We start from the raw sequence: 72089 nt of genomic DNA, 5'->3' as shown, positions 1-72089 counted from the left end.
GGGAGGCTAGGACAGACCTGGACTAGAGGGGGAGGCTAGGACAGACCTGGACTAGAGGGGGAGGCTAGGACAGACCTGGACTAGAGGGGGAGGCTAGGACAGACCTGGACTAGAGGGGAGGCTAGGACAGACCTGGACTTGGACTGGACTAGAGGGGACAAGTGGAGACTAGGACAAACCTGGACTAGATGGGGAGGCTAGGTCAGACCTGGACTAGAGGGCGCAGTGGAGACTAGGACAGACCTGGACTAGAGGGGAGGCTAGGACAAACCTGGACTAGGTGGGGAGGCTAGGACAAACTTGGACTAGAGTGGGCTAGGACAAACCTGGACTAGAGGGGACTAGGACAAACCTGGACTAGAGGGGGAGGCTAGGACAGACCTGGACTAGAGGGGGAGACAGACCTGGCTAGGGGGACAGACCTGGACTAGAGGGGAGGCTAGGACAGACCTGGACTAGAGGGGAGGCTAGGACAGACCTGGACTAGGGGGAGGCTAGGACAGACCTGGACTAGAGGGGGAGGCTAGGACAGACCTGGACTAGAGGGGGAGACCTAGGACAGACCTGGACTAGAGGGGAGGCTAGGACAGACCTGGACTAGAGAGGGGAGGCTAGGACAGACTTGGACTAGAGGGGAGGCTAGGACAGACTTGGACTAGAGGGGGGGCTAGGACAGTGGAGACTGGAGGACTAGGACAAACCTGGACAGCTCTGGACTAGAGTGGGCTAGGACAGACCTGGGAGGGGACTACCTGGACAGCTCTGGACTAGAGGGGAGGCTAGGACCTGGACTCTGGCCTAGAGGGGGAGGCTAGGACAGACCTGGACTAGAGAGGCTAGGACAGACCTGGGAGGGGAGGCTAGGACAGACCTCTGGACTACCTGGATGGGGAGGCTAGGACAGACCTGGACTAGAGGGGGAGACCTGGACTAGGACAGACTTGGACTAGAGGGGGAGGCTAGGACAGACTTGGACTAGAGGGGGGCTAGGACAGACTTGGACTAGAGGGGAGACTAGGACAGCTCTGGACTAGAGGGGGAGACTAGGACAGCTCTGGACTAGAGGGGGAGGCTAGGACAGACCTGGACTAGAGGGCGAAGTGGAGACTAGGACAGACCTGGACTAGAGGGGGAGGCTAGGACAGACCTGGACTAGAGGGGAGGCTAGGACAGACTTGGACTAGAGGGCGAAGTGGAGACTAGGACAAACCTGGACTAGATGGGAGGCTAGTGGAGTAGGACAGACCTGGACTAGAGGGACAAACCTGGACAGTGGGGAGACTAGGACAGACCTGGACTAGAGGGGGAGGCTAGGACAAGACCTGGACTAGATGGGGACCTGGCTAGGAGGGGAGGCTAGGACAGACTTGGACTAGAGGGCGAAGTGGAGCTAGGACAGACCTGGACTAGATGGGGGGAGGCTAGGACAGACCTGGACTAGAGGGGGAGGCTAGGACAGACCTGGACTAGAGGGGGAGGCTAGGACAGACCTGGACTAGAGGGCGAAGTGGAGACTAGGACAAACCTGGACTAGATGGGGAGGCTAGGTCAGACCTGGACTAGAGGGCGCAGTGGAGACTAGGACAGACCTGGACTAGAGGGGGAGGCTAGGACAAACCTGGACTAGATGGGGAGGCTAGGACAGACTTGGACTAGAGGGCGAAGTGGAGACTAGGACAAACCTGGACTAGAGGGGGAGGCTAGGACAGACCTGGACTAGAGGGGGAGGCTAGGACAGACCTGGACTAGAGGGGGAGGCTAGGACAGACCTGGACTAGAGGGGGAGGCTAGGACAGACCTGGACTAGAGGGGGAGGCTAGGACAGACTTGGACTAGAGGGCGAAGTGGAGACTAGGACAGCTCTGGACTAGAGGGGGAGGCTAGGACAGACCTGGACTAGAGGGGGAGGCGAGGACAGACTTGGACTAGAGGGCGAAGTGGAGACTAGGACAGCTCTGGACTAGAGGGGGAGACTAGGACAGATCTGGACTAGAGGGGGAGGCTAGGTCAGACCTGGACTAGAGGGCGCAGTGGAGACTAGGACAGATCTGGACTAGATGGGGAGGCTAGGTCAGACCTAGACTAGAGGGCGCAGTGGAGACTAGGACAGATCTGGACTAGAAGGGGAGGCTAGGACAGACCTGGACTAGAGGGCACAGTAGAGACTAGGACAGATCTGGACTAGAGGGGAGGCTATGACAGACCTGGACTATAATATAGGGAATGGCCTGACTGCAGGTCATGTTCTGATTGTTTCTAACGCTTTTTTGAAAGATATCACGTAGTACAACTGCAAGAGTGTTGCTCTCCACTTTCTGGAGGACCGAGTTTTGAAATCAGTGGAATTAGTGAATGATAGCTCAGGAGATGGAGACAATTCTGGCATTTGATTGCGAATATGCAGAGGGAGTCGAAAAGAGAAGACACAAAAGGCTATTGTATAAAAAACCTGTCTCCGGATTTCTTCTTGAAACTAAGGGCAACCATAGCATCCGTGACAGAAATGTAGCTAGTCTAGCTATCTGACAGAGAGGGGGAAGCGTCCATCCATGTATATGGGTAAGAGAGTCTAGCTAGCTACATTTTCAAATATTACATGTTTCTAATGTTGTCAGAAAGTCATTTTCATTTCAAGCTAAAGCGTAATGTTAGCTATCTAGCTAACGTTAGCTGGTTGGCTCGCTAGCTAACGTTACATGTATGATCAGTGTAGTAATATTATTCGCATCTCAGAGCCATTTGCATTGCTATTTATAGACTGTTAGCTAGCTAGCTAAAACTGAACATGGTTGGTTCCTGTAGCTACCTGCAGATTCATGCAGGATAGTATGGTTATGAGTTGGGATTATGGTTCATTGTTTAGCTAGCTAGCTACATGTCAAAGCAAAAGACTATGCAGGTAACCATTTCAATAGGATGTTAATAATGTCACCGGGGCAACTGTCGATAGACGTAGCTGGTAAATTCGCTCTGGCTATCTACTTCGATTTCAGAGCACTCTGTCTGTGTGTGCCAGAGCACAGAATAACTGACTAACTTGTGAAAGCTCAACACTGGTTGAATATGCCAGTAAACATTGGCAAAAAAGGGTAATTAAATTGTTGCCAGCAGCATAGTTACTGTCACCAACACTCTGGATAAACATAAAAACAGCCTTACCAGCTCTTCTAAGGCAAGGAAAATAGTCAGAGTGAGCTGTTCTCTCATTTGTGTCTTGAAGTAGCTAGCAAGCTAGGTTACGTTAGCCAGATAGCTTGGGTGCTTGACTGCTGTTGTTTGGTCAGAACATTCGGATCTTCCCTACTCCTCCGCCAGAGCATCCAGTCTCTGAACGCCCCGAGAGTGAAACGCTCTGAGTTTACCAACCCCCAGAGCACACTCTGAGCACACTCTGGCACTCCAGGCTGAATTTACCAAACACACCGTAGTATAAACCAGCATTTAGTCTTGAAATCATTGGTTGTTTAGTACTGTACATGGCCTCACATGTGAATCCTTAAATAGATGGGTGTGGCTAAGGCTCAAGAAGGTGTGAACGATGTTGAATGGGTGTAGACAACGAGGAGATCTCCAGTAGGTTTACCAAAACATTCAAGGGCCATTTTCTCTAAAGTGAGGTTACAATTTTATAAACTTTCAAAGCACAATTACTTTCCCATTGTTCCTCAAATGCAGTGTATAATCTACCATTTTCTAGCTCTGAGTCTCTACTTTTATCCAATGTAAAAAACATTTTTTTTTTTTATTCAAATTTTGCTACATTAGACGTATTTGAGCCGGTCGGTCACGTTACTTTGCAATTTTTTTTAATGGAAATGTTACAGTTAATAAAAACAAAAACATGAAATCATTCCTTTTAAAACTGACTGGCTAGCTAGCTAACAAACATGGAATCATTCCTCTTAAAACTGACTGGCTAGCTAGCTAACAAACATGGAATCATTCCTCTTAAAACTGACTGGCTAGCTAGCTAACAAACATGGAATCATTCCTCTTAAACCTGACTGGCTAGCTAGCTAACAAACATGGAATCATTCCTCTTAAACCTGACTGGCTAGCTAGCTAACAAACATACAGTGCAGATCAATTATTCAAATTCATTATTTTACTCATTATTTTATCACAGCACTGGCAAGCCATGTTTGACCAACTCGGCTCATCTTTATCCCATCAAAGGAAGATTCATGTCCATTGAAGTATTCAACATGATTCACAGCTGTAATGGCTGACAAAGGTGCTTCCATCAAATATTAACTCTGGGGTGTGATGAAATACGCAACCAACTTCATTTAGTATTTTTTTATCAATTTGGAAAATGTTATATCATTTTTTATTTTTATCTGAAAATTTGGAGTAGGTTATGTAGATCATTAGGAAGAAAATCCCAATGTAATCTCTTTAGATACCATTTTTATTAAGGAAGCTAAATGTGAAGACTGTGTAAGGGGTGTGTATATTTTCACCAGTGACTGTATGTTTATATAATACTTTTGTTCCAGCAGAAGCAAGACAATAGTTATCGGTTTTAGAATGGCATTTGTGGATAAAAATATATATTTTTAAATCCACAATAATAACCCTATGGGATTCTGAGCTCATATTGGCCACATAAAACCAAACAGAGGCATGCATAATTTAGAAAGTGCAAATTGGATTGTATTGATTAATGACCACCTTTCCTAACGTATGGAAGGCCTTGATAAGTCCATATTTTACCCTGCTGTGAATACAGGCTTAGAAAGCATTTAACTAATTCATCTTATTAAGAACATGCACCAAACAGGCTTTTCAGCTATTTAGTTGAACATCCTACCTCTGCACGTCTCTTATCAGTTACAAGAAACACAGTTGTTGTTTGTCTATGTACACCTGTCACCACATTAACCAATATTGAGCAATCATTTAATGTATTAATTGTTGAATAAAAGTAATTGTGGTAAGTCACTCAACTAGTTTATCAGCTGGCTAATCAGTTGATATATACTGCAAATACATATGCAGAATATGTATGCTCTACACAGACCTGGTCAAACATTTATATTATGATTCCCTCCCCTTAGGCTAGTGTCGTCTACAGTAGTCTCCAAATGACATTGTGTTAATAAACCTATAACTAGCCTGCTAATATTGTTGCACTTGCTAAGTTTAAGGATTGTAGGCGTAGTTAACTGGTCTGTACCCTAAATCAATGTATTTGCCTAGGTGTTGAATCAGCAATCTTACCTTAGGTCCAAGGCCAGCTCTGTCTTGACTCCTTTGGGTCGGGGAGCCCAAGCAGATTATTATGTTGTGATGAGGATGAAAACAAATATATACAACAAGGAGAACTACAAACAGTCATTCCTTAACCAAAGATTAAAAATCAAACAAAAGGCCTTATGGCCACCAAACCAACCAGCAGCCTCATGGCCACCAAACCAACCAGCAGCCTCATGGCCACCAAACCAACCAGCATTCTCATGGCCACCAAAACAACCAGCATTGTCATGGCCACCAAACCAACCAACCAGCAGCCTCATGGCCGCCAAACAAACCAGCAGCCTCATGGCCACCAAACCAATCAGCATTGAGCCTTATGGCCACCAAACCAATCAGCATTGAGCCTTATGGCCACCAAACCAACCAGCATTGAGCCTTATGGCCACCAAACCAACCAGCATTGAGCCTTATGGCTTACCAGCTGGGACACTTACTGACGATCACACTAATATACAGCACCTGTGTTAATCAACCAGGCTCAGCATTTGGACAACGTTGCTGCTGTCTCCTGAGGGATGGAGTGTAGAAGTGGTAGTGAGCTACAGTGTACTGTCTCAACTACCTAATCTGTTCCCTAACATTTGTCACATTTTTGCATAATATTAACTAGCGATTCATGTTGAATTATAAATCTGATGAAAATACAGTTGTGGAACCCATCAGGCTGTAGAGTAATGAGCTGTGCTGCCATGTCCACTGTCCCCGGGTGGTGGTGTGAAACCTTGGGCTCCACATCCAGTCTTGATCTGGTCTTATGACAGTTTGTGATCCAGGGCTCCTGTATTACAGGGAGTGTGGCAATGGTGAAGTGAAGACTGCTTCTTCAGCCATTTTCCCATAGGAAATACTGGATCAAGTCTAATAAACTTTCCCTGTTTTTATTGCATCTCAAATTGATGGGATTAAGGTTATTATCCCAAGATTAGGAGGGTGTTTGATATAGCGTAGAAGCGAGTGAAACGCATAATTAACCAGACAAATAGATAGATTTTCTGACACAGGCAATTGGTGAATTCCTACAGAAGAAGTTATTTTGGACAGCTTTATTCACTGAAAAAAAAATATTGAGCTCCTAAATTACACCAGCTAGATCTAAATGAAATAAATGAACTAAGGTTCCCAGTACAACCTTAGGTTCCGGCTAATCCTGAAGAGCATTTCCATCAATGTTCTGTGTTCCAGTAAAATATCTAGTCACAGGAATGGTGAGACGGAGACCCCCTACTGTGAGGACACGGAGTGTATATAGCGACTATCATCTAATAGCTCTGTAAAATGAAAAGCTCTCTATTAATATCAAAAGGCTTTCGGCGGTGGAAACTTAGCTCCCGCAGATACGATTTGGATTCCAATTCAAGTCGAACATGTTCCTCAAACTATGGAGCCGTGTGTCTTTTTTAATGTTTAATGTCCAAAATGCAGAGGCAGATGTATCAAGAGCTCCTCTCTATACTGAAGCCTCGTGTGTTTTGTAAAAAACAGAGTTGTGGTTGAATTGATTCAAGTAAAAGCCGTTTATTTTCAGATTATTGTACAAACAAGGAAATTGCCATGTCTATTCAAATCTGTAGCAGAAAAAAATATATTTTTGAATGACTTTCCATTAGATGGAGTGTCCCTTTTAACCTTTGTTAGGAAGATGCCAGCCCCTGGCCTAGACATGATTCACACACAGGGGCTAGATACCAAATGGCACCCTATGAGCCCTTGTTAAGAGTAGATAACAGGGTACCATTTGGTACAGCCGAGTGCGTTCCCCTAGTCCAGTTAAACAACAATGGTGTGGTATGGTCACATCATCATGGCTCCAGCAGTTGTAAATACTGCAGCAGGTGATAACTGTGTCATGTCTGGACAGAGATAGGCCACATTACCTTCACAGGAGCCATATTTCACCGTTCCGATCCACCCGCCGGCTGATGAAATGCAGCACGTTGCGCAGAGACGAGAAGGGCTGAGCAGAAGCTGCACATCATACAGCTTTAAGTAAAGTCTGGTGCTTTATGATCCTGATTAAGTCATCTAACACCTATAGCCAGCTAGGGATCTCAGCAGTGACTGTTATCCTGCAGTAGACTCGTAAGGCGGAAATCGAATCGGAATAGTGTTTGTGCAACAATAAGAAAATACACATTTGAAGATATTCTACTGATGGTTTCATTTTATCTTTCTTATATTTCACACCAGCATTAACTATCTATTCTCTGGGTTTCATTTCAATCAAATACTGCTGAGGGAGGACTTTCCAGCATGTACATTCAATATTATTGATTTCTAGGTATTAAGATATTAGCTTGAGAGTGTCGACTAGGTCTACAGGCTTGTATGTGTTTGTGTACATCTGCTGTAGAGTTAAAAAAGAAAATTCAGTCGGGATGGTTAAGTACTTTTAAACTCTAGTTTTGGGGAGCGTCATGTAATGTGTAATCAAAGACATTTCAATATTGCCTGATGCTGCCCCTCATCCCTGATTCTCTGCTGGACACGTAATATCAGGTACGGTTCTTTTTCCTTCGCCTTTTTTATTAAACTTTTTCACCCCGGACGCTTTATCTGAACATGGTCCTACACCAGCCGAATCTTTATTTATTTATTTTATTTATTTCACCTTTATTTAACCAGGTAGGCTAGTTGAGAACAAGTTCTCATTTACAACTGCGACCTGGCCAAGAATAAAGCAAAGCAGTTCGACACAAACAACAACACAGAGTTACACATGGAATAAACAAACATACAGTCAATAATACAGTTGAAGAAAATCTATACACAGTGTGTGCAAATGAGGTAAGAATAGAGAGGTAAGGCAATAAATAGGCCATAGTGGCAAAGTAATTACAGTGGGTTTGGCAACAAGTATGAAGCGAGGGCCAGCCAACGAAAGCGTACGGGTCGCAGTGGTGGGTAGTATATGGGGCTTTGGTGACAAAACGGATGGCATTGTGATCGACTGCGTCCAATTTGTTGAGTAGAGTGTTGGCGGCTATTTTGTAAATGACGTCGCCGAAGTCGAGGATCGGTAGGATGGTCAGTTTAACGAGGGTATATTTGGCAGCATAAGTGAAGGATGCTTTGTTGCGAAAGTAGTAACGTTAACATGATGCCTTCTAATTGCAGTCGCTGTACTCATAATATACAGGAGAACAATCGCCTTATGGCGAGGATAGCCGTGCTGCAAGCCCAGCTTCAGACGCAATCGTTAGGCAAGGGTCATTTAAGTGCAGGAAAGGATGAAACAGAGTCTATGCCACCAATAAGTACAGATAGTAGTATAAGTCCTCTCGCACAGTCCCCGCAGCCGGACATTTTCTAATGGCTTCTGGAAGGAAATGCTGTAGGAATGCTCAACCGGTGTTGCTCTTTAGCCGACAGAAACTTTCAACCGATTCTTCCCATTAAGCCGAGTCTTCTCTGGTCTCTCCTCCACCCATTACTTGGGCTGAGACGCTGAAGCCTCCCAACATTAGCTCTGACAAATTGAGCACCCTAGCCATTGACGACTCCATTACCCATACTATTAGACTTAAAAAGAATCATCCAGCGATCATACACTGTTTACCAGGGGGCAGGGCTACCAAAGTTAAGGCTAATCTGAAGATGGTGCTGGCTAAGCCTAAAACTGGCAGGGTGTAGAGAGTATAGGGATATTGTTATCCACGTCGGCACAAACAATGCTATTTTTAAATTGGTTTATCCTTTATTTAACCAGGAAGGTGTCATTGAGATTAAAATCTCTTTTTCAAGAGCACCCTGACCAAGATAGGCAGCACCAAGGCATTACACAAGATTTACAGACAGACAACATGAAAAACTACAAGTAATCTCGTAAAAGCCATTGAATCCACAAGAGTATAAAACAGCAAATTAAAAACATTGACAGGTCAGGGAATCAGCCTCAAAGTCCTTCATCAGTGATTTAAAAACACCAATCGGGACAAGCGGAAGCATTCATATATAAAATATCCCCATAGTCTAGTAAAGGCATAAATGTAGCCTCCTTCTGGCTTCAAAAGAAAAACAGGCCTTATTCCTAGGCAATTTTGAATATGCCCCCTCCCAGTTAGGGGAAGTGATTAGCTCTACAGCAAAGTCTCACAACCCAATCACTGGTTATGAAACTGTTTTCTGCCACTCCCAAAAGATAGAATTGGCCCTCCTTCTGGGATTTACCCACAGGCCCAGAAGCTAGGATATGCATATGCACGCTAGCGTCCCACTGATCCGTAAGAAGTTAACCACCTAACTGAGGAACTAAATTTAACCTTGCGTAATACCCTAGATGCCGTCACACCCATAAAAACAAAAAAAACTAGCTCCCTGGTATACAGAAAAAACCCGAGCCCTGAAGCAAGCTTCCAGAAAATTGGAACGGAAATGGCGCCACACCAAACTGGAAGTCTTCCGACTAGCTTGGAAAGACAGTACTGTGCAGTATCGAAGAACCCTCACCTCTGCTCGATCAACTTAATTGAGGAGAAAAAGAACAATCCAACATTTATTTTTGATACTATTGCAAAGCTAACTAAAAAGCAGCATTCCCCAAGAGAGGATGGCTTTCTCTTCAGCAGTGTTAAATTCATAAGCTTCTTTGAGGAAAAGATCATGATCATTAGAAAGCAAATTACGGACTCCTCTTTAAATCTGCACATTTCTCCAAAGCTCAGTTGTCCTGAGTCTGCACAACACTACCAGGACCTAGGATCATGGGACACACTCAAGACACAGATAAAATTAGTCTTGGCCTCTAAACCTTCAAGCTTTGGAGGTATAGGAACCTATTCCAACTAAACTACTGAAAGAGCTGCTTCCTGTGCTTGGCACTTCTATGTTGAACATAATGAAGGGCTCTCTATCCACCGGATGTGTACCAAACTCACTCACCTTGACCCAGAAAACAGAAAAACTCTCAGCTATGTCTAATCTCCCATTCCTATGAAAAACGTTGAAAACGCTGTTGAGCAGTCTTCCTGAAGACAAACAATGTATATGAAACGCTTCAGTCTGGTTTTAGACCCCATCATAGCACTGAGACTGCACTTGTGAGGGTGGTAAATTACCTTTTAATGGCATCAGACCAAGGCTCTGCATCTCGGTCCTTCGTGCTCCTAGACCTTACTGCTGCTTTTGATACCATCGATCACCAAAATCTTTTGGAGAGACTGGAAACTCAAATTGGTCTACACAGACAAGTTCTGGCTTGTTTTAGATCTTATCTGTTGGAAAGATATCAGTTTGTCTCTGTGGATGGTTTGTCTTCTGACAAATCAACTGTACATTTCGGTGTTCCTCAATGTTCCTTTTTAGGACCACTATTGTTTCACTATATATTTTACCTCTTGGTGATGTCATTCGGAAACATAATGTTAACTTTCAATGCTACGTGAACGATACACAGCTGTACATTTTGATGAAACATGGTGAAGCCACAAAATTGCCCTACCTGGAAGCCTGTGTTTCAGACATAAGGAAGTGGATGGTGGTAAATGTTTTACTTTTAAACTCGGACAAAACAGAGGTACTAGTTCTAGATCCCAAGAAACAAAGATATCTTCTGTTGGATCTGACATTAACCTTGATGGTTGTACAATAATCTCAAATAAAACTGTGAAGGACCTCATAATTACTCTTGACACTGATCTCTCTTTTGACGAACATATAAAGGATATTTCAAGGACAGCTTTTTTCCATCTTCGTAAAATTGCAACAATCAGAAACTTTCTGTTCAAAAATGATGCAGAAAAATTTAACCATGCTTTTGTCACGGGTAGATTAGACTACTGCAATGCTCTACTTTCCGGCAACCCGGATAAAGCACAAAATAAACTTCAGTTAGTGCTAAACACAGCTGCTAGAATCTTAACTAGAACCAACATATTTGATCATAATACTCCAGTGCTAGCCTCTCTACACTAGCTTCCTGTTAAGGCAAGGGCTGATTTCAAGTTTTATCTTCTAACCTACAAAAGCATTACATGGGCTTGCTCCTACCTATATTTCCGATTTGGTCCTGCCGTACATGCCTACACGTACGCTACGGTTACAAGACGCAGGCCTCCTTACTGTCCATATAATTTCTAAGCAAACAGCTGGAGGCAGGGCTTTCTCCTATCGAGCTCCATTTTTATGGAATGGTCTGCCTATCCATGTGAGAGACGCAGACTCGGTCTCACCCTTTAAGTCTTTACTGAAGACTCATCTCTTCAGTGGGTCATATGATTGAGTGTAGTCTGCCCCAGGGGTGTGAAGGTGAACGGAAAGGCACTGGAGCGACGAAACTGCCTTACTGTCTCTGCCTGGCCGGTTCACCTCTCTCCACTGGGATTCTCTGCCTCAAACCCTATTACAGGGGCTGAGTCACTGGCTTACTGGTGCTCTTCCATGCGTCACTTGAGTGGGTTTAGTCACTGACGTGATCTTCCTGTCCGGGTTGGCGCTCCCTTCAGGTTTGTCCCGTGGGGGAGATCTTTGTGGGCTATACCCGGCCTTGTCTCAGGGTAGTAGGTTAGTGGTTGAAGATATCCATCTAGTGGTGTGGGGGCTGTGCTTTGGCAAAGACGGTGGGGTTATATCCTGCCTGTTTGGCCCTGTCCGGGGGTATTGTTGGACATGGCCACAGTGTCTCCCGACACCTCCTGTCGCAGCCTCCCGTATTTATGCTGCAAGAGTTTATGTGTCGGGGGGCTAGGGTCAGCCTGTTATTTCTCCTGTCTTGTCCAGTATCCTGTGTAAATTTAAGTATGCTCCCTCTAATTCTCTCTCTCTCATTTTCTTTCCTCTCTCTCTCTTTCTCTTTCTCTTTCTCTCTCTCTTCTCTCGGAGGACCTGAGCCCTAGGACCATGCCTCAGGACTACCTGGCCTGATGACTCCTTGCTGTCCCCAGTCCACCTGGTCATGCTGCTGCTCCAGTTTCAACTGTTCTGCCTGCGGCTATGGAACCCTGACCTGTTCACCGGACGTGCTACCTTGTCCTGGACCTGCTGTTTTGGACTCTCTCTCTATCGCGCCTGCTGTTTCTAACTCTGAATGATCGGCTATGAAAAGCCAATTGACATTTACTCCTGAGGTGCTGACCTGGTGCACCCTCTACAACCACTGTGATTATTATTATTTGACCCTGCTGGTCATCTATGATCATTTGAAAATCTTGGCCATGTTCTGTTATAATCTTCACCCGGCACAGCCAGAAGAGGACTGGCCAACCCTCAGAGCCTGGTTCCTCTCTAGGTTTCTTCCTAAGATCCGGCCTTTCTAGGGAGTTTTTCCTAGCCACCGTGCTTCTTCATCTGCATTGCTTGCTGTTTGGGGTTTTAGGCTGGGTTTCTGTACAGCACTTTGAGATGTCAACTGATGTAAAAAGGACTTTACAAATACATTTGATGGATTGAATAAGTCGGGATGAAAGTTCATGCATAATTTAATCAACAAAACAAGTAACACGAACAATGCACAGACAAGAAACAGAAATAATGACTCCTGGGTAAGGAACCAAAGGGAGTAACATATTTTGGGCAAGTAGGTGATGAAGGTCAGGTGAGTATGATGACGCGCAGGTGTGTGTAACGATGGTGACAGGTGTACATTAAACTAGACTTCATTTCACACACTGCATTGAAGGTGTTCCCAATCATGAGCCCTGGTCTGCTCCTGCTGTTGCAAACCCTTTTCTGCCAATGACTAACCCATGACTGTGCTATGTAGCCTGTAGTGCCACTTCAGGAGGTGAGTCAAAGGCTTCTTCAGAAAATAATTTTCAATTTGTCAAAAAAAATGCTACATCTGTGCATGTGGATTACTGATGTTCAGTTTGAGAGGGAGAGCAGGAAGAGGAGAAGGAGAACCAGAGGAAACTTTGATAGCTTGCTACTGCTTTAATTTATTTTCATTAATTTTTAAAATGTCATTGCCCATGATGAAGATATTTATCATAGTTATTAACCTCACAGTATGCCAGATTTGAGTAATTTACATAATTTACACTACATTGAAGTGGCAGCCTATAGTCACAACCAATTGGAGAGGAACTCTCTCACCCTGTGTAAGGGTGCTGAAAGTTATTCTGAGGCCTAATTCATTTGTATAAACAGTCTTTGAAATGTATTCAACTTTTCTAAAAAAACTACCTTTATTTAACCAGTGTGTTGAAACCTATTTGTTCCTATTTAAGAAATAAGAGGTAGGCCAACCTGTTTTACAGATGCAATAATAGGCTATTATCCATAGATTTTGTCAGACAATGCCTTCAGTCATCATGCACTCCTTAAAAAAACGAATTGCATTTTCCTTGTTGACTCATATCAACATCTCTACATATTACTAGTGGTGGGGTGGGCTCAATAAATACAACAGAATATAACTAATTAAAATAATAGTGATCAAGGAATAGAAATATGCTGGGTAGTGCATGCCCAGAGCTAATTTATGAGTGGTACCTCTAGTCTGACAATTAATCCACAGATTAAACGGTAAACCAGATCTGTTTCTCGTCATCTCTCCTCCTTCCTTCGGGCTTCTTTTTCTTATTTTGAATTTATATGGTGGTTGGCAACCAACTTTACGGTGAATTACCACAACGATGAACTGAGTGTGGACCTCACTTCATCTTTCAATCACCCACGTGGGTATATGCTCCTAAAAACAAATGATGAGATGGCACGTGTGTATATGCTCCTAAAAACAAATGAGGAGATTGCACGTGGGTATATGCTCCTAAAAACATGTTACAATGGCGCCAGAGGGGAGGGCTGCCGTCTTATTGGCTCTTAACCAACCATGCTATTTTGTTCTTTTTTTTTTGCGTTGTTCGTATCCTGTTTTGTTCATAAGGTTGCTGCTATCGTCTCTTATGACCGAAAAGAGCTTCTGGACTTCAGAACTGTTAATGCTCACCTGAAACTGGATGAAGAGTTCTTCTTCAATGAGTTGGACGGGAGGGATAGACTACTACAGACACCCGACCAGGCCCAGATCCCTGTGATTCGCTGGAGAAGGAAACTGATATTTTGTGGGAAAAGTTCAGGGTACCTCGCGAGGATCAGGCGACGAGTGGCAAATCTGCCCTTGCCTTCTGTCCTGCTAGCTAATGTTCAATCGCTGGAAAATAAATGTGATAAACTGAAAGCATGTATATCCTACCAACGGGACATTCAAAACTGTAATATCTTATGTTTCACCGAGTCGTGGCTGAACAACGACATAAATAACTTCTTATAGCTGAGGGCAGTACTGAGTAGCTTGGATGAATAAGGTGCCCAGAGTAAACTGCCTGCTACTCGGTCCCAGAAGCTATAAGATATGCCTATTATTAGTACATTTGGATAGAAAACACTGAAGTTTCTAAAACTGTTTGAATGATGTCTGTGAGTATAACAGAACTCATATGGCAGGCAAAAACCTGAGACAAAATCCATCCAGGAAGTGGGAAATCTGAGGTTTGTAGGTTTTCAACTCATTTCCTATCGAAGACACAGTGGGATATTAGTCATGTTGCACTTCCTAAGGCTTCCACTAGATGTCAACAGTATTTAGAAACTGTTTTGAGGATTCTATTCTAAAGGAGGGGCTCATAAGAGCTCTTTGAGTGAGTGGTCTGGCAGAGTGCCACAGCCTCGGTCTGGTGCACTCACGTGAAAGGTAGCTAGGCTCCACAAAATGTTTACAGACAATGGAATTGTCCGGTTGTAACATTAATGAAGATTTATGTTAAAAACACCCTAAAGATTGATTCTAAACATCGTTTGACATGTTGCTACGGACTGTAAAGGAACATTTTTGACTCAGTCTGCTCTGAGTGAATGTGAGTCATGAATGTGGATTACTGGACTGAACGCGCCAACAAAAGGAGCTCTTTTGACATAAATGATGGACATTATCGAACAGAACAAGCATTTATTGTGGACCTGGGATTCCTGGGAGTGCATTCTGATGAAGATCATCAAAGGTAAGGTAATATTTATCATGCAATTCTGACATCTGTTGACTCCAACATGGCGGAAATCTGTTTGGCTTGATTTTTGTCGTCTGAGCGCCGTACTCAGATTATGCCTTTTCGGTAAATAAAAAAAATCTGACACAGCGGTTGCATTAAGGAGAAGTGTATCTATTATTCCGTGCATACTACTTGTTTTTTCAGTCAACATTTATTATGAGCATTTCTGTAACTTGATGTGGCTCAAAAATCACCGGATGTTTTGGAACTACTGAACGTAATGTGCCAAGATTTTTTTATATAAATATGAACTTTACCGAGCAAAACATACGTGATGTGTAACATGAAGTCCTATGAGTGTCATCTGATGAAGATCATAAAAGGTTAGTGATTAATTGTATCTATATTTCTGCTTTTTGTGACTACACTCTTTGGTTGGAAAATGGCTGAATGCTTTTTGTGACTTGGCTCTGACCTAACATAATGATATGTTCTGCTTTCGCCAAAAATAGTTTTTGAAATCGGACACTGCGGTTGGGATTAACAAGAATTGTATCTTTAAAATGGTGTAAAATACTTCTATGTTTGAGGAATTTTAATTATGGGATTTCTGTTTTGAATTTGGCGCCCTGCAGTTTCACTGGCTGTTGAGAGGTGGGACGCTCACATCCCGAATGGTCCCTGATAGGTTCATTATTGCTTGTAAGCAGGAATCAGAAGGATAGAGTTATGGTCAGATTTGCTAAATGGAGCGCGAGGGAGAACTTTGTACGCATATGTGTGTGTGGAGTAAAGGGGTCTATATATTGTTTTCCTCTGGTTTCCACATTTAACATGCGGATCAAAATGAGGTAAAACTGATTTTAGTTTCTCTGCATTAAAGTCCCCGGCCACTAGGAGCGCCGCCTCTGGATGTGCATTTTCCTGTTTGCTTAGGACGGTGTTGCTAATTGAGCGCGGTTTTAGTGACTGCATCGGTCTGTGGTGGTATGTAGACAGCTATGAAAAATACAGATGAAAACTCTCTAGGTAGATAGTGTGGTCTTCAGCTTATCATGAGAAACTCAACCTCAAGACTTCCTTAGATATCGTGCACCAGCTGCTGTCCACATATATGCATAGGCCCCTGCCCCATGTCTTACCAGATGCTGCTGTTCTGTCCTGCCGATAAAGTGTATAACCCACCAGCTGTATGTTCTTAAAACCTCTTTGGGCTATGACAACAGCCAGTGAAAGTGCAGGGTGCCAAATTCAAAACAACATAAAACCCATAATTAAAATTCCTCAAACATACAAGTATTCTACACCATTTTAAAGATACACTTCTTTTTAATCCCACCATAGTGTCCGATTTCAAAAAAGCTTTACAGCGAAAGCAAACCAAACGATTATGTTAGGTCAGAGCCAAGTCTCAGAAAAACACAGCCATTTTTCCAGCCAAAGACAGGAGTCACCAAAAGCAGAAATAGAGATAAATTAATCACTAACCTTTGATCTTCATCAGATGACACTCATAGGACTTCATGTTACACAAAACATGCATGTTTTGTTCGATAAAGTTCCGATTTTTTTCAAAAAAATCTGAGTTTACATTGGCGCGTTACGTTCAGTAGTTCCAAAACATCCTTTGGTGGGTAAATTTCACGTTTTTTTTTACTCAACACATTAACAAATGGTGACTTTGCTCACAGTTTTGAGGTTTTGGTTGCTTGATGTTATTTGCTAGCTAGCAGCACAAGCAAACATTGTTGAAATCTTTCTTTACCCAACATCAACTCCAACAATCTCTGCAATCCCCTCCAGGCCATTGACCTTCTGATTTTGTCTCTGTATTCAAGCAAGCAACATCATTTAGAATTAGAAAACCAGACACAGCGATGATTGGCTTTCCTCCATCTGTTTTGGTTGTCCTTGCCCGGAACAAATGACAGGTGGAACTGTTTCCAAACAGCAAACATCTGCTCTTCACCTGATTGGTTAACAGCAACGGTGGCCATGTACAATTACCATAAAGTAGAGCAGAGCTGATCTTTTCCTACCGCTCCGCTAGTAGGGTTCTTGCCTCTCACCTTACCACAATCCGCTGAGTGTTGCTCCGCTAGTAGGGTTCTTGCCTCTCACCTTACCACAATCCGCTGAGCGTTGCTCCGCTAGTAGGATTCTTGCCTCTCACCTTACCACAATCCGCTGAGCGTTGCTCCGCTAGTAGGATTCTTGCCTCTCACCTTACCACAATCAGCTGAGCGTTGCTCCGCTAGTAGGGTTCTTGCCTCTCACCTTACCACAATCAGCTGAGCGTTGCTCCGCTAGTAGGGTTCTTGCCTCTCCCCTTATCACAATCCGCTGACCGTTGCTCCGCTAGTAGGGTTCTTGCCTCTCCCCTTATCACAATCAGCTGAGCGTTGCTCTGCTTGTAGGGTTCTTGCCTCTCCCCTTATCACAATCAGCTGAGCGTTGCTCCGCGTGCCCCAGTTGAAAACTAAATGTGGGTGGAACTTCATCTAATGAATTTGAATGAGGTGAAAATTTTATGTCAAATTAGTTTAAATCCGCTCCACCCTCCAGCCAAATTACGCACACGGCTCAATCCACTTCGCTCACATGCTCTGAGGGGTATTATCAAGAGATTCTACTGGTATCTAGTCATGTAAAATAACGTATAATTGCATTAAATGTGTTTATCGGACATGAAAAATACGATGATAGTTACATTCAATGCTTTCATTAAAGGATATCTTTCCACCACTACCCTCTGCGGCAGTCTGCGAACCCACAACCTTCTGGCCCACATAAAACTACATTGCCATGTAATGCTTACGAGAAAAAAAAAAACAGTAGTTTGTAAAACTGCATATCTAAGGCTCTGGTCTGTGCTAGTAGAGAGGGTAAACTACATATCTAATGCTTTAGGCTGTGCTAGTAGAGAGGGTAAACTACATATCTAAGGCTTTAGGCTGTGCTGAGAGGGTCAACTACATATCTAGCTTTAGCTAGTAGAGAGGGTAAACTACATATCTAAGGCTTTAGGCTGTGCTAGTAGAGAGGGTCAACTACATATCTAAGGCTTTAGGCTGTGCTAGTAGAGAGGGTAAACTACATATCTAAGGCTTTGGTCTGTGCTAGTAGAGAGGGTAAACTACATATCTAAGGCTTTGGTCTGTGCTAGTAGAGAGGGTAAACTACATATCTAAGGCTTTAGGCTGTGCTAGTAGAGAGGGTAAACTACATATCTAAGGCTTTGGTCTGTGCTAGTAGAGAGGGTAAACTACATATCTAAGGCTTTAGGCTGTGCTAGTAGAGAGGGTAAACTACATATCTAATGCTTTAGGCTGCTAGTAGAGAGGGTCAACTACATATCTAAGGCTTTAGTCTGCTAGTAGAGAGGGTAAACTACATATCTAATGCTTTAGGCTGTGCTAGTAGAGAGGGTCAACTACATATCTAAGGCTTTAGGCTGTGCTAGTAGAGAGGGTAAACTACATATCTAAGGCTTTAGGCTGTGCTAGTAGAGAGGGTAAACTACATATCTAAGGCTTTAGGCTGTGCTAGTAGAGAGGGTCAACTACATATCTAAGGCTTTAGGCTGTGCTAGTAGAGAGGGTCAACTACATATCTAAGGCTTTAGGCTGTGCTAGTAGAGAGGGTAAACTACATATCTAAGGCTTTGGTCTGTGCTAGTAGAGAGGGTAAACTACATATCTAAGGCTTTGGTCTGTGCTAGTAGAGAGGGTAAACTACATATCTAAGGCTTTAGGCTGTGCTAGTAGAGAGGGTAAACTACATATCTAAGGCTTTGGTCTGTGCTAGTAGAGAGGGTAAACTACATATCTAAGGCTTTAGGCTGTGCTAGTAGAGAGGGTAAACTACATATCTAAGGCTTTAGTCTGTGCTAGTAGAGAGGGTAAAACTATCTAAGGCTTTAGGCTGCTAAGGCTTTAGTCTGCTAGTAGAGAGGGTAAACTACATATCTAATGCTTTAGGCTGTGCTAGTAGAGAGGGTAAACTACATATCTAAGGCTTTAGTCTGTGCTAGTAGAGAGGGTAAACTACATATCTAATGCTTTAGGGGTGTATTCTATCCTCTGACACATTGGTGAGACTGGCTTACGGGTAAAACAAGCATTGTGTCAAGAAGCAGTGTGGCTTGGCAGGGTCGTGTTTCGGTGGACGCACGGATCTCGACCTTCACCTCTCCCGAGTCCGTACCGTTGTTGCAGCGATGGTACAATACTGTAGCTACCAATTGTATACCACAGTTTTGAGGAGAAAAACGGTTAAAAATGTATATATATCCTTTTGGTTGACTTGTCTTTAATCTTTTCTTCTACAGCCGATACTGGGCCTGGTCCTTATGATAGCCCCATTTCGGGTATCATAAAAGCCTCAATGGGATCAGCTTTAACTTGGAGAGGACAGGGGGATAGTACCAGAGATGGGATGACGTGAGTGCCAGGCCGTCTCAGGGCAGGAAGCTGTGCGGATGCAGGAGGTCTTCTGGGGGTTGTGATGAGGAGAACTCCGCTGGCAGCCGGGGCGCTTAGTCTTTAATATGACGGTGATTAAAAAAATACTCAAACACAGGTCACACAGATGAGAGGAGTGGACTGTCAGGGTGATGTTCAGGGGGTGGGGGGGGCGGGAGAAATGCTATAGACGTTTTTATCTACTTGACTGAATAGATTTAGCATCACACTTGTGTTGTGTTCACAGGCTCGGTCTGTGTGAAAACTGTAAAATACATTTAGATAAGATGACCCTATTTAGACAAAATACAAGGTTCTGACAATGTCATAAATAACGTGTTCCAGGTCATAGACGTGATGCTTGCCCCGGTGTATTCTGCTGGACAGGCAATGTTAGACAGATACTATTTAGTCGTGTGGACTTGTTTCTCTTGTCAATAATGCTGCTGGATGTTTGGGCTGGATGTCTGGGCTGGATGTCTGGGCTGGATGTCTTGGCTGGATGTCTGGGCTGGATAGAGAGGTTGATTTCCAGCTAAGATTACAAGTTGTACCTCAGAAAATGTCTATGCCCCAATATGGAACCCCATTCCATATATAAGTCTCTGGTCAAAAGTAGTGCACTGTATAGGGAATATGGTGCCATTTCTCTGGTCAAAAGTAGTGCACTATATAGGGAATATGGTGTCATTTCTCTGGTCAAAAGTAGTGCACTATATAGGGAATAGGGTTCCATAGGGTGGCATTTGGGACAGCCAAGGAAAGGGCCTTAGAAGAAAACTATTTCCAAGGTGAATCTGGTGAAGTCTTAACCAGAAGGATACAGATGTGACATATGTGAACGGAGAGCAGTGTAACTGACTGTCCTCAGTCCTGTATGACTTGGGGTCACAGAGGACACGGAGATCACGAACTAGGCAGCTGCCACTGAAGCCACAAGTAATCAAAGGGCTAAAGGTGTGTGTGTGTGTGTTGTTGGAGAATAAGCCATCAAACATGCTATGCCTGAGATTTATTGACATTCTGTGGTAAGATGTTGAAGTAATTTTATTTTATTGAACATCAGTAAATCAATCTGACAAGTAGGAGGTAATGCTAGCCAGCTGACTCTACTGTAAGCAGGGCAGATATACTGTGTAGGAGGTAATGCTAGCCAGCTGACTCTACTGTAAGCAGGGCAGATATACTGTGTAGGAGGTAATGCTAGCCAGCTGACTCTACTGTACGCAGGGCAGATATACTGTATAGAAGGCAGTAGGAGGTGATGCTAGCCAGCTGACTCTACTGTACGCAGAGCAGATATACTGTATAGAAGGCAGTAGGAGGTAATGCTAGCCAGCTGACTCTACTGTACGCAGGGCAGATATACTGTATAGAAGGCAGTAGGAGGTGATGCTAGCCAGCTGACTCTACTGTAAGCAGGGCAGATATACTGTATAGAAGGCAGTAGGAGGTGATGCTAGCCAGCTGACTCTACTGTAAGCAGGGCAGATATACTGTGTAGGAGGTAATGCTAGCCAGCTGACTCTACTGTACGCAGGGCAGATATACTGTGTAGAAGGCAGTAGGAGGTGATGCTAGCCAGCTGACTCTACTGTAAGCAGGGCAGATATACTGTGTAGGAGGTAATGCTAGCCAGCTGGCTCTACTGTACGCAGGGCAGATATACTGTGTAGAAGGCAGTAGGAGGTAATGCTAGCCAGCTGACTCTACTGTACGCAGGGCAGATATACTGTGTAGAAGGCAGTAGGAGGTGATGCTAGCCAGCTGACTCTACTGTAAGCAGGGCAGATATACTGTGTAGGAGGTAATGCTAGCCAGCTGACTCTACTGTACACAGGGCAGATATACTGTGTAGAAGGCAGTTTGAGGTAATGCTAGCCAGCTGGCTCTACTGTACGCAGGGCAGATATACTGTGTTGAAGGCAGTAGGAGGTGATGCTAGCCAGCTGACTCTACTGTACGCAGGGCAGATATACTGTGTAGAAGGCAGTAGGAGGTAATGCTAGCCAGCTGACTACTGTAAGCAGGGCAGATATACTGTGTAGAAGGTAGTAGGAGGTGATGCTAGCCAGCTGACTCTACTGTAAACAGGGCAGATATACTGTGTAGAAGGCAGTAGGAGGTGATGCTAGCCAGCTGACTCTACTGTACGCAGGGCAGATATACTGTGTAGAAGGCAGTAGGAGGTAATGCTAGCCAGCTGACTCTACTGTACGCAGGGCAGATATACTGTGTAGGAGGTGATGCTAGCCAGCTGACTCTACTGTAAGCAGGGCAGATATACTGTGTAGAAGGCAGTAGGAGGTGATGCTAGCCAGCTGACTCTACTGTACGCAGGGCAGATATACTGTGTAGGAGGTGATGCTAGCCAGCTGACTCTACTGTACGCAGGGCAGATATACTGTGTAGAAGGCAGTAGGAGGTAATGCTAGCCAGCTGGCTCTACTGTACGCAGGGCAGATATACTGTGTAGAAGGCAGTAGGAGGTAATGCTAGCCAGCTGGCTCTACTGTACGCAGGGCAGATATACTGTGTAGAAGGCAGTAGGAGGTAATGCTAGCCAGCTGACTACTGTAAGCAGGGCAGATATACTGTGTAGAAGGCAGTAGGAGGTGATGCTAGCCAGCTGACTCTACTGTACGCAGGGCAGATATACTGTGTAGGAGGTGATGCTAGCCAGCTGACTCTACTGTAAGCAGGGCAGATATACTGTGTAGAAGGCAGTAGGAGGTAATGCTAGCCAGCTGACTACTGTAAGCAGGGCAGATATACTGTGTAGAAGGTAGTAGGAGGTGATGCTAGCCAGCTGACTCTACTGTAGGCAGGGCAGATGTACTGTGTAGAAGGCAGTAGGAGGTAATGCTAGCCAGCTGACTACTGTAAGCAGGGCAGATATACTGTGTAGGACTGTGTGCCAGAAGGCAGTAGGAGGTGATGCTAGCCAGCTGACTCTACTGTACGCAGGGCAGATATACTGTGTAGGAGGTGATGCTAGCCAGCTGACTCTACTGTAAGCAGGGCAGATATACTGTGTAGAAGGCAGTAGGAGGTGATGCTAGCCAGCTGACTCTACTGTACGCAGGGCAGATATACTGTGTAGAAGGCAGTAGGAGGTAATGCTAGCCAGCTGACTCTACTGTAAACAGGGCAGATATACTGTATAGAAGGCAGTAGGAGGTGATGCTAGCCAGCTGACTCTACTGTAAACAGGGCAGATATACTGTGTAGAAGGCAGTAGGAGGTAATGCTAGCCAGCTGACTCTACTGTAAACAGGGCAGATATACTGTATAGAAGGCAGTAGGAGGTGATGCTAGCCAGCTGACTCTACTGTAAACAGGGCAGATATACTGTGTAGAAGGCAGTAGGAGGTAATGCTAGCCAGCTGACTCTACTGTAGGCAGGTCAGATATACAGTGTAGAAGGCTTTAGGAGGTAATGCTAGCCAGCAGACTCTACTGTAAACAGGGCAGATATACTGTGTAGAAGGCAGTAGGAGGTGATGCTAGCCAGCTGACTCTACTGTACGCAGGGCAGATATACTGTGTAGAAGGCAGTAGGAGGTAATGCTAGCCAGCTGACTCTACTGTAAACAGGGCAGATATACTGTGTAGAAGGCAGTAGGAGGTAATACTAGCCAGCTGACTCTACTGTAAGCAGGGCAGATATACTGTGTAGAAGGCAGTAGGAGGTAATGCTAGCCAGCTGACTCTACTGTACGCAGGGCAGATATACTGTGTAGGAGGTAATGCTAGCCAGCTGACTCTACTGTAAGCAGGGCAGATATACTGTGTAGGAGGTAATGCTAGCCAGCTGGCTCTACTGTACGCAGGGCAGTTATACTGTGTAGAAGGCAGTAGGAGTTAATGCTAGCCAGCTGACTCTACTGTACGCAGGGCAGATATACTGTGTAGGAGGTAATGCTAGCCAGCTGGCTCTACTGTACGCAGGGCAGTTATACTGTGTAGAAGGCAGTAGGAGTTAATGCTAGCCAGCTGACTCTACTGTAAGCAGAGCAGATATACTGTGTAGGAGGTAATGCTAGCCAGCTGGCTCTACTGTACGCAGGGCAGATATACTGTGTAGAAGGCAGTAGGAGTTAATGCTAGCCAGCTGACTCTACTGTACGCAGGGCAGATATACTGTATAGAAGGCAGTAGGAGGTAATGCTAGCCAGCTGACTCTACTGTAAACAGGGCAGATATACTGTATAGAAGGCAGTAGGAGGTAATGCTAGCCAGCTGACTCTACTGTAAACAGGGCAGATATACTGTGTAGAAGGCAGTAGGAGGTAATGCTAGCCAGCTGACTCTACTGTAAGCAGGGCAGATATACTGTGTAGAAGGCAGTAGGAGGTAATGCTAGCCAGCTGACTCTACTGTAAACAGGGCAGATATACTGTATAGAAGGCAGTAGGAGGTAATGCTAGCCAGCTGACTCTACTGTAAACAGGGCAGATATACTGTGTAGAAGGCAGATAGGTGCCACTTTCCACTGCTTCTCAAGAGGGAGTCTAGCAGTATAGTGGAAAAGGTGTTTTAATGTGACGGTCATGAGACTGTGTGTGTGAATGAAATAGAACATTTCCAACTCGCATGTCGAGGCGGTTGGTGGCTTCAGATATCTTTCTATAAAACACGACCACCAACCATCCTGTTTGATGTGTCCTTTAGAATAAACATTTAACAAACATATTTTAAATTTGACACGGTAACAGTTTTCAAATTCTTACGTCTTTGCTGTGGTCGTAAATTATGACAAGGTAGGAAAATCTGGTAGGATATCGATGTGGTGTCCCTTAATTTCCAATGCCCGTTATACAGGAGCTACAGACTCTCCACATAGACAATAAATACGGTAATGGGATTGAATTATATAAGGGCCTTTCGGTATGTCTGACGGATTGAGACGAGTTTCAACGGCGGTGTCTTCTACCATTCTCCGTGCACGATGCACTTACTCTACAGTAGCCAGGCTGAGTAACAGCATTACTGAAGCTCAAATGAACATATTCTGTATCATACACATTCATCACAATACACAGAGACAACCCTCATACGCATCATATTACCACAAAAAAATGCAACCTTTGTCATATTTTAAAAGCAAGAAAATCAATAGATGTTTTGAATGATACTGCAAGGTATCTCATGTTCTCCAGTTGTATAGGTGTGATCAAACAAAGTGCACTTAACAGAACATGGTGTTCGGTTAGGAGGAGCCTTTACCTATGAATGAAATGTGTGTGCGCGCGTGTGCGCGTGTGTCTGCCTGTGTGTGTATTTTTTAATCATGCTTGTTAGTCATTGTTCTACTTTCCCACTTTCTCTTCCTTTCTTCCTCTTGTTCTGCTTGTTATCTGTTCAGTGTGTCTGTCTCGTTCTCAGCGTCTCCCTTTGTCTCCCTCCATCTCTCTCCTTTACCCTCCAACTCCAAGGTCTTAATGATGTTAGGTTGGTGTCACAGAGTGGGAAACTCCACAGGAGACATCCCTACAGCACCTAGCCATTGTGACACCAGGCCTAATGCCTCTGTCTGTCTGTCTGTCTGTCTGTCTGTCTGTCTGTCTGTCTGTCTGTCTGTCTGTCGCTGTCTCTCTCTCTGTCGCTGTCTCTCTCTCTGGCTCTTTCTCTGTCTCTCTCTCTGGCGCTCTCTCTCTGTCTCTCTCTCTGGCGCTCTCTCTCTGTCTCTCTCTCTCTCGCTCTCTCTCTGTCTCTCTGTCTCTCTCTCTGTCTCTCTGTCTCTCTCGCTCTCTCTCTGTCTGTCTCTCTCGCTCTCTCTCTGTCTCTCTCTCTCGCTCTCTCTCTGTCTCTCTCTCTCGCTCTCTCTCTGTCTCTCTCTCTCGCTCTCTCTCTGTCTCTCTCTCTCTCTGTCTCTCGCTCTCTCTCTGTCGCTGTCTCTTTCCTTCTGTCTGTCTGTCTGTCTGTCTGTCTGTCTGTCTGTCTGTCTGTCTGTCTGTCTGTCTGTCTCTCTCTCTCTCTGTCTGTCTCTCTCTCTCTCTGTCTCTTTCCCTCTCTTTGTTTCTCTGTCTCTCTCTCTCTCTCTGTCTCTTTCCCTCTCTTTGTTTGTCTGTCTGTCTCTGTCTCTGTCTCTCTCTCTCTGTCGCTGTCTCTGTCTCTCTCTCTCTCTGTCTCTCTCTCTCTCTCTCTGTCTCTCTGTCTCTGTCTCTCTGTCTCTGTCTCTGTCTCTTGTTGTTGTTCTAGAAGAGATGTTTGAAGGTCCTAGTTCCCTCTGGGTATCTTTAACAGTTTGAGGTCCAACCCAGCAGTATGCCCTGCAGCCTTTCCTAACATACTACTGTTGACTTGTGCAGTAGATCATTATATTTCAACGTTAATTTAGGCATTTGTGTGATCCAACCTTCCTTTTATACATGTAAAAGCTCTCTTCTCATGTGGTTTCAGATGGTGGGTGAGAAGGAGACGAATGAGGAGAGGAGGACAGCATTGAAGAAGAGAGAGGGAAGCAGAGGAGAGGGAAGCAGAAGAGAGGGAAGCAGAGGAGAGAGAATGAGTCAGTAGGGATGCAGTTGTACTAATTATTGAGACCCCTCAGGGCTACCAGGGCTTTGTTCTCTCACCTCCTTAGACCGATGGTTAATTGTTTATAGCACTTAACCCCTGTGTTGGGTAAAAAATGACCCCCATCATGTTTAACAGCAGAGAAAACCCCCTAAAAAATATTTTTTCAAATTGAAATTTGATGACTTTTCCTAGAGTGACCCCAACATTAGAACATTTGAAACATCGCCTTTGTTCATATTTCCATGAAAGCTGTACACCACCAGGGTACAACGATTATCTTTTTGATCCGGCAGTTATAAAATAGTTTACAAACTACAAATACACACACACACACACACACACACACACAATGAGAAATTGAGATTGTGTGCTACTGATTGAACTCAGATAGTTATTAAACGTTATTGTGCCTGTACAGCACCTCCCCTCCACCACCCCACCCATGACTCAAGTTCACAGACAAAATTGTAAAAAATTCAGACGAAATAAACATTTCTTGAAAGCATTGTTTACTAATGGAAAATGGAGTCCGGGGCTGTAAAGGTGCTGCAGATGACAGTCCCCCCCCCTCTATAAAGGTGCTGCAGATGACAATCCCCCCCCTCTATAAAGGTGCTGCAGATGACAGTCCCCCCCCCTCTGTAAAGGTGCTGCAGATGACAGTCCCCCCCTCTATAAAGGTGCTGCAGATGACAATCCCCCTCTATAAAGGTGCTGCAGATGACAGTCCCCCCTCTATAAAGGTGCTGCAGATGACAGTCCCCCCTCTATAAAGGTGCTGCAGATGACAGTCCCCCCTCTGTAAAGGTGCTGCAGATGACAGTCCCCCCCCTCTATAAAGGTGCTGCAGATGACAGTCCCCCCTCTATAAAGGTGCTGCAGATGACAGTCCCCCCTCTATAAAGGTGCTGCAGATGACAGCCCCCCCCCTCTATAAAGGTGCTGCAGATGACAGTCCCCCCTCTATAAAGGTGCTGCAGATGACAGCCCCCCCCTCTATAAAGGTGCTGCAGATGACAGTCCCCCCTCTATAAAGGTGCTGCAGATGACAGTCCCCCCTCTATAAAGGTGCTGCAGATGACAATCCCCCCTCTATAAAGGTGGTGCAGATGACAGTCCCCCCCTCTATAAAGGTGCTGCAGATGACAGTCCCCCCTCTATAAAGGTGCTGCAGATGACAGTCCCCCCTCTGTAAAGGTGCTGCAGATGACAGTCCCCCCTCTATAAAGGTGCTGCAGATGACAGTCCCCATCCTCTATAAAGGTGCTGCAGATGACAGTCCCCCCCTCTATAAAGGTGCTGCAGATGACAGTCCCCCTCTATAAAGGTGCTGCAGATGACAGTCCCCCCCTCTATAAAGGTGCTGCAGATGACACTCCCCCCTCTATAAAGGTGGTGCAGATGACAGTCCCCCCTCTATAAAGGTGCTGCAGAGGACAGTCTCCCCCTCTATAAAGGTGCTGCATATGACAGTCCCCCTCTATAAAGGTGCTGCAGATGACAGTCCCCCCTCTATAAAGGTGCTGCAGATGACAGTCCCCCTCTATAAAGGTGCTGCAGATGACAGTCCCCCTCTATAAAGGTGCTGCAGATGACAGTCCCCCCCCTCTATAAAGGTGCTGCAGATGACAGTCCCCCTATCTATAAAGGTGCTGCAGATGACAGTCCCCCCCTCTATAAAGGTGCTGCAGATGACAGTCCCCTCCCCCTCTATAAAGGTGCTGCAGATGACAGTCCCCCAGTTCTCTTTGCTAAAGGTGCTGCAGATGACAGTCCCCCCAGGTCTATAAAGGTTTTGCAGATGTCCAGGAGGAACAACCCCCTCTATTTAAAGGTGCTGAAGATGACAGTCCCCCAGTTCATCATCTTTGCTGAAGCTAGACGGGGAAGTGCAACCCGTTTCAGTGCATCATCTTCAGATGAACAGGTGGAGAAGATCCGATTTTTCCAGATGTCCAGGAGGAACAAGACAACAATGATTTAGAAGAGGAAGAGGTATCTGAAGAAGAAGACGGGGTAGATTACAACCCAGAGCACGATGCATCATCTTCAGATGAAGAAGAAGACGGGGAAGAATACAACCCAGAGCCACGATGCATCATCTTCAGATGAAGAAGATGGGAAGAATACAACCCAGAGCCACGATGCATCATCTTCAGATGAAGAAGAAGACGGGGTAGAATACAACCCAGAGCCACGATGCATCATCTTCAGATGAAGAAGAAGACGGGGTAGAATACAACCCAGAGCCACGATGCATCATCTTCAGATGAAGAAGAAGATGGAGAAGAATACAACCCAGAGCCACGATGCATCATCTTCAGATGAAGAAGAAGATGGGGTAGAATACAACCCAGAGCACGATGCATCATCTTCAGATGAAGAAGAAGATGGAGAAGAATACAACCCAGAGCCACGATGCATCATCTTCAGATGAAGAAGAAGACTGGGTAGAATACAACCCAGAGCACGATGCATCATCTTCAGATGAAGAAGAAGACGGGGTAGAATACAACCCAGAGCACGATGCATCATCTTCAGATGAAGAAGATATCCCCCCCCCCCCCAAGCTGAAAGAGAGACATTTTGGTCAAAGAACAGCAAAATAAAATGGTCCTTGTGACAACCAGCGCAGGGTGGCAGCACAAAATGGCATAAGGATGACCCCAGGGCCCACAAGACATACAGTTACGCATGCCCAGGACATCGCCTCAACATTCTACATGTTCATCACACCAGCCATTGAAAAAAATCATCCTTGAGATGACAAATTTGGAGGGTTTCTGTAAATATGGAGACAACTGGAAAAGGATGGATGAGATTGACCTGCGTGCCTACATAGGGCTGCTAATCTTAGCGGGTGTGTATAGGTCCCGAGGCGAGGCTACATAGGGCTGCTAATCTTAGCGGGTGTGTATAGGTCCCGTGGCGAGGCTACATATGGCTGATAATCTTAGCGGGGGTGTATAGGTCCCGAAGCGAGGCTACATGTAGTCTCTGGGATGCAGAGAGTGGAAGGGGGATTTTTCGTGCCACGATGCCACTGGAAGTCTTCCACACTTTCTCAAGAATGCTATGATTTGATAACCGCGAGTCAAAGCCCTGCAAGACGTGTGAGAGACAAACTGGAGGCCATAAGAGAGGTCTGGGAGAAGTGGGTGGAGCCATAAGAGAGGTCTGGAAGAAGTGGGTGGAGCCATAAGAGAGGTCTAGTTTATTACCTCCCAAAGAGAACAAGAATGTGGTCCTCCTGAGCACACTGCACTGCACAGCTGAGATCAGTGACCGTGAGGACAGGAAGCCAGCCATCATCCCTGACTACAACCACAACAAAGGAGGCATGGACAACCTAGACATGTTGATTGGAATTTACAGCTGCAGTAGGACGTCTGACAGCTGGCCCCTGGTCATCTTCCATAACATCATTAATGTGTCCTCATACAATGCTTTCGTCATATGGAACAAGATCAACCCTACCTGGATGCCTGATAAGCAGAACAAGAGGAAGGTATGTGTGTAACCCCACACATTCAAGGAAGGGAGTGCCTCCCCCACACAGCAGCCTCTGCAGCGCTTGTGAAAGCTGTTCATGGGGATTAATCTTGTCCTGATCCACCTGAGGCTGCAGCTGGGGCAGGCAAGAGGAGGAGATGCCAATTCTGCCCCCCAAAGAAGGACAAAACAAATATATGTGCTGCACATGAGAAATACATCTGCTAAGTCCATGCAAACACACTTGCATATTGTCCTACATGTGCTAATTAGAGTTGATTGATTTATGTTCTTCATTCATCTATTATCTTATTTTATTCTTATTGTTGGTGTTTATACACCTTGTGGGTAGGAGCAATGGTTAAAAATGGGGATTTTGTAGTTGAATTCCTCATTGTACAGCATATAAGAATATATCACTATGTTGCCAAAGAAGTTCAAGTTTCCCTTCAATAAAATGCATTCAAAACTACTTTCTGCACATTTCTGCTACTTTCTTAGGCTATACAAGTCCTATGTCTTGCAAAAAAAATGTATGTTTACACTTATGCAGTACCTATCATGAGGCGAGACCCAGATGCAGACACAGGAGGCTGATGGTTGGAGTCTTACAATGTTTATTAATCCAAAAGGAGTAGCCAAGAGAATGGTCGTGGACAGGCAAAAAGGTCCAAACCAGGTCAGAGTCCAGGAGGTACAGAGTGGCAGAAAGGCTCGTGGTCAAGGCAGGAAGAATGGTCAGGCAGGCGGGTACAGAGTCCAGAACAGGCAAGGGTCAAACCGGGAGGACTAGGAAAAGGAGAAGAGCAAAAAGCTGGAGAACGGGAAAACCGCTGGTTGACTTGAAAAAACATACAAGACGAACTGGCACAGAGAGACAGGAAACACAGGGATAAATACACTGGTACAGAGAGACAGGAAACACAGAGATAAATACACTGGTACAGAGAGACAGGAAACACAGGGATAAATACACTGGTACAGAGAGACAGGAAACACAGGGATAAATACACTGGGGAAAATAAGCGACACTTGGAGGGGGTGGAGACAATCACAAGGACAGGTGAACCAGATCAGGGCTTGACAGTACCTTTATCAGTAATAATAATAATTCTACTTTAGTAAAGATTATGACGGGTGTGTTGTAATGAAAAGGGTGTCCACTGATTAAATGCAGACTTTCTTTGTTGTGAAGCCGGAAAACCCAGATATTCACAAAGTTTGTGATGAATGACGGGTTGTTTCTTCATGCAAAATAGATTTGGGGTTTAAAATTCAATGAAACAACTTTATTTTAGGGGTTTAGTTAATTAAGGCTGGAAATGTTTTACCCTTCGGACAAGTGGAGTATAAAGAATGTTAACAGTAAATAAGTGACAAAAAACATTTATATCTTGAGCATCAATATTAGCAGGAGAAATTAAAAACATTGGTGTGGACTAACAAAATGGCTGAATAGATGATTTGAACTTTAACCAACTGGGCCACAAGTCTACTCCAGTTGTTCAGTGGATTTAAGGTAAACAAAATGGCGTTAGTGACATAAGGGAGGTCTGGGAGGAGTGGGTGGAGCCAAATTTAGTTGGTGACAAGGTTATTTTATGAATAACCATCTGGAGTAAAATAATGGCGAGAGCAAAACGAACATGAACTGTGACTTTATAATCATAGATTATATCATCTCAACACTTTGTAAAATCACACGTCGGGTGTCTGTAAATGTTCATCAGCGTCACCCTCAGTATGACAATATGTAGGTCGACGTGGTTCTCTCTGCTTTAAACACACCCTCTGCATACCTTCCTCCTTTTCTGTTTAGTCTTAATGAGAATGGAAGTGCTGAAATACCCACAGAAGTCAGATTGCTCTCTGTGTGATGATTTCCAGACGATGCACGGCCGTATTACTGGTCGTTGCCCTGATGCCGTATCGCCATGGGCAGGAGATCTTTTCCCTGATGCATCTCTCTGGTGTACCGGGCCTGCCGTTTCATTTAGTTAAAGTCGAGGCAGATTAAAGAATCCTCTGCGGTGCTGTCATCCAGGGCGGTCCAGGAGGGCAGGAGGCGGGCTAGAGAGGCACATTGATAAGGGCAGCTACTCTCGGTAGATTTCCCTGGAGGAGACAGGGGGAGACAAGGCTGGCAGGGCATGGCGGCAGTCAGGTACGAGTGCTAGGCCAGGGCCACCTCCATCAGGACGCAGCAGGCAGAGTTTGAGTCCCCTATTATCTGATAGACAGCTTTACACACCAGGAGCCCATAAACTGTTGTTGGCCGAGTCAAAGGGCTTAAGGGCTGCATTCTGATTGGATTCACTGGGCCAGACACAAAGAGATCAACAAATAGATTGATAGAAATAAGTAGATTTTTTTGGGGGAGTTCTACTGACACCACTATTAACACGACTACAGACACCACTACAGACACCTCTACTGGCACCACTATATACACCACTACAGACACCACTACTGGCACCACTATAGACACCACTACTGACACCACTACTGACACCACTACATACACCACTACAGACACCACTATAAACACCACTACTGACACCACTATAGACACCACTACTGACACCACTACTGACACCACTACTGGCACCACTACTGGCACCACTATAAACACCACTATAGACACCACTACTGACACCACTACATACACCACTACAGACACCACTATAAACACCACTATAAACACCACTATAGACACCACTATAGACACCACTGCTGGCACCACTATAGACACCACTACTGACACCACTACATACACCACTACAGACACCACTATAAACACCACTACAGACACCACTATAAACACCACTACTGACACCACTATAGACACCACTACTGGCACCACTATAGACACCACTACTGGCACCACTACTGGCACCACTACTGACTGCAGCCTAAATTTAAAGGATGTTTCCTGATCTTTTTTATAGAGCCCCACCGTGGACGTGTCATAATACCCATAGCAACTATTGGTCAAACAGGGAAATGGTTCAAATCATTTTTCCACCATTCATTTTCCCCATAGGGGGGATTTTAGAAACACTTAAAATAAGGGATGTAAGTAGGACTTACCCTGGCGTGTAAATCTCTCTAGGACAAGGTGACGTTTATCAATATATTCGGCTCAATTTACTCAAATTTGATCATGCTAATTGACATAAAAGTAGACGTCATACAAAACTACAAACCCCTGCAAGCTCCCGCATGTCATCTCCAGCAGACACCTTTATTAACAGGTATTTCATTTAAACCTATCACATGACAGTTCACAGAATTGCCCATTTAAAGACATTTGGGCAATTTATTTATTTTTCTGTGTTTTTTTTGCTAACATTAGATAGATAATCCAGAGATTCTTACCTTTGCCTCAATTCGACAGTCTAGTCCAGATCATCATGGCATTTGTAGTTCTTTATGATAGCCACATTAGCAGCTAGCATCATTTTTTTTATAGAGGGGGGGGGGGTAAATACAAGCGAATATATTGAGAAAAGTCACCTTGTAATTGAGAGATTTACACAGTTATCAAAACATTACACCAGGGTGAGCCTACACAAAATGTCACGTCAGGGTGAGCCTACACAAAACATCACACCAGGGTGAGCCTACACAAAACATCAGGTCAGGGTGAGCCTACACAAAACATCACACCAGGGTGAGCCTACACAAAACATCACGTCAGGGTCAGCCTACACAAAACATCACGTCAGAGTGAGCCTACACAAAACATCACACCAGGGTGAGCCTACACAAAACATCACGTCAGGGTGAGCCTACACAAAACATCACGTCAGGGTGAGCCTACACAAAAAACATCACACAAAACATCACACCAGGGGGTCAGCCAGGGTCAGCCTACACAAAACATCAGGTCAGGGTGAGCCTACACAAAACATCACACCAGGGTAAGCCTACACAAAACATCACACCAGGGTGAGCCTACACAAAACATCACACCAGGGTGAGCCTACACAAAACACAGCCCTTATTTTAAGTGTTTCTAAAATCCCCTATGGGACAAAATGAATAGTGGAAAAACAATTGGAACCATTTCTTTGTTTGACTGCTAGATTTTATGGGTATTTTGACTCAAACTGTGGTGCTCTATATCTCTCAGATATACGACAGACACTTCAGAACAAACTTCCTTTACATGTTTTGGGTGGAACTACACCTGCATTACTTGCTGTTTGGGGTTTTTTCGGCTGGGTTTCTGTACAGCACTTTGAGATACCAGCTGATGTACGAAGGGCTATATAAATACATTTGATTTGATTTGATTTGACTATCTGTTGTTCCATGAAGTGAATCTGTTATTCAGACTGCCTAATAGCAGTAAGACCAAAACATGTATATATATTTTGTACTTCCAGGGGGTCTTAACATTCTAAATGAAATAGATAAATTATCCTTGGTATGACCTTTAAAACATTTCCATATATCGTAGCTTAGTAGAGGAGAGAAACTTCATAGTCCCATGTTGACATCATGTGTCCAGGGGACCTTCAAAATTATTTGGCAATTAACATTTTGTTAGAACATTTTTTGTTTCGATCATCATTTTTGTTTTGCAATAAAGAAAGCTAGACAAAAGACAAATCTACATCTGTCAAACGGATACAAATATTTAAAAAATGATATCTGCTGGTTCCATTACTCTTTTTTGGTTGCTTTTGTCGATTAAACCTGGGTCAATGGAAACTGGCCTACTGATAGTCAGGAACTACGCCCTGATTTGCCTTGAACATAATAAATACATTCATTATACCTTTATTTAACTAGCGAAGTCAGTTAAGAACACATTCTTATTTTCAATGACGAACAGTGGGTTAACTGCCTTGTTCAGGAGCAAGGAGCAGAACAACATATTTTTACCTTGTCAGCTCAAGGGATTTGATCTTGCAACCTACAAGGCCAATGCTCTAACCACTAGGCTATCTACCGCCCCAAATAGATTAAATATTAAATGCATATATTTTACTGATCTCACATTACATATAGCCATATATGTATCGTTGGCTCACAGACATATCATATAAGGAACTTACTGAATCTAAGTAAGCAGGTAGCCAAGTGGTTAGAGTGTTGGGCCAGTAACTGAGTGTTGGGCCAGTAACTGAGTGTTGGGCCAGTAACTGAGTGTTGGGACAGTAACTGAGTGTTGGGCCAGTAACTGAGTGTTGGGCCAGTAACTGAGTGTTGGGCCAGTAACTGAGTGTTGGGCCAGTAACTGAGTATTGGGCCAGTAACTGAGTGTTGGGACAGTAACTGAGTATTGGGACAGTAACTGAGTATTGGGACAGTAACTGAGTATTGGGCCAGTAACTGAGTGTTGGGACAGTAACTGAGTATTGGGACAGTAACTGAGTGTTGGGTCAGTAACTGAGTGTTGGGACAGTAACTGAGTGTTGGGCCAGTAACTGAGTATTGGGCCAGTAACTGAGTATTGGGCCAGTAACTGAGTATTGGGCCAGTAACTGAGTGTTGGGCCAGTAACTGAGTATTGGGCCAGTAACTGAGTGTTGGGACAGTAACTGAGTGTTGGGACAGTAACTGAGTATTGGGCCAGTAACTGAGTATTGGGCCAGTAACTGAGTGTTGGGCCAGTAACTGAGTGTTGGGCCAGTAACTGAGTGTTGGGACAGTAACTGAGTATTGGGCCAGTAACTGAGTGTTGGGCCAGTAACTGAGTGTTGGGCCAGTAACTGAGTGTTGGGCCAGTAACTGAGTATTGGGCCAGTAACTGAGTGTTGGGACAGTAACTGAGTATTGGGCCAGTAACTGAGTATTGGGCCAGTAACTGAGTGTTGGGCCAGTAACTGAGTGGCCAGTAACTGAGTATTGGGCCAGTAACTGAGTATTGGGCCAGTAACTGAGTAACTGAGTGTTGGGCCAGTAACTGGGCAAGTAACTGAGTGTTGGGCCAGTAACTGAGTGTTGGGCCAGTAACTGAGTGTTGGGCCAGTAACTGAGTATTGGGCCAGTAACTGAGTGTTGGGCCAGTAACTGAGTATTGGGCCAGTAACTGAGTGTTGGGCCAGTAACTGAGTATTGGGCCAGTAACTGAGTGTTGGGCCAGTAACTGAGTATTGGGCCAGTAACTGAGTATTGGGCCAGTAACTGAGTGTTGGGCCAGTAACTGAAAGGTTGCTGGATCAGATCCCTGAACTGACAAGGTAAAAAATCGATCGTCTTCCCCTGAGCAAGGCAGTTAACCCGCTGTTCCCTGGTCGCTGAAGACGTGGATAATGATTAAGGCCTCCCACCCTTGCACCTCACAGATTGTAGAGGGGTTGGGTTAAATGCAGAAGACACATTTCAGTTGAATGCATTCAGTTTTACAACTGACTAAGTATCCTCCATTCCCATTGGCTAAAGGGGGCTAAAGGAGACTGATGACAACATGTTTACTACGCTGTGAGGATGGTGTGTTAATCCTGGGGTGGGATGGAGACTGGGGTGCCACGGCTTGACATATTGCTGTTGAGTAAGTGTGCCTCTTTTATCCAGTTTTCTGGTGTAGGTACCACCATACATCACATGTAGCCTACAGCTGCTCTGACAACTTCCTGTCAGTGAGCCTTGGTGGTGAGCTCATCTCTCCCACAAAACAACCAAAATGATCATACCGCTTTTTCTGATTGTGGTAAAATGAATCTGCACACAAACAACTAGCAAGGTTAGTCCTTGCTGAGCACACAGAGATGTACACTATCCATAGAGTGGATAATTGGCTTGCAGACAGGGAGGAAGCATAAAGAAAATGAGAAAGAAAGACAAGCTTTGTAGATGTTTTTTTCCCTGTGACCAAGGACACGGGAGAACTGAAAACACACCTTCTTAGAAATGTATTGATTCTGCTGGAGGAGAAAAGAGGTGTCCTCTTTTTGTACCGTCATTTGTTCACAGACTCTGACTGAAGAGAACATAACAAATGTTAGTAGATGATTCGATTTGCCTTCTCTCTAATAGTCATACATGAATATTTGATAATTTGTTCACCCTCTTGCAGGAGAACGTTCTTGCAATGCAGGACATTTAAAACTTGTGGTGTATTTGAGGTTTAAAAAAGGTTTCTATAGTTTGATTTTCCCTTTACGAAAAATGTGTCAACCCCTACAAAAAATGTCCAATCATTATAATCCACACAATAATTCACATTTTCCTGTTGCTGCAGGATTATTTTATTGCTGTAGCGAACTGGCTCAAATTAAGATCCTACACCTGTACATGTATGTCACATAGAGACTATTTCAGTCTTCTCCCTTAATTTGACACGGGTCTGGTGCGTAGCATCAAGGGGAGGTCAGAGAGAACACACTTTAATGGCTGGACCATGGCAAATCTAAAAAGGACAGATGAGCAAAGATGGTAGAAATTGGGAAGAGAGGTTAAAGTGACGTAAAGGAGGCCAAGGGAACTGACTTGTGAATACATCACCGCTTTTGACAAATTAAAAGTAGGAAATAGCTTTGGAATAATGCCAATATTATGTAAAAAAAAAACATGCTGTTTTGGAGATAAATAATTTATCGCCTTGATATTTCACAATGATATTGTTTTAAAAATGATTTTAGAATTACACGGGACGAAAACACAGCTGGAATGTCCACTGCCTTCTGATGTAGTTTGTCAGGGATGTCAGAAAGGGATATGGTTCTGGGATGGTTTGCTGGGTCCTTGACACAGTCACAGACAGTCTCCGGCATGGTTTGCTGGGTCCTTGACACAGTCACAGACAGTCTCTGGCATGGTTTGCTGGGTCCTTGACACAGTCACAGACAGTCTCTGAGATGGTTTGCTGGGTCCTTGACACAGTCACAGACAGTCTCTGAGATGGTTTGCTGGGTCCTGACACAGTCACAGACAGTCTCTGGGATGGTTTGCTGGGTCCTTGACACAGTCACAGACAGTCTCTGAGATGGTTTGCTGGGTCCTTGACACAGTTACAGACAGTCTCTGGGATGGTTTGCTGGGTCCTTGACACAGTTACAGACAGGCTCTGGGATGGTTTGCTGGGTCCTTGACACAGTCACAGACAGTCTCTGAGATGGTTTGCTGGGTCCATGACACAGTCACAGACAGGCTCTGGGATGGTTTGCTGGGTCCTTGACACAGTCACATACAGCCTCTGGGAAATGTGTTGTTGTTGTTTATTCTTCGAGAGATAAAGGACGTGTTAGTGTAGCACTCAGTCTCCGTCCTCCTCTCTCTCTCCTCTGTCCCCCTCTCTCTCCTCTGCCTCTCCTCCGTCCTCCTCTCTCTCTCCTTCGTCCTCCTCTCTCTCTCCTATGTCCTTCTCTCTCTCCTCCATCCTCCTCTCTCTCTCTCCTCCGTCCTCCTCTCTCTCTCTCCTCTGCCTCTCCTCCGTCCTCCTCTCTCTCTCCTCCGTCCTCCTCTCTCTCTCCTATGTCCTTCTCTCTCTCCTCCGTCCTCCTCTCTCTCTCCTCTGCCTCTCCTCCATCCTCCCCTCTCTCCTCCGCTTCTCATCCATCCTCGTCTCTGTCCTCTGCCTCTCCTCCATCCTCCTCTCTCTCTCCTCTGTCCTCCTCTCTCTCTCCTCCGTCCTCCTCTCTCTCATCTGCCTCTCCTCCGTCCTCTCGTTCTCCTCTGTCCTCCTCTGTTTTCCTTTCTCTCTCTCCTCTCTCTCTCCTCTGTCCTCCTCTGCCCCTCATTCCTGAGCGCCTTAGTCATGCCTAAAAACGCTGCACGATGCCGGTGTTTGTGTGTGTGTGTTTTGTTGTTTGTTACATAAAATGTCCTAGAAAAGTGTCCTTAAACTCAAATACTATGGTACCTTCCAAAATGGACTGAATAACACGTCAGCCTATGAAATTACTTTTGAGTTTCTACCCAATTACCATTTGTCCCACTCACCCAAAAGCCATTTTACATAAAGACAGCAATGTCACAGCCAGGCACTAATACATATCTTACTAAAACCCCTGTAGGTCTGAAGCCTTCCCCATGCTTCGGCTCGTACGGCTAGGCGAACCGAATGAGTGTGCTCGCATACTCTCTTAAAAGACCTTAGCTTGAAAAATGTCAATAGTACTGTTTGTCCATCTTGAGACACCATAGCCAGTATACACTTCCTCAAAATAGTCCGTATTAATCTAAGATAACTCAATAAATCTGTATTTTAATGATCTTAGTCAGGCAACTTTAGATTGAACTACAGTAAGATGTTTAGTACAGTAGTTGTCAAGTGAAAAAAAACGTGCACGAAAAGGATTTGTCTCTCGTTGAATGACAACAAACACTTCATTGAAGAATCCCTACTGTTGACCACACAGGCGGCACCACTGGCATCATCGGAAGGCTGGGCTCATAGTCGAATTCTAATAAATCAAATAGTAATGGCTGGAACGGAATACATTGAAAGGGTTTGATGCCATTCACTCCATTCCAACCATTATTATGAGCCGTCCTCCCCTCAGCAGCCTCCTGTGGTTGACCAATCACCAATGAGGGGGGCATATACTTCGGCTACAGTATTCGTCTTGCCTAGAGAAAAACATTTGTGTGAACAACCGAAAAGACCCTTTCCGAGGACCAAAAAGAACAAAAAACTTCTCAAAATGTGGGTCCTAATACAATATATATGCACAAACTGTTCTGAAGTGTTTTGGATGAGAAGCCTTTAGCCCTTAGATCGCAATATCTACACAATATGTCCTTGAGTGGCCAAGCCAGAGCCCAGACATGAACCCGATCGAACATTTACAGGAAAATTTACATCAACGGGGCTGTAGTGGAGCGAGTTTCAAGTTCCTTGGTTTCCACAACAAATTAACATGGTCCAAACACACCAAGACAGTCGTGAAGAGGGCACGACAATGCTTTCCCGCTCAGGAGACCAAAAAGATTTAGAATGGGTCCTCAGATCCTCAAAAAGTTATACAGCTGCACCATCGAGAGCATCCTGACCGGTTGCACCACCACCTGGTATGACAACTGCTTGGCGTCCGACCGTAAGGTGCTACAGAGGGCCAAGCTTCCTGCCATCCAGGACCTATATACTAGGCTGTGTCAAAGGAAGGCCCCAAAAATTGTTAAAGACTCCAGTCACCCAAGTCACAGTTTGTTCTCCCTGCTACCGCACGGCAAGTGGTACCGGAGCACCAAGTGTAGGTCCAAAAGCCTATCAATGCATTGTCACTTTACCCCTACCTACACGTACAAATGACCTCGACTAACCTGTAGCCCCGCACTCTGACTCGGGACTGGTACCCCTTTGTGTTACCTTATTTCATTTTTATTCAGTCAACGTTTTCCTAACTCTATTTCTTGAACTGCATTGCTGGTTAGGGCTTGTAACTTAGGGCTTCACGGTAAGGTCAACACCTGTTGTATTCGGCGCATGTGACAAATGATTTGATTTGACATCTCTGGAGAGACCTAAAAATAGCTGTGCAGCGATGCTCCCCATCCAACCTGACAGAGTTTGAGTGGATCTGCAGAGAAGAATGGGAGAATCTCCACAAACACAGGTGTGCCAAGCTTGTAGCGTCATACCCAAGAAGACTCGCGGCTGTAATCGCTGCCAAACATGCTTGAACAAAGTACTGAGTAAAGTGTCTGAATACTTATGTAAATGTCATATTTATGGTGGTGGGGGGGATTTGTACATTTGGAAAAATGTTAAAAAAAAACAGTTTTGGCTTTGTCTTTATGGGGTATTGTGATGTCTTTATGGGGTATTGTGATGTCATTATGGGGTATTGTGATGTCATTATGGGGTATTGTGTGTATATTGATTCGGGAAAAAAATAATTTAATCCATTTTAGAATAAGACTGTAACGTAACCAGAATCAGAATGACCTTGATCCAAATCAGTCAGGTTTCAAGACTAGTCATTCAACTGAGACTGCTCTTCTCTGTATCACGGAGGCCCTCCGCACTGCTAAAGCTAAATCTCTCCTCTGCTCTCATCCTTCTAGACCTATCGGCTGCCTTCGATACTGTGAACCATCAGATCCTCCTCTCCACCCTCTCCGAGTTGGGCATCTCCGGCGCGGCCCACACTTGGATTGCGTCCTACCTGACAGGTCGCTCCTACCAGGTGGCGTGGCGAGAATCTGTCTCCTCACCACGCGCTCTCACCACTGGCGTCCCCCAGGGCTCTGTTCTAGGCCCTCTCCTATTCTCGCTATACACCAAGTCACTTGGCTCTGTCATAACCTCACATGGTCTCTCCTATCATTGCTATGCAGACGACACACAATTAATCTTCTCCTTTCCCCCTTCTGATGACCAGGTGGCGAATCGCATCTCTGCATGTCTGGCAGACATATCAGTGTGGATGACGGATCACCACCTCAAGCTGAACCTCGGCAAGACGGAGCTGCTCTTCCTCCCGGGGAAGGACTGCCCATTCCATGATCTCGCCATCACGGTTGACAACTCCATTGTGTCCTCCTCCCAGAGCGCTAAGAACCTTGGCGTGATCCTGGACAACACCCTGTCGTTCTCAACTAACATCAAGGCGGTGGCCCGTTCTTGTAGGTTCATGCTCCACAACATCCGCAGAGTACGACCCTGCCTCACACAGGAAGCAGCGCAGGTCCTAATCCAGGCACTTGTCATCTCCCGTATGGATTACTGCAACTCGCTTTACCTGGGCTCCCTGCCTGTGCCATTAAACCCCTACAACTCATCCAGAACGCCGCAGCCCGTCTGGTGTTCAACCTTCCCAAGTTCTCTCACGTCACCCCGCTCCTCCGCTCTCTCCACTGGCTTCCAGTTGAAGCTCGCATCCGCTACAAGACCATGGTGCTTGCCTACGGAGCTGTGAGGGGAACGGCACCTCAGTACCTCCAGGCTCTGATCAGGCCCTACACCCAAACAAGGGCACTGCGTTCATCCACCTCTGGCCTGCTCGCCTCCCTACCACTGAGGAAGTACAGTTCCCGCGCAGCCCAGTCAAAACTGTTCGCTGCTCTGGCCCCCCAATGGTGGAACAAACTCCCTCACGACGCCAGGACAGCGGAGTCAATCACCACCTTCCGGAGACACCTGAAACCCCACCTCTTTCAGGAATACCTAGGATAGGATAAAGTAATCCTTCTCACCCCCATTAAAAGATTTAGATGCACTATTGTAAAGTGGCTGTTCCACTGGATGTCTTAAGGTGAACGCACCAATTTGTAAGTCGCTCTGGATAAGAGCGTCTGCTAAATGACTTAAATGTAATGTAAATGTAACCAAAGTGAAGGGGTCTGAATACTTTCAGAATGTACTGTATATCTCCTTGATATAGGACAGACACTTCAAAACCTTCTTCCTTATGATTCATTTTTTGACTGTCTTTTGACATTTCTGAATGTGATATTCAATGTGTTTCTATGGGCTATAGTAATCCAGGCCATATTCAATGTGTTTCTATGGGCTGTAGTAATCCAGGCCATATTCAATGTGTTTCTATGGGCTATAGTAATCCAGGCCATATTCAATGTGTTTCTATGGGCTGTAGTAATCCAGGCCATAGTCAATGTGTTTCTATGGGCTGTAGTAATCCAGGCCATAGTCAATGTGTTTCTATGGGCTGTAGTAATCCAGGCCATAGTCAATGTGTTTCTATGGGCTGTAGTAATCCAGGCCATAGTCAATGTGTTTCTATGGGCTGTAGTAATCCAGGCCATATTCAATGTGTTTCTATGGGCTGTAGTAATCCAGGCCATAGTCAATGTGTTTCTATGGGCTGTAGTAATCCAGGCCATATTCAATGTGTTTCTATGGGCTGTATTAATCCAGGCCATATTCAATGTGTTTCTATGGGCTGTAGTAATCCAGGCCATAGTCAATATTTTATATTTTTTGTTGTTGTTGTTATACCTAAACGGGTCCTAAAATAGGGTGTTTCGGAGTACTCATGGCTCTCGACCTTCTCCTCTTCTGAGTCCGTACAGAAGTTGGAGCGATGGGACAGGACTGCACCTACCAATTGGTAGAGAAAGGGGTAGAAAGTCAATAAAACAATTATAATATAGTTTGGAGCAACATTGAAATTTGATGTTTGGAGAAAAGTTTAAGTCTGCAGTGAGACTGAGCTTGTTGAACACAGTGCCAAACAGTGTAGAAACTTAACTGATTAATGGGCTTCGGTTGTTTGCGTAGCAGCGAATCAGACTGAGCATGACTGTATCCCCAGATCATAGGCAGCTAATTCCTCCTGCTGATTGGTGCTGTAATGCTAATACAGGATTGGCCCTGTGGGAGCCGTGATAGACTTCAGTAGACTCCGGACGTGATGATCCATTACATCACAGATCCCCAAAGGGATGTGGCTCTTTACACCTCGTCATTAGAGTGGATGGGGAAACTGCAATAATTTGAATCATTTATTGATTTGACCTTATACATAAACCAAAATCTACTGTATAATCTGGGAAATCATTTAATTGGGTTGAATTAAAGATACATTTTTGGTTAGTTAGTTAGTTAGTTAATTAGTAAGAAGTAATCCCTATGTGACATGTTCTTACCTTGTTAGTGGGGGTTATTCAGTTGGACTGTCGTGAAATGTGACAAGAGTTATTGCTGGTTCGTCTTGGGGTCTTTCGGAAATGTGTCCCAACGGGGTGAAGGCAAGTACAAGACTCAATCTGAGTAAAGATGTTATTAAATCACTGTCATGGATCAATAATGGTTTCAAATTAATTAAAACGCTGACCAAGTTAATTGATTATCCTTTCCAAATGGGTTAGATGAAGGTATGAAAAGTCTCAGATGCAGTCGGTTGATTATACAGTAGTTGCATGGCAACAGGATTACAAACAGATATGCAACACAACACACACATACAGGGACTGTGTCAACCAGGTCCCGTACACCTTTTAAAGAAGTGGAAGCAAACTAAATTCCCTTTGAATTAGATGTCACTCTTAATCTCTTTATTCGGCAGAGGAGGAGGTGGTTGTGTATGATGTCTCCTAATCCCCCGCCCTGATTGGGCCCCATGCGAAGCCGGCTGAATCGCAGGGCTTTGATCAGCTCCTGTTTGATGAGAGATATCGACAGACCTCATCTGACTCAGTGGACAGCAACACACTGAGCCAACCACCGCCGCACTCCACCTGCTCAAACCGACTGATGAGATTAAAAGGAAAGAAAATGGAAGGAAGGACGAACGGAATGAACATTGGTGGCTGAAAAAAGAACCCCCTCCCATTTATTTTTATTTTTATATATATATAAAAATTAAAAATAAGCCGGATTTAAGCTCTCTTGCTCCATCTATCAATTTCTCTTTCGATTTCTTAATTTCGTCCTCTCCCTCTTTTTTCTCTCCCCCTGCTCTTCCCCTCCTCTCTGTCTCACGAGCTGTGTTTCCTGACTCGCGCTACTGAAGGTTAATAATGATCTCCTGTGTGACTTTATAGGGAGGTCAAAGAGGAGCCTCTATGCTACCATCACATAACAGCCGTTGCTGTGTCTGAGGGACAGTTCCTGAGGGGTTATCCTCCCCCATATTCCCCCCCGGTGACAATCTGACATTTAGACAGACTAATGATTCAGCATTTCCATAGGGCAGACCTGTGGTAGCGATGACAGGTGTTCCCTCTTACTTTGTATCCTGTAAAAGAGTCAAGCATTTAATCAATGGCTGTTTTAACCCAACAGGGGAAAGGTGATACACAACCATCATTTGCTCTTGATCTAAAGTACGTGTATTTGTTCCCCCTAGAGGAGCTAAGCGGTTTAATAGAGCTGTAATAAAATTCACTGATGCCGTGATGAATCCAATTAAGATAAATTGCCAAAGGAAGTTATCTGACACATCCATGGTTCCTGTAATCGTGGTACACTGTACATTAAATGACTAATAGTGTAATAACTACTCTTCCAACAATATTCTTTCTGTATTGTTTCCAACGATTCTGTATGTTTCCAAGGTTTCTGTATGTTTCCATGGTTTCTGTATTGTTTCCAAGGTTTCTGTATTGTTTCCATGGTTTCTGTATTGTTTCCAAGGTTTCTGTATTGTTTATTGTTTCCAAGGTTTCTGTATTGTTTCCAAGGTTTCTGTGATTGTTTCCATGGTTTCTGTATGTTTCCAAGGTTTCTGTACATGCATTCATAGGTCAACAGGTTCAGAGACAGATACTCAGTGGGTAACTGTTTCAAATCTCTTGGGCTTGATCCTTGTATCTGTTCAAGTAGCCCTTTAAAGATTTGAATACGCCACAAAAAAAAAGGAAATGGTGCTCAATGATATCCTTGAGAAAGGGAACCGGCCTGTCAGGAGAAATGTAGGTGTTCATGGAACAACACTCAATGGGCTTTCTGAGAAGAAGAACATCTTGAAACTGTCTGTAGTAGCGACACACACACACACACACACACCGAGGGGAGGGAGAAACAGTTACGGAGGCTGCTGTGTTGTTTTGCCGTGGCAGGGCCCTGTAGAGGAAATCACCCGGCCTGCACCTCTGTCTCCGTGGATGAATGAAAATTTGGCTGAAGTGTTTTTTTCCCAATTAGAGTAGATTGTCCTCTGAATACCAATGTCCCGGTGTCTCGCCAACATTATTCATGTCGCGGGGGTGAGAACGGAGAGGGGGATTACAACGTCCCGGTGTCTCGCCAACATTATTCATGTCGCGGGGTGAGAACGGAGAGGGGGATTACAATGTCCCGGTGTCTCGCCAACATTATTCATGTCGCGGGGTGAGAACGGAGAGGGGGATTACAACGTCCCGGTGTCTCGCCAACATTATTCATGTCGCGGGGGCGAGAACGGAGAGGGGGATTATAACGTCCCGGTGTCTCGCCAACATTATTCATGTCGCGGGGTGAGAACGGAGAGGGGGATTACAATGTCCCGGTGTCTCGCCAACATTATTCATGTCGCGGGGTGAGAACGGAGAGGGGGATTACAACGTCCCGGTGTCTCGCCAACATTATTCATGTCGCGGGGTGAGAACGGAGAGGGTTATTATAACGTCCCGGTGTCTCGCCAACATTATTCATGTCGCGGGGTGAGAACGGAGAGGGGGATTATAACGTCCCGGTGTCTCGCCAACATTATTCATGTCGCGGGGTGAGAACGGAGAGGGGGATTACAACGTCCCGGTGTCTCGCCAACATTATTCATGTCGCGGGGTGAGAACGGAGAGGGGGATTACAACGTCCCGGTGTCTCGCCAACATTATTCATGTCGCGGGGTGAGAACGGAGAGGGTTAATACAACGTCCCGGTGTCTCGCCAACATTATTCATGTCGCGGGGTGAGAACGGAGAGGGGGATTATAACGTCCCGGTGTCTCGCCAACATTATTCATGTCGCGGGGTGAGAACGGAGAGGGGGATTACAACGCGTCCCGGTGTCTCGCCAACATTATTCATGTCGCGGGGTGAGAACGGAGAGGGGGATTATAACGTCCCGGTGTCTCGCCAACATTATTCATGTCGCGGGGTGAGAACGGAGAGGGGGATTACAACGTCCCGGTGTCTCGCCAACATTATTCATGTCGCGGGGTGAGAACGGAGAGGGGGATTACAACGTCCCGGTGTCTCGCCAACATTATTCATGTCGCGGGGTGAGAACGGAGAGGGGGATTACAACGTCCCGGTGTCTCGCTAACATTATTCATGTCCCGGTGTCTCGCCAACACTATTCATGTCGCGGGGGTGAGAACGGAGAGGGGGATTACAACGTCCCGGTGTCTCGCCAACATTATTCATGTCGCGGGGGCGAGAACGGAGAGGGGGATTACAACGTCCCGGTGTCTCGCCAACATTATTCATGTCGCGGGGGCGAGAACGGAGAGGGTTATTATAACGTCCCGGTGTCTCGCCAACATTATTCATGTCCCGGTGTCTCGCCAACATTATTCATGTCGCGGGGTGAGAACGGAGAGGGTTATTATAACGTCCCGGTGTCTCGCCAACATTATTCATGTCGCGGGGTGAGAACGGAGAGGGGGATTATAACGTCCCGGTGTCTCGCCAACATTATTCATGTCGCGGGGTGAGAACGGAGAGGGGGATTACAACGTCCCGGTGTCTCGCCAACATTATTCATGTCGCGGGGTGAGAACGGAGAGGGGGATTACAACGTCCCGGTGTCTCGCCAACATTATTCATGTCGCGGAGTGAGAACGGAGAGGGTTAATACAACGTCCCGGTGTCTCGCCAACATTATTCATGTCGCGGGGTGAGAACGGAGAGGGGGATTATAACGTCCCGGTGTCTCGCCAACATTATTCATGTCGCGGGGTGAGAACGGAGAGGGGGATTACAACGTCCCGGTGTCTCGCCAACATTATTCATGTCGCGGGGTGAGAACGGAGAGGGGGATTACAACGTCCCGGTGTCTCGCCAACATTATTCATGTCGCGGGGTGAGAACGGAGAGGGGGATTACAACGTCCCGGTGTCTCGCCAACATTATTCATGTCGCGGGGTGAGAACGGAGAGGGGGATTACAACGTCCCGGTGTCTCGCCAACATTATTCATGTCGCGGGGTGAGAACGGAGAGGGGGATTACAACGTCCCGGTGTCTCGCTAACATTATTCATGTCCCGGTGTCTCGCCAACACTATTCATGTCGCGGGGGTGAGAACGGAGAGGGGGATTACAACGTCCCGGTGTCTCGCTAACATTATTCATGTCCCGGTGTCTCGCCAACACTATTCATGTCGCGGGGGCGAGAACGGAGAGGGGGATTACAACGTCCCGGTGTCTCGCCAACATTATTCATGTCGCGGGGTGAGAACGGAGAGGGGGATTACAACGTCCGGAGACATGAAATTCACCTCTTTAAGAGAATACCTAGGATAGGGGGATTAATCCCTCTCACCCCCTCCCCTGAAAAGATTTAGATGCACTACTGTTCCACTGGAGGTCATAAGGTGAATGCACCAATTTGTAAGTCGCTCTGGATAAGAGCGTCTGCTAAATGACTTAAATGTAAAATGTAAATGTCCCAGTGTCTCGCCAACATTATTCATGTCGCGGGGTGAGAACGGAGAGGGGGATTACAACGTCCCGGTGTCTCGCCAACATTATTCATGTCGCGGGGTGAGAACGGAGAGGGGGATTACAACGTCCCGGTGTCTCGCCAACATTATTCATGTCGCGGGGTGAGAACGGAGAGGGGGATTACAACGTCCCGGTGTCTCGCCAACATTATTCATGTCGCGGGGTGAGAACGGAGAGGGGGATTACAACGTCCCGGTGTCTCGCCAACATTATTCATGTCGCGGGGTGAGAACGGAGAGGGGGATTATAACGTCCCGGTGTCTCGCCAACATTATTCATGTCGCGGGGTGAGAACGGAGAGGGGGATTACAACGTCCCGGTGTCTCGCCAACATTATTCATGTCGCGGGGTGAGAACGGAGAGGGGATTATAACTTCCCGGTGTCTCGCCAACATTATTCATGTCGCGGGGTGAGAACGGAGAGGGGATTACAACGTCCCGGTGTCTCGCCAACATTATTCATGTCGCGGGGTGAGAACGGAGAGGGGGATTATAACGTCCCGGTGTCTCGCCAACATTATTCATGTCGCGGGGTGAGAACGGAGAGGGGGATTACAACGTCCCGGTGTCTCGCCAACATTATTCATGTCGCGGGGTGAGAACGGAGAGGGGATTACAACGTCCCGGTGTCTCGCCAACATTATTCATGTCGCGGGGTGAGAACGGAGAGGGGATTACAACGTCCCGGTGTCTCGCCAACATTATTCATGTCGCGGGGTGAGAACGGAGAGGGGGATTACAACGTCCCGGTGTCTCGCCAACATTATTCATGTCGCGGGGTGAGAACGGAGAGGGGATTACAACGTCCCGGTGTCTCGCCAACATTATTCATGTCGCGGGGTGAGAACGGAGAGGGGGATTACAACGTCCCGGTGTCTCGCCAACATTATTCATGTCGCGGGGTGAGAACGGAGAGGGGGATTACAACGTCCCGGTGTCTCGCCAACATTATTCATGTCGCGGGGTGAGAACGGAGAGGGGGATTACAACGTCCCGGTGTCTCGCCAACATTATTCATGTCGCGGGGTGAGAACGGAGAGGGGGATTACAACGTCCCGGTGTCTCGCCAACATTATTCATGTCGCGGGGTGAGAACGGAGAGGGGGATTATAACGTCCCGGTGTCTCGCCAACATTATTCATGTCGCGGGGTGAGAACGGAGAGGGGATTACAACGTCCCGGTGTCTCGCCAACATTATTCATGTCGCGGGGTGAGAACGGAGAGGGGGATTACAACGTCCCGGTGTCTCGCCAACATTATTCATGTCGCGGGGTGAGAACGGAGAGGGGGATTACAACGTCCCGGTGTCTCGCCAACATTATTCATGTCGCGGGGTGAGAACGGAGAGGGGGATTACAACGTCCCGGTGTCTCGCCAACATTATTCATGTCGCGGGGTGAGAACGGAGAGGGGGATTACAACGTCCCGGTGTCTCGCCAACATTATTCATGTCGCGGGGGTGAGAACGGAGAGGGGGATTACAACGTCCCGGTGTCTCGCCAACATTATTCATGTCGCGGGGTGAGAACGGAGAGGGGGATTACAACGTCCCGGTGTCTCGCCAACATTATTCATGTCGCGGGGGTGAGAACGGAGAGGGGGATTACAACGTCCCGGTGTCTCGCCAACATTATTCATGTCGTGAGAACGGAGAGAGGGGGGGTGAGAACGGAGAGGGGGATTACAACGTCCGGTGTCTCGCCAACATTATTCATGTCGCGGGGTGAGAACGGAGAGGGGGATTACAACGTCCCGGTGTCTCGCCAACATTATTCATGTCGCGGGGTGAGAACGGAGAGGGGGATTACAACGTCCCGGTGTCTCGCCAACATTATTCATGTCCCAGTGTCTCGCCAACATTATTCATGTCGCGGGGGTGAGAACAGAGAGGGGGATTACAAATAAGTGAAATAAAATTCCCCCAAAAATGCACTTGAGCGATGAGTACTGTAAAAGAGGGCCTGGGCATTGATTTATTTAATCCTCTAGTCGTATAATGGGTTTTCATATCTGAGAGGAAGGAGGATCAGGATTCTCAGAATATGATGATAAGGAAAGGGATTAAGAAGACAATAAGGAATTAATTATCTTTAACTGCCAATATAGTAGACTAACATTTTTTCCTTAGAAGTGATATGTTCCCTCTGTTTACAAATACTACATATAAACCAATTATTTCTCACTGAGAATCAAATGTGCCCATGACATGTTAAGATTATTGACCTCAACCAGAGGGGATGATTCCATCCAGTATCCCCTATCACCCGTTGGCCAAGTTCAGTATCACCCATCACCTCAAATCAAATGTAATTGGTCACATACACGTGTTTAGCAGATGTTATTGTCGGTGTAGCGAAATGCTTGTGTTTCTAGCTCCGACAGTGCAGTAATATCTAACAATTTTACAACATACAGTTGAAGTCGGAAGTTTTCATGCACTTAGGTTGGAGTCATTAAAACTTGTTTTTCAACCACTCCACAAATTTCTTGTCAACAAACTATAGTTTTGGCAAGTCGGTTAGGACATCTACTTTACGCGTGACACAAGTCATTTTTCCAACAATTGTTTACAGACAAATTATTTTTATAAATCACTGTATCACAATTCCAGGGGGTCAGAAGTTTACATACATTAAGTTGACTGTACCTTTAACTTCTTGCGTTGAGCCATCCCGGATCCGGGATCGTGAATACAGCCTCAAGCTCATTACCATTACGCAACGTTAACTATTCATGAAAATCGCAAATGAAATTAAATAAATATGCTAGCTCTCAAGCTTAGCCTTTTGTTAACAACACTGTAATCTCAGATTTTCAAAAATATGCTTCTCAACCATAGCAAAACAAGCATTTGTGTAACAGCATTTAGCTTTAGCATAGCATTTAGCGTTAGCATTCAGCAGGCAACATTTTCACAAAAACCAGAAAACCATTCAAGTAAAATCATTTACCTTTGAAGAACATGTTTTCAATGAGGAGACTCTCAGTTAGATAGCAAATGTTCAGTTTTTCCTGAAAGATGATTTGTTTAGGAGAAATCGCTCCATTTTGTGCGTCACGTTTAGCTAAGAAAAGAAAATGTATCCAGGATTGTGTAAATCTATCAGCAAGCTCATTAGCATAACACAACGTTAACTATTCATGAAAATCGCAAATGAAATGAAATCAATATGCTAGCTCTCAAGCTTAGCCTTTTACATTTACATTTAAGTCATTTAGCAGACGTTAACAACACTGTTTAAAACCACTTAACCTCTTAAGCCCACCCGACACGCATGCGTCCCATCTAGCCATCTGGAAATGCAAATGCGCTACGCTAAATGCTAATAGCACTCGTTAAAACTCAAACGTTCATTAAAACACACATGCAGGGTACTGAATTAAAGCTACACTCGTTGTGAATCCAGCCAACAAGTCAGATTTTTAAAATTATTTTCGGCGAAAGCATGAGAAGCTATTATCTGATAGCATGCAACACCCCGAAATACCTGAAGGGGATGTAAACAAAATAATTAGCATAGCCGGCGCTACACAAAACGCAGAAATAAAATATAAAACATTCATTACCTTTGACAATCTTCTTTGTTGGCACTCCTAGATGTTCCATAAACATCACTATTGGGTCTTTTTTTTCCGATTAAATCGGTCCATATATACCCTAAATATCGATCTATGAAAAGTGTGTGATCCAGGAAAAAACGCTGTTTTAAAACGCAACGTCATTTTTTTTAATTAAAAAAGTTGACGATAAACTTTCACAAATCACTTCGAAATAATTTTGTAATCCAACTTTAGGTATTAGTAAACGTTAATAATCTATCAAATTGATCACGGGGCGATGTGTATTCAATAGCTCCACGTCTTAAAATCATGGTCGGAAATTTCTCTGCCAAAACATCCTGTCGGAGACCTGAAGGAATGGGTTCTCTCTTACTCGTTTGACCAAGAAACAAAGCCCAGGCAATTGACAAGACTGGCGACATCGTGTGGAAGCTGTAGGACTTGCAATCTCAGCCCCATGTAATTTGCTTTCCAATAGACAATACATGCAAGTGGCGCATTGATATATTTTCCAGTTTTCGGTGATCAGTTTTTCATGCGCTTTTCGATGAAACACACGTTATGTTATAGTCACAGCCGTGATTTAACCAGTTTTAGAAACGTCAGAGTGTTTTCTATCCACACATACTAATCATATGCATATACTATATTCCTGGCATGAGTAGCAGGACGCTGAAATGTTGCGCGATTTTTAACAGAATGTTCAAAAAAGTAGGGGGTAGGCTTAAGTTTAAGCCTAGGGCTTACTTTTTCGAACATTCTGTTAAAAATCGCGCAACATTTCAGCGTCCTGCCACTTGCATGTATTGTCTATGGCACAGCAAAATACATGGCCCCGAGATTACAAGTCCTACAGCTTCCACACGATGTCGCCAGTCTTGGCAATTGCCTGGGGGTTGTTTCTTGGTCAAACGAAGAAGAGAGACCCCATACCATCCGGTGTACGACAGGATGTTTTGGAAGAGATATTTCCGACCATGATTTGAAGACGTGGAGCTATTGAATACACATCGCCCCGTGATCAATTTGATAGATTATTAACGTTTACTACTACCTAAAGTTGGATTACAAAAGCATTTTGAAGTGTTTTGTGAAAGTTTATAGGCAACTTTTTTAATTAAAAAAAATGACGTTGCGTTTTGACACAGTGTTTTTTTCTGGATCACACAGTTTTCATAGATGGATATTTTGGGTATATATGGACCGATTTAATCGGAAAAAAATACCCAATAGTGATGTTTATGGGACATATAGGAGTGCCAACAAAGAAGCTCGTCAAAGGTAATGAATGTTTTATATTTTATTTCTGCGTTTTGTGTAGCGCCGGCTATGCTAATTATTTTGTTTATGTCCCCTTCAGGTATTTCGGGGTGTTGCATGCTATCAGATAATAGCTTCTCATGCTTTCCCCCGAGAAGCATTTAAAAAATCTGACTTGTTTGCTAGATTCACAACGAGTGTAGCTTTAATTCAGTACCCTGCATGTGTGTTTTAATGAACGTTTGAGTTTTAACGAGTGCTATTAGCATTTGGCGTAGCGCATTTGCATTTCCAGATGGCTGGGTGGGACCCAGATGTCTCAGGGGACGCTAAGAGTTTTAAAGGGAGACTAGTTAAAGGGAGACTTTCATCCATTATCAATAGATTGATTTCCGTAATGAACACCTGCTGTGTTCAAACCAGTTGTAGTTGTTTGAAATATCCCCATGCTATGAGTGAACGTGTGAATGTTCCCTGGATATGCATGTACTGTAGTTCTTATGAGGAAACTGGTAAATATGAGACAGCAGTTCTGTTCGGATCAATACGCTGAAGGAGTCATAGATTTTTTGGGGGGTTAATGAATTTTTGTATATTTTGGAATTACGCTGTAAATCAATGCATAGATTCAAATGTATACGCAATAATACTCTAACCACCGTAGCTAATTTCCCAAAGGTAGGATAGCAAGCTCTATTTATTTTAAACCTATTTGATACTGATCGACCCCACCTCTACACGACGCACACTATATTGATTTTCTCATTACGTGTGAGATCATACTTCAGATTGTGTCCTATCCAGCTGATCATATAGTAACACCATACGTGATCATTAATAACAACAGCATGGCACTGTGACTCCGCTTAGCAAAAATGGACACGATTCCGTTTCAACAACAAACAACCAAACACCGGCAGAGGGAGTGACGTGTGATTTGCCTGAGGGGCTTGGCACAATTGAAGCTACAGTCTGGGATTTGGGGAAGCTGTTCAATGGAATTTCATGTTTCATGTGTATAAATTTGTATGTCATTTTTAAATACGAATAAAATTGTTAAATTACGAGCCCAGTTGGTTTAACCACAGAAAAAGTGAGCAACCTTCCTGCTAGACAAGATTGGCTAATGAAATATTACATTTACATAATTAATCAGACCCCCTCTTGAATCTACCCATCCCGGATCCGGGAGATTTGTCATCAACTGACACTAAGGAGCATAACGCAACGGACATAAATATTACTAGAAAATATTCATATTCATGAAAATCACAAGTGAAATATATTGAAACACAGCTTAGCCTTTTGTTAATCACCCTGTCATCTCAGATTTTGAAATTATGCTTTACAGCCAAAGCAAGACAAGCATTTGTGTAAGTTTATCGATAGCCTAGCATAGCATTATGCCTAGCTAGCAGCAGGCAACCTGGTCACGAAAATCAGAAAAGCAACTCAATTAAATCGTTTACCTTTGATGAGCTTCAGATGTTTTCACTCACGAGACTCCCAGTTAGATATCAAATGTTCCTTTTTTTCCAAAAATATTATTTTTGTAGCCGAAATAACTCCGTTAGTTCTTCACATTTGGCTGAGAATTCGACCCGAAATTGCGGTCACGAAAAATCGACAGAAACATGGCAAACTTGGTTATAATCAATCCTCAAGGTGTTTTTCAAATATCTATTCGATAATATATCAACCAGGACAGGTGGCTTCTTAGTAGGAAAGAGAGAAACAATGGCCGCATTTGTCTTTTACGCACAAAACACTCTGAGAGCCTCCAGCTGACCACTGACGTAATGTTGACGTTCAGGCTCATTTTTCAAAATAAAAGCCTGAAACTATGTATTGTGATACTAGGCACATTAGGGAAGCCATAGAAAAAGGAATCTGGTTGATATCTCATTCACTGCTCAATAGGGACGCATAGGAACGCAGAGCTTTCTAACGCTTTTGCCTGCAATATCAGTTCTGTTATACTCACAGACAATATTTGTACAGTTTTGGAAACTTTAGAGTTTTTTTATCCTAAGCTGTCAATTATATGCATATTCTAGCATCTTGTCCTGACAAAATAGCCCGTTTACTTTGGGAACATTATTTTTCCAAAAATTAAAATAGTGACCCCTAGATTCAACAGGTTATTAACTCAGTATTTTGTTGAAGCACCTTTGGCAGCGATTATAGCCTCGAGTCTTCTTGGGTAGGACGCTACAAGCTTGGCACAGCTGTATTTGGGGAGTTTCTCCCATTCTTCTCTGCAGATTCTCTCAAGCGCTGTCAGGTTGGATGGGGAGCATCGCTGCACAGCTTTTTTCAGGTCTCTCCAGAGACGTTCGATTGGGTTCAAGTCTGGGCTCTGACTGAACTTCTCAAGGACAATCAGAGATGTGTCCCGAAGACACTCCTGCGTTATCTTGGCTGTATGCTTAGGGGGTACCGGTACAGAGTCAATGTGGAGACTATATACAGGGGGTACTGGTACAGAGTCAATGTGGAGACTATATACAGGGGGTACTGGTACAGAGTCAATGTGGAGGCTATATACAGGGGATACTGGTACAGAGTCAATGTGGAAGCTATATACAGGGGGTACTGGTACAGAGTCAATGTGGAGGCTATATACAGGGGGGTACCGGTACAGAGTCAATGTGGAGGCTATATACAGGGTATTACGGTACAGAGTCAATTTTTTTAAATTTTTTTATTTCACCTTTATTTAACCAGGTAGGCTAGTTGAGAACAAGTTCTCATTTGCAACTGCGACCTGGCCAAGATAAAGCATAGCAGTGTGAACAGACAACACAGAGTTACACATGGAGTAAACAATTAACAAGTCAATAACACAGTAGAAAAAAAATGGGCAGTCTATATACAATGTGTGCAAAAGGCATGAGGAGGTAGGCGAATAATAAAATTTTGCAGATTAACACTGGGGTGATAAATGATCAGATGGTCATGTACAGGTAGAGATATTGGTGTGCAAAAGAGCAGAAAAGTAAATAAATAAATAAAAAAAACAGTATAAAAACAGTATGGGAATGAGGTAGGTGAAAATGGGTGGGCTATTTACCAATAGACTATGTACAGCTGCAGCGATCGGTTAGCTGCTCGGATAGCTGATGTTTGAAGTTGGTGAGGGAGATAAAAGTCTCCAACTTCAGCGATTTTTGCAGTTCGTTCCAGTCACAGGCAGCAGAGTACTGGAACGAAAGGCGGCCAAATGAGGTGTTGGCTTTAGGGATGATCAGTGAGATACACCTGCTGGAGCGTGTGCTACGGATGGGTGTTGCCATCGTGACCAGTGAACTGAGATAAGGCGGAGCTTTACCTAGCATGGACTTGTAGATGACCTGGAGCCAGTGGGTCTGGCGACGAATATGTAGCGAGGGCCAGCCGACTAGAGCATACAAGTCGCAGTGGTGGGTGGTATAAGGTGCTTTGGTGACAAAACGGATGGCACTATGATAGACTGCATCCAGTTTGCTGAGTAGAGTGTTGGAAGCCATTTTGTAGATGACATCGCCGAAATCGAGGATCGGTAGGATAGTCAGTTTTACTAGGGTAAGCTTGGCGGCGTGAGTGAAGGAGGCTTTGTTGCGGAATAAAAAGCCGACTCTTGATTTGATTTTCGATTGGAGATGTTTGATGTGAGTCTGGAAGGAGAGTTTGCAGTCTAGCCAGACACCTAGGTACTTATAGATGTCCACATATTCAAGGTCGGAACCATCCAGGGTGGTGATGCTAGTCGGGCATACTGGTGCAGGCAGCGATCGGTTGAAAAGCATGCATTTGGTTTTACTCGCGTTTAAGAGCAGTTGGAGGCCACGGAAGGAGTGCTTATATATACAGGGGGGTGCTGGTACAGAGTCAATGTGGATGCTATATACAGGGTATTACGGTACAGAGTCAATGTGGAGGCTATATACAGAGGGGTGCCGGTACAGAGAATATGTGCGGGGGCACTGGTTAGTTGAAGTAGTATGTACATGTAGGTAGAGTTATTAAAGTGACTATGCATAGATAACAACAGAGACTAGCAGCGGTGTAAATGAGGGGGAGGGGGGGACAATTTAAATAGTCTGGGTAGCCATTTGATTAGGTGTTCAGCAGTCTTATGGTTTGGGGGTAGAAGCTGTTTAGAAGCCTCTTGGGCCTAGACTTGGCACTTCGGTACCGTTTGCCGTGCGGAAGTAGAGAGACCATTCTATGACTTGGGTGGCTGGTGTCTATACAGAGCCCTGGGTATTGTTACAATGTTTGAGAGGGGCACGGCGATGCGGTACAGAGCTCTATTTGGCCTATGCGTTCCTCAAGAGGCTTCGCAATTTCGTCACACCCAGCATACCGCGCCTCCGACCACATTTTCGGATCAAGCATAAATTGGCTCTTAGCCAAAGTACAATCCCTGAATGCTGGAGCATGTCCATGTCACATAAACAACAAAAGCTAGCGAGTGTGTTGCTGATGTATTTTTTTAGCTTGAGACATAGGGCTCTCTCAGTGATTACATGTTGTGCTGATAATGAAGCCCGTAGAATTGTCACTGGCTTGTTCTATCTAAACGGTGACATCCCTTCCTCTCTTCCGTCTCACGGTTTCATTTGGTAGGGGCACTGGCACTTGCTCTGTCTTTTTTTTTTGCGCTTAGGCCTCGGAGGTGTACGTTATTCAGTCTGAGGCTCAGAATCAGTAGAATAATCATTAGAGATGTCATGATTTATTTATTCCCCGCCGTCGGAGTCGTTTTCATTCTGATCTTGTAGCAGCGCAGACACAGCATGTGGCCTCCATTCGTCTTCGTCTTCTTGCCATTGTAAATTGCACACACTCTCACTGTGTACTCCTAGAAGGCCAGAGTAGACTGATAAAACTGCTTGTATTCGGTGGACTGATATAGGGTACATACCATTTTGTCATGCATGCTCCCCCTGTCCCTCTCCGGCGTTCGAGGGCAGCAGGCTGCCTTTCATTACGCACACCTGTCACCATCATTACGCGCATCAGCGCTCATTAGAATGTAGCTAGCTAGACAATCTCACCAGTATACATCGTGGTTGGATGCGTTTCCTGTCTGATGCCATCACATTTTGATTACCTTCCCTATATCTGTCTGTTTCCTCTGTTTCATCCCCATGTCAGCGTTATTGTCGTTTCCGTTTCCCCTGTCCAGACGCCATCCGTATTCTGTTCCTGTCCATGGTTATTAAATGCTCTCTCCCTGTACCTGCTTCTTGTCTCCAGCGTCGATCCTTACAGATTTTGATATTATTAGTAGAACAGATCAATACAATATAATGTACACAATTGCTGATGACATAATTATACATTGTTCACTTCCCCTCACTCATCAACTCACCCATTCTCCCCCTTTCTCCTCATCATACTTTTACTTAATTTATTTAATTTGTTGTTATATGATCGAAATTAGTTTCGGTATACAGTAGTTTAGGTTCAGCTTCGAGGCAATTATAGAGGTGATTATCAACTGTGCAAGACACATTCCACTGTCGGGAGAAGGAGTGGAGCATGTCCTACTGTCTGGGAGAAGGAGTGGAGCATGTCCTACTGTCTGGGAGAAGGAGTGGAGCATGCCCTACTGTCTGGGAGAAGGAGTGGAGCATGTCCTACTGTCTGGGAGAAGGAGTGGAGCATGCCCTACTGTCTGGGAGAAGGAGTGGAGCATTTCCTACTGTCTGGAAGAAGGAGTGGAGCATGCCCTACTGTCTGGGAGAAGGAGTGGAGCATGTCCTACTGTCTGGGAGAAGGAGTGGAGCATGTCCTACTGTCTGGGAGAAGGACTGGAGAATGTCTTACTGTCTGGGAGAAGGAGTGGAGCATGTCCTACTGTCTGGGAGAAGGAGTGGAGCATGCTCTACTGTCTGGGAGAAGGAGTGGAGCATGTCCTACTGTCTGGGAGAAGGACTGGAGCATGTCTTACTGTCTGGGAGAAGGAGTGGAGCATGCTCTACTGTCTGGGAGAAGGAGTGGAGCATGCTCTACTGTCTGGGAGAAGGAGTGGAGCGTGTCCTACTGTCTGGGAGAAGGAGTGGAGCATGCCCTACTATCTGGGAGAAGGAGTGGAGCATGGTCTACTGTCTGGGAGAAGGAGTGGAGCATGACCTACTGTCTGGGAGAAGGACTGGAGCATGTCTTACTGTCTGGGAGAAGGAGTGGAGCATGTCCTACTGTCTGGGAGAAGGAGTGGAGCATGTCCTACTGTCTGGGAGAAGGACTGGAGCATGTCTTACTGTCTGGGAGAAGGAGTGGAGCATGTCCTACTGTCTGGGAGAAGGAGTGGAGCATGCTCTACTGTCTGGGAGAAGGAGTGGAGCATGTCCTACTGTCTGGGAGAAGGACTGGAGCATGTCTTACTGTCTGGGAGAAGGAGTGGAGCATGCTCTACTGTCTGGGAGAAGGAGTGGAGCATGCTCTACTGTCTGGGAGAAGGAGTGGAGCGTGTCCTACTGTCTGGGAGAAGGAGTGGAGCATTCCCTACTATCTGGGAGAAGGAGTGGAGCATGGTCTACTGTCTGGGAGAAGGAGTGGAGCATGACCTACTGTCTGGGAGAAGGACTGGAGCATGTCTTACTGTCTGGGAGAAGGAGTGGAGCATGTCCTACTGTCTGGGAGAATGAGTGGAGCATGCTCTACTGTCTGGGAGAAGGAGTGGAGCATGCTCTACTGTCTGGGAGAAGGAGTGGAGCATGCCCTACTATCTGGGAGAAGGAGTGGAGCATGGTCTACTGTCTGGGAGAAGGAGTGGAGCATGACCTACTGTCTGGGAGAAGGACTGGAGCATGTCTTACTGTCTGGGAGAAGGAGTGGAGCATGTCCTACTGTCTGGGAGAAGGAGTGGAGCATGTCCTACTGTCTGGGAGAAGGACTGGAGCATGTCTTACTGTCTGGGAGAAGGAGTGGAGCATGTCCTACTGTCTGGGAGAAGGAGTGGAGCATGCTCTACTGTCTGGGAGAAGGAGTGGAGCATGTCCTACTGTCTGGGAGAAGGACTGGAGCATGTCTTACTGTCTGGGAGAAGGAGTGGAGCATGCTCTACTGTCTGGGAGAAGGAGTGGAGCATGCTCTACTGTCTGGGAGAAGGAGTGGAGCGTGTCCTACTGTCTGGGAGAAGGAGTGGAGCATTCCCTACTATCTGGGAGAAGGAGTGGAGCATGGTCTACTGTCTGGGAGAAGGGGAGTGGGCATGACCTACTGTCTGGGAGAAGGACTGGAGCATGTCTTACTGTCTGGGAGAAGGAGTGGAGCATGTCCTACTGTCTGGGAGAATGAGTGGAGCATGCTCTACTGTCTGGGAGAAGGAGTGGAGCATGCTCTACTGTCTGGGAGAAGGAGTGGAGCATGCCCTACTATCTGGGAGAAGGAGTGGAGCATGGTCTACTGTCTGGGAGAAGGAGTGGAGCATGACCTACTGTCTGGGAGAAGGACTGGAGCATGTCTTACTGTCTGGGAGAAGGAGTGGAGCATGTCCTACTGTCTGGGAGAAGGGTGGAGCATGTCCTACTGTCTGGGAGAAGGACTGGAGCATGTCTTACTGTCTGGGAGAAGGAGTGGAGCATGTCCTACTGTCTGGGAGAAGGAGTGGAGCATGCTCTACTGTCTGGGAGAAGGAGTGGAGCATGTCCTACTGTCTGGGAGAAGGACTGGAGCATGTCTTACTGTCTGGGAGAAGGAGTGGAGCATGCTCTACTGTCTGGGAGAAGGAGTGGAGCATGCTCTACTGTCTGGGAGAAGGAGTGGAGCGTGTCCTACTGTCTGGGAGAAGGAGTGGAGCATTCCCTACTATCTGGGAGAAGGAGTGGAGCATGGTCTACTGTCTGGGAGAAGGAGTGGAGCATGACCTACTGTCTGGGAGAAGGACTGGAGCATGTCTTACTGTCTGGGAGAAGGAGTGGAGCATGTCCTACTGTCTGGGAGAATGAGTGGAGCATGCTCTACTGTCTGGGAGAAGGAGTGGAGCATGCTCTACTGTCTGGGAGAAGGACTGGAGCATGCCCTACTATCTGGGAGAAGGAGTGGAGCATGGTCTACTGTCTGGGAGAAGGAGTGGAGCATGACCTACTGTCTGGGAGAAGGACTGGAGCATGTCTTACTGTCTGGGAGAAGGAGTGGAGCATGTCCTACTGTCTGGGAGAAGGAGTGGAGCATGTCCTACTGTCTGGGAGAAGGACTGGAGCATGTCTTACTGTCTGGGAGAAGGAGTGGAGCATGTCCTACTGTCTGGGAGAAGGAGTGGAGCATGCTCTACTGTCTGGGAGAAGGAGTGGAGCATGTCCTACTGTCTGGGAGAAGGACTGGAGCATGTCTTACTGTCTGGGAGAAGGAGTGGAGCATGCTCTACTGTCTGGGAGAAGGAGTGGAGCATGCTCTACTGTCTGGGAGAAGGGTGGAGCGTGTCCTACTGTCTGGGAGAAGGAGTGGAGCATTCCCTACTATCTGGGAGAAGGAGTGGAGCATGGTCTACTGTCTGGGAGAAGGAGTGGAGCATGACCTACTGTCTGGGAGAAGGACTGGAGCATGTCTTACTGTCTGGGAGAAGGAGTGCAGCATGTCCTACTGTCTGGGAGAATGAGTGGAGCATGCTCTACTGTCTGGGAGAAGGAGTGGAGCATGCTCTACTGTCTGGGAGAAGGAGTGGAGCATGCTCTACTGTCTGGGAGAAGGAGTGGAGCATGTCCTACTGTCTGGGAGAAGGACTGGAGCATGTCTTACTGTCTGGGAGAAGGAGTGGAGCATGTCCTACTGTCTGGGAGAAGGAGTGGAGCATGCTCTACTGTCTGGGAGAAGGAGTGGAGCATGTCCTACTGTCTGGGAGAAGGACTGGAGCATGTTTTACTGTCTGGGAGAAGGAGTGTAGCATTCTCTACTGTCTGGGAGAAGGAGTGGAGCATGCTCTACTCTCTGGGAGAAGGAGTGGAGCGTGTCCTACTGTCTGGGAGAAGGAGTGGAGCATGCCCTACTATCTGGGAGAAGGAGTGGAGCATGGTCTACTGTCTGGGAGAAGGAGTGGAGCATGACCTACTGTCTGGGAGAAGGACTGGAGCATGTCTTACTGTCTGGGAGAAGGAGTGGAGCATGTCCTACTGTCTGGGAGAATGAGTGGAGCATGCTCTACTGTCTGGGAGAAGGAGTGGAGCATGCTCTACTGTCTGGGAGAAGGACTGGAGCATGTCTTACTGTCTGGGAGAAGGAGTGGAGCATGCTCTACTGTCTGGGAGAAGGAGTGGAGCATGCTCTACTGTCTGGGAGAAGGAGTGGAGCATGTCCTACTGTCTGGGAGAAGGAGTGGAGCATGCTCTACTGTCTGGGAGAAGGACTGGAGCATGTCTTACTGTCTGGGAGAAGGAGTGGAGCATGCTCTACTGTCTGGGAGAAGGAGTGGAGCGTGTCCTACTGTCTGGGAGAAGGAGTGGAGCATGCCCTACTATCTGGGAGAAGGAGTGGAGCATGGTCTACTGTCTGGGAGAAGGAGTGGAGCATGACCTACTGTCTGGGAGAAGGACTGGAGCATGTCTTACTGTCTGGGAGAAGGAGTGGAGCATGTCCTACTGTCTGGGAGAATGAGTGGAGCATGCTCTACTGTCTGGGAGAAGGAGTGGAGCATGCTCTACTGTCTGGGAGAAGGACTGGAGCATGTCTTACTGTCTGGGAGAAGGAGTGGAGCATGCTCTACTGTCTGGGAGAAGGAGTGGAGCATGCTCTACTGTCTGGGAGAAGGAGTGGAGCATGTCCTACTGTCTGGGAGAAGGGGTGGAGCATGTCCTACTGTCTGGGAGAAGGAGTGGAGCATGTCCTACTGTCTGGGAGAAGGAGTGGAGCATGTCCTACTGTCTGGGAGAAGGAGTGGAGCATGCTCTACTGTCTGGGAGAAGGAGTGGAGCATGTCCTACTGTCTGGGAGAAGGGGTGGAGCATGTCCTACTGTCTGGGAGAAGGAGTGGAGCATGCCCTACTGTCTGGGAGAAGGAGTGGAGCATGTCCTACTGTCTGGGAGAAGGAGTGGAGCATGCCCTACTGTCTGGGAGAAGGAGTGGAGCATGGTCTACTGCCTGGGAGAAGGAGTGGAGCATGACCTACTGTCTGGGAGAAGGAGTGGAGCATGCTCTACTGTCTGGGAGAAGGAGTGGAGCATCCTCTACTGTCTGGGAGAAGGAGTGGAGCATGCTCTACTGTCTGGGAGAAGGAGTGGAGCATGCTCTACTGTCTGGGAGAAGGAGTGGAGCATGCTCTACTGTCTGGGAGAAGGAGTGGAGCATGCTCTACTGTCTGGGAGAAGGAGTGGAGCATGTCCTACTGTCTGGGAGAAGGAGTGGAGCATGCCCTACTGTCTGGGAGAAGGAGTGGAGCATGCTCTACTGTCTGGGAGAAGGAGTGGAGCATGTCCTACTGTCTGGGAGAAGGAGTGGAGCATGCCCTACTGTCTGGGAGAAGGAGTGGAGCATGGTCTACTGCCTGGGAGAAGGAGTGGAGCATGACCTACTGTCTGGGAGAAGGAGTGGAGCATGCTCTACTGTCTGGGAGAAGGAGTGGAGCATGCTCTACTGTCTGGGAGAAGGAGTGGAGCATCCTCTACTGTCTGGGAGAAGGAGTGGAGCATGCTCTACTGTCTGGGAGAAGGAGTGGAGCATGCTCTACTGTCTGGGAGAAGGAGTGGAGCATGCTCTACTGTCTGGGAGAAGGAGTGGAGCATGCTCTACTGTCTGGGAGAAGGAGTGGAGCATGTCCTACTGTCTGGGAGAAGGAGTGGAGCATGCCCTACTGTCTGGGAGAAGGAGTGGAGCATGCTCTACTGTCTGGGAGAAGGAGTGGAGCATGTCCTACTGTCTGGGAGAAGGAGTGGAGCATGCCCTACTGTCTGGGAGAAGGACTGGAGCATGTCCTACTGTCTGGGAGAAGGAGTGGAGCATGCTCTACTGTCTGGGAGAAGGAGTGGAGCATGTCCTACTGTCTGGGAGAAGGAGTGGAGCATGTCCTACTGTCTGGGAGAAGGAGTGGAGCATGTCCTACTGTCTGGGAGAAGGAGTGGAGCATGCTCTACTGTCTGGGAGAAGGAGGGACAATGGGCAAAACAATTCAAAAATGACATGCCCTCCGAAAAACTCCAGTTCTGTTTGTGATATGAAGATTGTGACAACGGCTGTGTGTTGTATAGCTTATTCTGAAAAAGTGAAGGATGGAGGGTCACATGATTTTATAAACGGCAGAGTAATACAAAATAATAATGAACAGTCAAAATGACTGCTTTAGTGTTTCTAGTGTTAGTGATGGAATATACGCTATGCTACAGAATGGTGTTCAGATTTCCTTTAACACTTTATAAAAAGCTTAAATAAGTAACATTTCTTCATCAAATCAAATGTTATTTGTCACATGCTTCGTAAACAACCGGTGTGTATGTGTGGGTTTTTTGCTGAGATAAACCCATGTTTTTTTTATGAATCATTCCCGCTTCACGGATTGTCACCGTAGCCATCGAAGAAAAGAATGACAGTAGGCATCATGTCTTCACCCTGGAATAACCTGCTGTGTGTGATATGTCCGGCGCATTAACCTGCAACTGCTCACCTACATGCTCAGTTACCAGAACGTTGCTCTGTGTCATTACGCAGCTCAGTAATTGCTATATTACACCAGCAGTAATTTTTGCAAATCTAGGTGGTGCAAAAACAATTACAAATGGTTTGATGCATGCCAGCAAAGCCACTACACAACACTAAACAATACATTCATTGCACTATAATGGTGACAAACGGTGCCCACAAACTGTTAGGGTCGACATAAAGCTGTGTCAACAGCAGAGCTTTCTTTTCAGCACCATGGAGTGAATCCTTACCACAGCTACACCTGGCTATCAGCGTAGTCTTGTGTCGTGACTTTACTTTCATTAATCTGATGACTGGTATTTATCGAATCAACTATCAATGTTTAATTGCTCCCGATTAAATTAATCAGGTAACAATTAACTCTCCTTGTACACCGTGTCAGAACCGTAGGATAAATAAAGGGGGCATATAAGCAAACAATGATATCTCTTACAATATTCAATGATTACATTTCTATAAAACAGGTTATAGGCTACATGTGCACCACCAAGTCATAACAGTAGTCTAAGTTATGAGGGGGAAAGGGATCCAGTTATTAGAGTGAGGCACATGGGCAACTAACAACATACACTTAGTATTATTTTCTTAGCTATAGTATACACATCTCCCTGGCATATTACATAATTTATGCTGCAGCATACAAGACATTTTTGGACTCAACTTGTTGTGCTGTGCTCACTTGAACAGGAAGGTGGCACGGCGGTCCTTCCTGTGGGCAAATTTTGTCATCAAACTGTGTCATCAAAGTCATGCATTCTCTGGATTTATGGTGCTTTTAAGACAGCTGGGAACTCTGATAAAAATAAAAATAAATCATAACGTCAGTGATCTTCAAGTCGGAGCTCTAGAAAAACGCCAGAGTTCCCGATTTGAAATTATGAGATTATGAGTTGGATGAGTGTTCAAAATGTATTTTCCCAGTTGGTTTCACACCTTGATCTGTTTCACCAATATTTGTGCTTGTCTCCACCCCCCTCCAGGTGTCGCCCATCTTCCCAATTATCCTTGGTGCATTTATACCTCTGTTTGTCTGTTGCCCGTTTGTCTTGTCTAAACAAGTCTACCAGCGTTTTTCCCGTACTCCTGTTTTCTCTCTAGTCCATGTGCCCGCCTGCCGTTCTGTACATTGTGACTCTACCCTGGATTGCTGACCCCTGCCTTCCCTGACCCCTGAGGCTACCTGCCGTTCTGTACCTGTCTGACACTGCCCTGGATTACTGACCTCTGCCTGCCCTGATCCTGACCCTGAGGCTGCCTGCCATTCTGTACCTGTCTGACACTGCCCTGGATTACTGACCATTCTGCCTGCCCTGACCCTGAGCCTGCCTGCTGTTCTGTACCTGTCTGACACTGCCCTGGATTACTGACATCTGCCTGCCCTGACCCTGAGGCTGCCTGCCATTCTGTACCTGTCTGACACTGCCCTGGATTACTGACCATTCTGCCTGCCCTGACCCTGAGCCTGCCTGCTGTTCTGTACCTGTCTGACACTGCCCTGGATTACTGACATCTGCCTGCCCTGACCCTGAGGCTGCCTGCCATTCTGTACCTGTCTGACACTGCCCTGGATTACTGACCCCTGCCTGCCCTGACACTGAGGTTGCCTGCCGTTCTGTACCTGTCTGACACTGCCCTGGATTACTGACCATTCTGCCTGCCCTGACCCTGAGCCTGCCTGCTGTTCTGTACCTGTCTGACACTGCCCTGGATTACTGACATCTGCCTGCCCTGACCCTGAGGCTGCCTGCCATTCTGTACCTGTCTGACACTGCCCTGGATTACTGACCCCTGCCTGCCCTGACACTGAGGTTGCCTGCCGTTCTGTACCTGTCTGACACTGCCCTGGATTACTGACCTCTGCCTGCCCTGACCCTGCCTGCTGTTCTGTACCTGTCTGACACTGCCCTGGATTACTGACCTCTGCCTGCCCTGACACTGAGGTTGCCTGCCGTTCTGTATCTGTCTGACACTGCCCTGGATTACTGACCTCTGCCTGCCCTGATCCTGACCCTGCCTGCCCTGACCCTGACCCTGCCTGCCATTCTTTACCTCTCGGACTCTGGTCTGGATTACTGACCTCTGCCTGCCCTGACACTGAGGTTGCCTGCCGTTCTGTATCTGTCTGACACTGCCCTGGATTACTGACCTCTGCCTGCCCTGATCCTGACCCTGCCTGCCCTGACCCTGACCCTGCCTGCCATTCTTTACCTCTCGGACTCTGGTCTGGATTACTGACCTCTGCCTGCCCCCCCCCCCCGTTTTGTAAATACATTTTTGTTATTTCGATCTTTCTGCATCTGGGTCTTGTCCTGAGCAGTAATAGTCGGAACTCTTTTTTTTCAGAGTTCCCAGTCTCAAACTCACTGATGTCTGAGATTTCCCAGTACTGAGTTTCCAGATGTTTTGAACGAGGCAGAAGTCATGCTGGATTGACAGCATGACCAGTGCATTCAACCTTTTCTGGCCCATGTTGTGTTGCGAGTGAATGTTTATCCTTGTAAGCTTGGAAAAGAGACCCAAACTTGGACCACACACCCTCTCCACTGAATAGCAGGCTAGTGATTGCTTTGCAAACATTTACATTACATTTAAGTCATTTAGCAGACGCTCTTATCCAGAGCGACTTACAAATTGGTGCATTCACCTTATGACATCCAGTGGAACAGCCACTTTACAATAGTGCATCTAAATCTTTTAAGGGGGGTGGTGAGAAGGATTACTTTATCCTATCCTAGGTATTCCTTAAAGAGGTGGGGTTTCAGGTGTCTCCGGAAGGTGGTGATTGACTCCGCTGTCCTGGCGTCGTGAGGGAGTTTGTTCCACCATTGGGGGGCCAGAGCAGCGAACAGTTTTGACTGGGCTGAGCGGGAACTGTACTTCCTCAGTGGTAGGGAGGCGAGCAGGCCAGAGGTGGATCAGTTAGCCACTGATTCCTTCCAAACCACTCATTATTGAATTTGCTATTTCCAACCTGTTGTGTAATGTTATTGTCCAATGGCCGATGAGCACGGATACGTTACACCTATAATTTATTTTCATATGACAAGAATTGAAAAGGACTTTCCAGTAGATTGTCGACTTGATTCATTATGGTTACTGCTCTTCTACATTGCTAGCTAAGATTTTGAAAGTATGATGTTGACATGATCAGTACAATCAAAGCTACAGTAGATAAAACTGGATTTGTCATAATTTTATCTGTGGCCGATGAACTTGAGCCTTCCTTGATGGGCACTTATAATGTAAATCTATGGCAGCACCCAAGAGCTTGAATTTTCAAGCTCACCCCATAGATGTTGTGGGGACGGAGTGTCCCCATGAGTGACAGAACATTGAGCCAATCATTGCGCAATCATTGTGCAATTAGAGAACATTACCACCCCCTACAGAAAGCACTGAGCTAGGCTGAAACTCCTGCATTTTAGAGTTGCCCTCCTCAAGAATGCAAAATAGAGACAACTTTTGTATGTGGCTTTATTAACTCAAAGATTCTTCTGTACATAGTTTGCAAACTGATATGTGATACGTATTAATGCCAAAATAATATGCAAAACAGGCAATAACAAATGTTTAAATTTTTTGTTTAAGCTAAACAGGTGGGGCTCAAAACAGGCTGCCCCACCTGCCCTGAATGACTGGTCGCCACTGTGTTACACACACATCAATTAGCCCATTCTCATGATGTTTGATACTGAACGTGGCCAACAGGTGATGGGTGAAACTGAAAGTGGTCAACAGGTGTATGAAAATGAAAATGGCGCCGACAGAGAGGGCTGTCGTGCTTCTAGCTCTTAGGAAACGTTACAGTATTTCATTTTTTTATGTATCATTTCTTACGTTATTAGCCCAGAATGTGTTTTGTGTTATTATATACAGCCGAGAAGAACTATGGAATATTAGACTGGCAGTAACTCACCTGCACTACCAGCATTACGAATTTCTTGAATAGGATCCTTTGTTCGCACCCCCCAGGGTAATTGAACTGATTCCACAGGCCAACCCAATACACCGCCGGCAAAGGAGAGGTACTCTGAGTGGTCTTCTAGTCCGACTTAGGAGGCGCACACACCACCCACTGCTTCCGACTACATTACTCGCTAATATTCAGTCTCTGGATAATAAAGTCGACGAACTCAGGGGGAGGATTCCTTTCCAGAGAAACATCAGGGATTGTAACATACTCTGTTTCACGGAAACATGGTTCTCTCATGATATACTGCCTGAATACGTCTAGCCAGTTGGGGTCTCAGACAGGAATAAATATCTCTCCGGGAAGAATAAGGCCTGGGGTGTATGTTTCATGACTAACGACTCATGGTGTGATTGTGATAACATACAGGAACTCAAGTCCTTTTGTTCACCCAACCTAGAATATCTCAATTAAATGCCAACCGTATTATCTCCCAGGTTATTTTCCTGACCCCACACTCCGAGGGCCCTCACCTCCTCCCTGTAGTCCGTCTCGTCGTTGTTGGTAATCAAGCCTACCACTGTTGTGTCGTCTGCAAACTTGATGATTGAGTTGGAGGCGTGCATGGCCACGCAGTCGTGGGTGAACAGGGAGTACAGGAGAGGGCTGAGAACGGACCCTTGTGGGGCCCCAGTGTTGAGGATCAGCGGGGTGGAGATGTTGTTATACCTACCCTTACCACCTGGGGGCTGCCCGTCAGGAAGTCCAGGACCCAGATGCACAGGGAGGGGTTGAGACCCAGGGTCTCGAGCTTGATGATGAGTTTGGATGGTACTATGGTGTTAAATGCTGAGCTGTAGTCGATGAACAGCATTCTCACGTAGGTATTCCTCTTGTCCAGATGGGTTAGGGCAGTGTGCAATGTGATTGCGATTGCGTCGTCTGTGGACCTATTCGGGCGGTAAGCAAATTGGAGTGTGTCTAGGGTGTCAGGTAGGGTGGAGGTGATATGGTCCTTGACTAGTCTCTCAAAGCACTTCATGATGACGGAAGTGAGTGCTACGGGGCGGTAGTCATGGTTGTATAGTAGGTCATAGAAAGGACCAGAGAGAGGTTACCCCTAACCCATAGAGAGGACCAGAGAGAGGTTACCCCTAACCCATAGAGAGAACCAGAGATATATGAACCCTAACCCATAGAGAGGTTAACCCTAACCCATAGAGAGGACCAGAGATATATTAACCCTAACCCATAGAGAGGACCAGAGAGAGGTTATACCCCTAACCCATAGAGAGAACCAGAGAGATATTAACCCTAACCCATAGAGAGGACCAGAGAGATATTAACCCTAACCCATAGAGAGGACCAGAGAGAGGTTAACCCTAACCCAGAGAGAGGTTAACCCTAACCCATAGAGAGGTTAACCCTAACCCATAGAGAGGTTAACCCTAACCCATAGAGAGGTTGACCCTAACCCATAGAGAGGATCAGAGAGATATTAACCCTAACCCATAGAGAGGACCAGAGATATATTAACCCTAACCCATAGAGAGGACCAGAGAGAGGTTAACCCTAACCCATAGAGAGGTTAACCCTAACCCATAGAGAGGTTAACCCTAACCCATAGAGAGGTTAACCCTAACCCATAGAGAGGTTGACCCTAACCCATAGAGAGGATCAGACAGATATTAACCCTAACCCATAGAGAGGACCAGAGAGAGGTTAACCCTAACCCATAGAGAGGACCAGAGATATATTAACCCTAACCCATAGAGAGGACCAGAGATATATTAACCCTAACCCATAGAGAGGTTAACCCTAACCCATAGAGAGGATTAGTGAAATGTCTGCTTCAAATAAACGCAGGCTCTTAATGAATTGTTTACAAGGTTACTTTGAAATACCATTAATTATTTACGAGTTTCGTGTAAGAAGCTGAGAACTGTTAGCTGGCAAGCACAAAATCAGTCAACAACTTTGGGAGTACAGACCCCGAGAAATTGTCCGAATTCCCTCCGGTGGCAAAAGTGAGAACTGGCAAAAATGCACAGTGAAAGAGGAGAATGATTATTCGATATTCGGTTATTCGAAATAGAGGAATACTAAGACAAAAGGAATGTGACACGGTGTGTAAATGATAACACATTAGTGAAGGAAATGAAGAAATGTATTAAAATGATGGAAGTGAATACTGGAATTAAACAATTAACTATGCAAATGAGCAAAAGCTGTGCGCATTAAGGCAAATAAACGCTTGGCTCAAATAGAAGTTCTCTCTAATAAAATGTCTGTTTTGTTCAGTATTTTAAGTTGGGTCGGCAATTGAAAGGTTGCTAGTTCGAATTTACGAGCCGGCGAGGTGAAAAATGTGTTGATCTGCCCTTGAACAGGGCACTTAACCCTAGTTGCTCCAGGGTCGCCATCAATAATGGCTGATCGCCTCCGGGGGAGTGGGATATGGTGACCCTGGCCGTGACCCCACTCTCTGAGGGTGTCTCAGGGGGAGTGGGATATGCAAAAACACATTTACATTTTACACCACACACTTGTATATGTGTGAAACAGTATAACTATAAACACTGCCTATTTGACCTTTGACCTACGATGGGGAAGGGAAACGAGGGGTAAAAAAAAACAAGCTTGAAAGGAAACCTACAGTATGGACCTTAGGGACACACAGTGTGGTGGCTTTGACAGATGTAGTCCACATAATTATTCACATTTCTTGTTGCTGCAGGATTATTAACCTGCTGTAGCGAACTGGCTCAAATTAAGATCCTACATCTGTAGTGGGTCTTCCAAGAGTGAGATGTGTCGGGTGTGTGTGTGTGTGTCTGTGTGTTTGTGTGTCTGTGTGTTTGTGTGTGTGTGTCAGAGTGTGTGTTTGTGTGTGTGTGTGTTTGTGTGTGTGTCAGAGTGTATGTGTGTGTGTCAGAGTGTGTGTGTGTGTGTGTGTCAGAGTGTGTGTGTGTGTGTGTGTCAGAGTGTGTTCGTGTGCATCTGCCCGTGTGTGTGTAAAAAGGGGAATACACACACACACACACACACACACACACACACACACACACAGGGATGCGCACAAACACACGTACAGTCTTTATATTTGTTCTGACGTGATGAATATCAGGGCAAACTTTTCTTCGATGTACTGCTCTGTTGTCACTGTTACTTTAGCTCTTTCCTTCTCTCTGCAGAATGAATGCAGAGATTTGCCTGAGGTGAATTGTTCTCTTCAGTCCATTATTCTCCAGATTAAAACAAGCGATGGTACCAGGGCCAGCGCACGCCGCTAAGCTTTGTCTGATAGGCTGGCTGTCTAGACGCCCCATACCGATTATCTACTGTAAATACAATCTATCATTTCGCTCAAAGGCTTTTGTTTATTCAATTCTATTCACCAGGTGACAACATAAACACAAAATAAACACCTGACTTCCATGGCGACTTGAACAGAGGCAGTAGTATGTACTGTTACCTGTGTATCTGTGCAGATCTCAGTGGGTCAAATGATTCGGGACCTACGCTCCTCGTCAGTTTGTCTGTCCACTCGTTGTGTCACATCCGTTAGGGTTGAACCGGAGTCCACTCAAATCAAATAAAATCTCTATGCCTCATGGCAAAATGTGCAGAATTGCAGGAAGTTAGCTGTTTGTCCCCCAAAAAAAAATGTCTGCAGTCCCACCCACCAATGAATGTTTGGCTACGCTGCTACTCTGGTTAAACCCTAACAGGCACTAGAGACGTTTGATTTGATTGGACATCGGTTCAACCCTAACAGGCACTAGAGACATTTGATTTGAATTGAGTTGAATCCGGTTCAACCCGAACAGCCACTAGAGACATTTGCTTAGGGCGCAAAAGAAAAAGTCTCTGTGGACAAGTCACAGACCTGAAGTCATCATCAGAACCACAGCACATCACAGGTGACATGGAGTCAGAACCTCAGATCTCAATATAGAGAGAGAAATCAATCTTTCATGAGTTCATAATCTCTTATTTATGACTATGCTATATCCTCTTTTTATTGCGGTTCCATGGCAGGCAAGCAGATGGACCCTTCGGTGACAAT

The sequence above is a fragment of the Oncorhynchus nerka genome, linkage group LG6 (genome assembly GCF_034236695.1).
Source record: "Oncorhynchus nerka isolate Pitt River linkage group LG6, Oner_Uvic_2.0, whole genome shotgun sequence".
NCBI lineage: Eukaryota > Metazoa > Chordata > Actinopteri > Salmoniformes > Salmonidae > Oncorhynchus > Oncorhynchus nerka.
The sequence above is the reverse complement of the archived record's forward strand: the minus strand, read 5'-3'. Positions refer to the sequence as shown.